The sequence below is a fragment of the Zingiber officinale genome, chromosome 6B, assembly GCF_018446385.1.
Source record: "Zingiber officinale cultivar Zhangliang chromosome 6B, Zo_v1.1, whole genome shotgun sequence".
NCBI classification, from domain to species: Eukaryota; Viridiplantae; Streptophyta; class Magnoliopsida; order Zingiberales; family Zingiberaceae; genus Zingiber; species Zingiber officinale.
In genome coordinates this window covers 117,699,782-117,765,726 of record NC_055996.1, presented here as the reverse complement: position 1 = coordinate 117,765,726, position 65,945 = coordinate 117,699,782, and the positions used below count along the sequence as shown (strand labels likewise).

General features: G+C 36.8%; 9 protein-coding genes across 17 annotated transcripts; 3 read left to right on the top strand and 6 right to left on the bottom strand.

Moving 5' to 3' along the window:
- Window positions 1-6,123: 6,123 nt before the first annotated feature.
- On the bottom strand, window positions 6,124-16,039 carry LOC121989184 (aspartate--tRNA ligase, chloroplastic/mitochondrial-like). Its single transcript, XM_042543066.1, has 15 exons — window positions 15,571-16,039; window positions 15,329-15,472; window positions 14,584-14,693; window positions 13,447-13,558; window positions 12,762-12,833; window positions 11,660-11,751; window positions 11,161-11,281; window positions 10,898-11,020; window positions 9,693-9,888; window positions 9,414-9,601; window positions 9,175-9,246; window positions 8,281-8,379; window positions 7,413-7,493; window positions 6,722-6,779; window positions 6,124-6,415 (listed from the first exon to the last, which is right to left on the bottom strand). The coding sequence occupies exons 1-15, from the start codon at window positions 15,952-15,954 to the stop codon at window positions 6,246-6,248; spliced, it is 2,022 nt and encodes a 673-aa protein (XP_042399000.1). The 5' UTR covers window positions 15,955-16,039; the 3' UTR covers window positions 6,124-6,245.
- A 406-nt stretch (window positions 16,040-16,445) lies between these two features.
- Window positions 16,446-19,126, bottom strand: LOC121989182 (short-chain dehydrogenase TIC 32 B, chloroplastic-like). The gene is made up of 8 exons (XM_042543064.1): window positions 18,857-19,126; window positions 18,459-18,690; window positions 18,294-18,373; window positions 17,997-18,150; window positions 17,764-17,842; window positions 17,454-17,538; window positions 17,310-17,356; window positions 16,446-16,821 (listed from the first exon to the last, which is right to left on the bottom strand). The coding sequence occupies exons 1-8, from the start codon at window positions 18,972-18,974 to the stop codon at window positions 16,639-16,641; spliced, it is 978 nt and encodes a 325-aa protein (XP_042398998.1). The 5' UTR covers window positions 18,975-19,126; the 3' UTR covers window positions 16,446-16,638.
- Window positions 19,127-20,591: 1,465 nt separating this feature from the next.
- On the bottom strand, window positions 20,592-23,002 carry LOC121989183 (short-chain dehydrogenase TIC 32 B, chloroplastic-like). The gene is made up of 7 exons (XM_042543065.1): window positions 22,496-23,002; window positions 21,846-22,077; window positions 21,683-21,762; window positions 21,450-21,603; window positions 21,284-21,362; window positions 21,118-21,202; window positions 20,592-21,026 (listed from the first exon to the last, which is right to left on the bottom strand). The coding sequence occupies exons 1-7, from the start codon at window positions 22,611-22,613 to the stop codon at window positions 20,812-20,814; spliced, it is 963 nt and encodes a 320-aa protein (XP_042398999.1). The 5' UTR covers window positions 22,614-23,002; the 3' UTR covers window positions 20,592-20,811.
- A 3,996-nt stretch (window positions 23,003-26,998) lies between these two features.
- Window positions 26,999-30,883, top strand: LOC121989181 (ABC transporter B family member 6-like). 7 transcript variants are annotated; one of them, XR_006114197.1, is made up of 6 exons: window positions 26,999-27,496; window positions 27,791-27,843; window positions 27,941-28,057; window positions 28,378-28,523; window positions 29,226-29,409; window positions 30,433-30,883. XR_006114197.1 is itself a non-coding variant. In XM_042543063.1 (3 exons), the coding sequence occupies exons 1-3, from the start codon at window positions 28,399-28,401 to the stop codon at window positions 30,568-30,570; spliced, it is 447 nt and encodes a 148-aa protein (XP_042398997.1). In that variant the 5' UTR covers window positions 28,068-28,398; the 3' UTR covers window positions 30,571-30,883. The 7 variants fall into 7 exon arrangements, 1 of the variants encoding a protein (XP_042398997.1); XR_006114199.1 differs by lacking the exon at window positions 27,791-27,843; XR_006114195.1 differs by lacking the exon at window positions 28,378-28,523 and having other exon boundaries at window positions 27,791-27,834.
- A 3,857-nt stretch (window positions 30,884-34,740) lies between these two features.
- LOC121989177 (ACT domain-containing protein ACR9-like) lies at window positions 34,741-38,290 on the bottom strand. The gene is made up of 6 exons (XM_042543058.1): window positions 38,024-38,290; window positions 37,340-37,555; window positions 37,152-37,257; window positions 36,230-36,572; window positions 35,434-35,718; window positions 34,741-35,265 (listed from the first exon to the last, which is right to left on the bottom strand). The coding sequence occupies exons 1-6, from the start codon at window positions 38,175-38,177 to the stop codon at window positions 35,119-35,121; spliced, it is 1,251 nt and encodes a 416-aa protein (XP_042398992.1). The 5' UTR covers window positions 38,178-38,290; the 3' UTR covers window positions 34,741-35,118.
- A 671-nt stretch (window positions 38,291-38,961) lies between these two features.
- Window positions 38,962-41,562, top strand: LOC121989180. Its single transcript, XM_042543062.1, has 3 exons — window positions 38,962-39,168; window positions 39,267-39,312; window positions 41,328-41,562. Exons 1-3 carry the CDS (start codon window positions 39,048-39,050, stop codon window positions 41,329-41,331), a joined length of 171 nt encoding a protein of 56 aa, XP_042398996.1. The 5' UTR covers window positions 38,962-39,047; the 3' UTR covers window positions 41,332-41,562.
- A 3,897-nt stretch (window positions 41,563-45,459) lies between these two features.
- On the top strand, window positions 45,460-46,942 carry LOC121989178 (dof zinc finger protein DOF3.1-like). The gene is made up of 2 exons (XM_042543059.1): window positions 45,460-45,664; window positions 45,938-46,942. Exons 1-2 carry the CDS (start codon window positions 45,608-45,610, stop codon window positions 46,700-46,702), a joined length of 822 nt encoding a protein of 273 aa, XP_042398993.1. The 5' UTR covers window positions 45,460-45,607; the 3' UTR covers window positions 46,703-46,942.
- An 806-nt stretch (window positions 46,943-47,748) lies between these two features.
- On the bottom strand, window positions 47,749-51,998 carry LOC121989179 (outer envelope pore protein 16, chloroplastic-like). Its single transcript, XM_042543060.1, has 6 exons — window positions 51,757-51,998; window positions 51,620-51,671; window positions 49,968-49,999; window positions 49,217-49,250; window positions 49,015-49,082; window positions 47,749-48,093 (listed from the first exon to the last, which is right to left on the bottom strand). The coding sequence occupies exons 1-6, from the start codon at window positions 51,868-51,870 to the stop codon at window positions 47,953-47,955; spliced, it is 441 nt and encodes a 146-aa protein (XP_042398994.1). The 5' UTR covers window positions 51,871-51,998; the 3' UTR covers window positions 47,749-47,952.
- A 2,343-nt stretch (window positions 51,999-54,341) lies between these two features.
- On the bottom strand, window positions 54,342-59,660 carry LOC121989176. Of its 3 annotated transcripts, XM_042543057.1 has the most exons (4): window positions 59,095-59,660; window positions 55,856-55,942; window positions 55,278-55,503; window positions 54,342-55,182 (listed from the first exon to the last, which is right to left on the bottom strand). In XM_042543057.1, exons 3-4 carry the CDS (start codon window positions 55,486-55,488, stop codon window positions 54,704-54,706), a joined length of 690 nt encoding a protein of 229 aa, XP_042398991.1. In that variant the 5' UTR covers window positions 55,489-55,503; window positions 55,856-55,942; window positions 59,095-59,660; the 3' UTR covers window positions 54,342-54,703. The 3 variants fall into 3 exon arrangements, with proteins under 3 accessions (XP_042398991.1, XP_042398989.1, XP_042398990.1); XM_042543055.1 differs by lacking the exon at window positions 55,856-55,942; XM_042543056.1 differs by having other exon boundaries at window positions 55,856-59,238.
- Between the last annotated feature and the right edge of the window lie 6,285 nt (window positions 59,661-65,945).

Genomic DNA, 65,945 nt, shown 5'->3' with positions numbered 1-65,945 from the left:
CCAAGTAGAGGGTACGTCTACAGAATGACCCGAAGGCTACATTTCCTCGGTTTTCCTCCCTAGGGTATCTCTCACTTATTTTCCTCTACCACTTGACGAGCAACCGGATCTTCTTTTCCTTGAGATGAATTAGCCGGTCATGCCAAGATGTTAGGGTTGCTGGCCTACTGTCTTAGAAGCTGAGGCGTAATTTCGGGCAGAGGCAGACCTAGTTCGGCTACTCGGTAAGAATCTCGAGCGAAGTAGAGACAATTCCCTATGTCATGAGTGTGAGACTAGTGGTAAGTACAATACTGAGCCTCCCATGGGGCAGACTAGTTCACAGGAGCTAGGACGACCTCGACCCGCTGCACTACCCCTACTTCTTGAGCTGTCAGAAAATTTGGCCGAGGATCCTTAGGATGGACAAAAGGTGGTGATGGCCTCCTCTTCGACCGACCAGTTGGAGCGAGGGTCTTTATCTCTTTCTTCTAGGTGACTTAAGCTTCGTCCATATTAATGTATTTGGTCGGTTTCCCCAACAAATTATCAAAGTTCATTTCAGGTTTCTGAATGAGGGCTTGAAAGAAGTCTCCCTCTAACATGACTTTCCGCAGCGTGCAATTATGCTATCTACAGCGTGCATCGCATATTGCACAACTCCATACTGTTAAAAGTCAAAACACATTCGCAGTGTGCAACTGCGCGCTGCGGTAAAGTGCATTCACAGCACGCAGCTGCACGCTGCAATAAATTGCATTTGTAGCATGCAGTTGCGCGCTGCGAAAAGTGCATTCACGGCGTGCAACTGCGCGTTGCGATAAATTACATTTGCAGCATGCAGCTGCACGCTGTGGTTAATATCATTCGCAGCACACAACCGTCCGCTGCGATTAAATGCATATAAAATAAAAAAAATATATCACACATAATTATCAATATCGTACAATTATAACTAAAGGAATAACTGTGTTACAGGCATATGAAAATAAAGAAAATAAATATCATATAATTTTTATTTCCAATAGAAATAACTGTGTTACAGGTTGATAAGGTAAAAAAATAATTGATTGTTGCCACTTTAACTAATGGGATCGATATCATGTGCTTCATTCCCTTATCTGAGCAGCTTTGGTGAGGGTGAGAGCAACACCAGGTCCACCATGGCACCAATGCACAAGACAATTTGCATTGAATCCCTCGATCGATGGGTAATTCCCGCCGATGGATCGGTTGTTAATCCTGTAGTTAAGGGTGCCCTGAACATATTGCAGGTCATCTTCATTGAGATTAACACCCATCAAGGCATGTATGATCTCAGCAAGGCCATGGGCAACCCCCAACACCTCTCACCATTCCACTCGTACATCAATGGGCAGCTACTCTTGCTGGCTAGTCTTTTTCCATCCCTAATCATGTCCTTAGCTACTGATCTCTACAAAATTATGCATCCAAGAAAACACTATTAAAAAGAGCAAAATATGAAAAATGAGATAATAAATTTCATCATTTAGTCTCACATCTTCAAACGATAGTTCTCATAATATGCTTGTACTAGCATAACATCCACCTACGTGATTTAGTACTTCAGGTTGGATTAGAGTCTCTTAGACTTAAATATGGTATCAGAATCAATCCCTCATCTCTAACGAGGTTGAGATTGAGGAGAGGAGGTTGAGATTGAGGGTGGAATATTAAAGAAAGTTGGAAGTGAGGAAGAAAAAACTTTCAGTCCTATTCTCACATCTTCAAATGAGGACTCTCATAACATGCTTAAATACTATAGGTCATCCTTGCAAGTGTATTGATATTTTGAATTGGATTGGACTCAATCTTGGACATTACAACTATAATGAGTGAATGATTTAGAAAATAATGAGAGGAAATAAGAAGGAAAGTTACACTCAACATTTTATTGTGTCGATGTATTGATGCAATAGAGTAGTGTTCTAGAATTTTCTGAGGTGATTCTTCATATCATTATTATAGGATCGTTACGCACGTGAGAGAGGAGAGGTGAATTACATGATTTTAAAATATATATTTTTTTGTTTTAAAAATGAGTACGCAACGGAAAAATTAAGTAAAATAGAAATTGGAAAAACATAGTATACAAGGAGTTAATTGGTTCAGAACCTTCAGCGACTCTACTCCAAGACCCAGGTCCCACAGACCTATCTACGAGTAATCTACTAATAACCTCTTCCAGAACCGCTGGAAGAGGGGATCAAATACAATAAAAAGGTTAGGATAAGTGTAACAAGCTACACTTTCTTTAATGCAGTAATTAAGTATACAAAGAAACTTTGTTACCCAATACTTGCAGGTTTACCAGATCAAACTCAGTGTTGGACGGCTTCTTAGCAACAGTTGAATGTAATAGCATTGTAGCATAGCAGCAGTACGAAGTTAGAGCAGTCGGAATGTCGCACGATTGCGTAGAAGCTCATAAGAGAAGTGTGTATGAAGCTTTGGTCAAGTAGCCCTTTTAAAGGGGATGGAAGGCGCCTTCAACACCAATTTTTATCTCCCAAAAACAAACTCTTTTGATCGACGAAGCATTCTGCCTTATCCGACTGAAGGTGCCTTCAAGCCTCTCCAAGGCGCCTTTCATCGCCTAACTCAAGGCGCCTTCCTTTGCATGGAAGGCGCCTTTGGTACTATTCACCATAGGTATTTTGTGCTCCTTTCGCCCTACAAAATGTATTAGTCCAACAAAATAAAATATACCCTACAAGATGGAATTTGTACAATGAAAATAAGTAATATTAATTAAATCATGTCTATCCAAGAGCAAGATCTAGTTAAGGTTTCAATTTAGGTTTCCAAAATGGACCTAAATTGGACTTACTCCTAAAGTCCCCAAATAGAACTTGTCCTCATTGGAACACTCTCCTCTAGTGACTTGCCTTACTTACCACGTAGAATCGCTTGACTCCCTCATAGTACACCAGGTCTTTCCGCCAGTTGTCTGGTCCGCAGACCTAACTGGACTTCAGCCAACTATCATGTCTCGCGGACCCAGTCAGACTTCCCACCAGATATCGGGTCACTCCTTGACATATCTAGACTTCTAGACCAACTATCAGGTCCTCCAGACCTAGCCAGATTTCTGCCTGGTTTAGACCAGTCAAGTCCTGCAAACTTGGCAGAAAATATTAGATCACAACTCATTTAACTTTAACTTACTTGTCATTCATCAAAACTCAGGTTTTATCATTTGTGCCAACCGGAACAATAATTATTACCTCCGTACTCTCCAATAGATGAGAGTTTATAACCCTAAGAAAGTTTCTCGTCTAGCACTTCCTAGGAGAAAGGAACGTTGAGTTGTTCAAGCGTCTCTTGAATGGTTGAGGCTTTTCTCCTCTTTAGGTCCCTTGAGGGCAAGTTTTCGGCTGAGGGTGTCTGAGATTGCTCTATTATGTTGCCACCTTCTCCAAGGGTTCGATACAATGCTCAGGAGAATTCACATGACCACATCATCTTGGACCTTCAGTTTGAGCCGGAGAGCCCGTCCTTCGAGGTCACAAGTGCGCGGCGTGGATGAGAATCCACACTCTACTTTTCTGAAGTCACTCGCATCTTGGCCTCCTTGAATAACTCAAATTCGCAGGGTGTCATAGTGATGATGATTTTACCTGTGTCCTCCATTTTCATGGTTCAAAGCAGGTGAATGTGTTCCCACAGACGACGTCAAATTTGATCCCGTCCGAAAGCTGAGTCAGATGAGGGTATCGGTAATGATGGCAGGAACGTTGACGAAGAGAGAAATCTGGGACATGGGGGGAGAGGATCGCCGATGGTACCCATAGACCAAGCGCTCGGAAGCATTAGAACGAGAACCAGGGAAGTGATCACTGTCGCAACCCCTCCAACGCTCAAGTCAGAAGGAGGGTCGAGTGGAAAAAGAAGAATAGTAAATGTGTGCGCATAAGTAAGACTGTTGTCTAGCGCGTACTTGGCCAACGGAGAGGACCTCTCTTCTTATAACTGTCTTTTGTAACCTCTATAATCATAAGATATTAGAGAATGTTGCATGTCAGAGGATGTTGGGTGAAAGAAAATATACGACAAATTTCCAATAGGTAAAGAAAAATTTCACGATTTGTATGTAGCAGAATATTCCCTGACGAATATTTGTTACTCTCTGACAAGTTGTGATTCTTTGACAGTGTCAGTGTTGTCCCCTGGGGGTTCGATCGGCTAAGAACCCGATCGAAAGTAAAATTAGGATGGTGCCCAGGAAAAGTAAGAGGATTGAATCCTAAGGTCTAACCGGAGTAAAGGCAGCCAAGATTAGATTGGGAGTCTTACTCATGAGGAGTGAGAGAATTAAACACTAAAGTCCGACCGGTGTAAAATTGACTGGGATTAGATTCAAAACCCTACCCATGAAAAGTGAGGGGATTAAGCTAATAGGTCTGACCAAAGTAAAGCAGGCCAAAATTAAATTGAGAATTTTACTCATGAAAAATGAGGAAACTGAATCTGATAAAATCAGCCAAAATTAAAGGACTAGATTGGTGCTAACAGTGGGTCATCTACTATTTTCCGTATCAATAAGCTTAATGGACTGGCCGCTCTGGTTTGATGGATCTGGTGTAGGAGGAACCGAAGCTGCGTCCTCGCCTCGTCCCTTTCGATGGTTGTTCGATGCAGAGTTGGAGAAGGTGGTTGACTTGTTGGTTCGATTTGCGCAGCTCTTCGCCGGCGTTGACTTGTAGGTCTTCCAATTGGCTGCAGGCACGCATCGGCTTCTCGTTTAAGCCCTCAATTGTTGGCTGCAAACAGAAACAAACAAAAAGAAGAAGAAGAAAAATACAGAATTATCAGTGATTCGTTTGTATTTATTTTATTTACATCAAATCTTCATGTTCGATATTGAGGTTTATCCAAATATGACTCACCTCATGGAAATTCCAAAGAGAGACCCTGCCTCCATCCATGCTGTTCATATCAGCAACTCATCAAGGATTCACATCTTTCCGTGTCTCAAACACACAAATTTATAACTTTTCGTGGACATTTTTTAGTGATTAAAATGTCAACATAAAGCATGGGGAGAATTAAGGACAATGGGTAAAAAATTAATGATTTTTTTTTATGTTCCTCGGTTGGAAAAATATATTCTTCTTTGGATTTTGTTTGTTTAATGTAATTAAAATATCTTCTTTTTATTCCAAAAAAAAATTATAAAAATGTTTCTCTGATTGAAACTCTATGGATTTAGTATCGATTTCCTAACTTATAGCTATTTGCTTCCTTAATTGTATTAGAAATCAAAACCTTTGAGTTATCTTTTCAATAGTTGATTTATCCGTTTTGAAAAACAAAAATTAAGTAAAAAATGACAAAAATTATCAATCATTCACTTCTATAAATTTGAAAAAATTAATTGTAAATTGTAATGATGAGAATTCCTAGATTATAAGAGATTTTAAAATGTTATTATATATATATATCCATCCATCCGTCCCTCACCTGTCTGGATGTCTGCCTAAGCGCCTCCACTCAAAAAGTGAATCAGAACACTCAGTCGGGCATCCGGAAATGTGAAAGACACTCGGAAGTGTTCAAGGTAAAGATGTGCATGATATCAAATCTCTATCTCTATATATAAATTAGTAGTGTCACCCCTCACATCTTCATAAATCCATCCAGGCGCCCCGACGTACGGACATATGAATGATATTTAGAAGTTTGCAAGATAAAGATGTACATGATATCTCCCTCTATATATATAGATCAGTAATGTCGCCCCTCATATTTCCGGAAATTCGTCCAAGCGCCCTGACTCAAAAAAAAAAATGAATCGGGATACTTAGGCGAATATCTGGACATCCGAAGGACACTTTGAAATATACAAAATAAAAATATACATGATATCAAATCTTTATCTCTATATATAGATCTTTTATCATGCACACCCCTTAGGTTCGACAGGCAGTCGACCCAGTGTTTTTTTTCTTTTCTTTTTTTTTAACTTATACCAATAAAATTGCCCATAACATTTTACTCAAGCTTATAATATTAAGTATAATTATATATAATTTTATGAACAATAACTTATGTGGCCAATTAACAGTAGTTAGTCACAACCATGGCGTAGAGTACCATTTGGGAGAAGAAAAGGATAAAAAGTTGCTAAAAACAGATTTTGTTTATTCCTTGAATTTTATTTTTCTTCCAGATGTTATCTGATTCATAAGTTAGTCACATGTATATATGATTGTTCATAGTTTACAAAAAAAAATGTACGAAATCTAGATAGTAGCTAAGGAGAGGTCTCTCAGCTGATGGGGATCGACTGGAGATGGCGATTTAGTAAGAGCACATTGTGCAGTAGTGGTCTTCGGAAATGCAATGACATCCCGTATCGAAGTTGAACCAGCTAGAAGCATTACTAGGCGATCCAAACCGTAAGCAATTCCACCTGCAAAATGTTTTATTGTGAATCTCTCGATAGTCAACTGATCACGAGTAAATATTTTTTAGAAACAACTAAACTACACACTTGGATTCACATGTCAAATACCAGTAACCGATCCCAGGTAATATAATTATCTAGCAATTAGCATAGAGTTATTAAGAATACATCAAGCGTCTCAGATTTTCTGTTGGAGATGGTAATTACTAGTAGAGAAGTAGCAAAAACAGAATGCAAGGATCAAATCAAGAAAATGAATTTCATAATTATGTTTAGGATAATCGCTATCTGGTAGACAGAGGATTTGCATACCGTGTGGAGGAGCACCCATATCTAAACACTCCAAAAGATATCCAAATTTTTCCTCTGCCTGCACAAATGAATGCAGAATCACCAAGATAACATCAGTATAAGAATTAAGCAGTTAGGTTGTCTATATCACTGGAATAATTTAACCACCAGGTGCCAATTTTATCTAAACTAATCTCACGCCTGTCACCTCTTTCTTCTACTATCATCAAAACATTTTATAATGAATTACAGACCAACTGCAGTTGCAAGCACACCAAATGAGTATAGCAGCAATAGCTTTTACATACAAAAAGCAACCAATCTATGATATCAGCATGTAGCGAACAATACTGATTTCTATTGAGTTATTCTTTGTAGAATTGGAGTCGAAATGAGAGTGATTACTTGGGGATTTGGTGATAGCAGACGTACCTATTTTATCAACCTATTAACTAATACATCAAGTATTAAGCCTTCATTAATAAACGCACATGATTTTGGCCCGTCAGATGATGGGAACAGAATGTGCAGAATTGGTTTGGAACTTGGAGTTGAATATTTGGTCAATTCATATCATATTGTCTAATGTATGCTACTCAGGTCAGTATGCAACTAGAAAGATGATTACGAGGCCATTGTTATGTCTGCCATCTTGATGAAACAGATTGACAAACTAACAGGAAAATCCTTGAGAATATATGTTAAACTTCACCTGTTTGCGAGAAATGCCAACAATTTCCAAGATTTTTTCTTGTACTTCACGTTTGTAAATTCTCAAGCTCCCACCACCAATCTGTGAAAAAAGATTACAATTTTCAACATTTATATAGCAAAATTTGGCAAGGATTCTATCAAAAGAAAATCCCATCTGAAGTTATAGGCAAATACACATTCAGATTGTACAGACTAGTACTATCAGACTTGGAGTCCATAAACAATGTACTGATATATACTTGGCCTGAACTATAGTGGCCAGCAGTTGGTAGTTGGTCATGATGTGGGAAATATAAACACTAAACCTGCCCATCAAAAGAGGCTTGCCATAACTGCATAAGTCTGGTAGGAGTTGACATGGCTACAATATAGATCAATGAAAGTATGTCGCATGCTAGGTAATTATTTCATTACCTGGACATTTTTCCCTTCAAAAGAATCTAGGTCATTTACGTTTCATTACAATTTTGTTCTTGAGATACTACAAGAATGAGAATGGTCACTTATTTGGCAACTATCAAAGATCACTTATTTGGAAAAGATGACATAAGCTGCAAACATGTAAAAAGTGCCATATAGATGAAGGCGCATTTTGTTTACTTATTTACCATGTATATGGCCAAAAATTCTAATTTTAGCGATAGCATTATCTTGATGCAATACAAAAGGAGAGGTAAAGAAACTCTAAATTGCCATGATGTTAGCAAAAAAAGAGGTAAACATGATGCCCACATAACAAGAGAAAGGCTCAGCAAGAAAAATGAGCATAAGAAGTGGTCAATGCACAGTTACATGCCACTTTCTCATTAAAAAAGATGTCAAACAGAACTTTAGATTATAAGATGACAAATATACACAAAAAGTACCTCAATGCCATTGTAGACCATATCATAAGCCAAAGCACGAGCCGATGGGAGGTCATTCATGTCAGTAGGATTTGGAGCAGTGAAAGGATGATGGAGAGCCTAGAGAACAAAAACATTATCAAAATATAATCCTTGGACCAACCAAAAAAACGATCAAATTCATAGGCTCAGCTCATTCCAACCATGACAAGGCAAAAGTCAGAAAACAGACCAAGAAGCTCCTGAACAATAAAAGATCAATTAATATTTTTGAACGAGTCTAACGAGGGAAGAAAGCCTGCTCCACCAGGCTATCTCAGATATCTGTAATTACTAAGACAATGGCATATGATAAAAAGGGTCGAGAACCTTAAGTGAATTCTGGGATTAGGACATGATATGGGCATCACATCTTTTGACATTTTACACTTACATCTATTTTTATTTTTACATTTCTAGGTAATGCTTCTGAATAGAAGTGGATTCCAAAGTAACAAAGGAAGACAATAACTCATAGACAAGTTCCATTCTAGTATTTTTGTTGTGTTTATCACTTCCACTTCACTTTCTTTCTCGGATGAACATTGGGATCAGGAAATAATGCATGCATTTTTTTTCCAACTGTCCCCCAACACCTCTGGTGCCACCAAATCATAAATATTTTCGCTAAATAAAATTTTAAAAATTGAACAAATGAGGATATACAAACTGCTTCCGGTCAATAATTATTTTCATTTTTGAGTGATTTATATTCAGCAAAAATTTGCAACATTTAGCAATGTTTCTTAAACAAATATACAAATTTCTATGAGGATCAATCTATGACATCCATCACCTACAAATGTACAGCTTTTCTGATAATCTTAAATGTCATTAATCAATTAGAATTATATATCCAAAGGAGGACCAAGATACCTCATATCTTTGTTCTGTATCGTTCCACTCAAACATTGGAAAGTCTGTCACCCAAAGGATTGAATGTGATGCCTAGTAACCAATACAACAAATTATCACTTATTTTCGAGGAAAAAAAAACAGGTTTGTCAACTCAATATAAAGATAAACAAACATGTAAGTTGTTTTCACTCATGTAAAAGAGCAATTCCTTTCATAAAAGGTTGACAGCAAATGAAAATAGTATTGTGTATACTTACTTGGTTAATTAACCCCATTTCATGGGCCACATATAACCTGAGCCTGTCGAGTATCCTGTTGACAATTGTATGGTGACCCAAAGCAAACAAAATAAGGTCGCCTGTATTTGCGGAGCACAGTCTCAACAACTTTAGTCTATTTTCACGTTCAAGACTGGATGTTAAAGCAGAAATTCCTTCAAGTTCACCTATAAATTCAGAAGTGTCGATATAAAATCCTATGCAGCTTCAAGATAAAAACTAAACCACTAGACTAATAAACTAGCATGCATGAACTACCATTATCCAAAACTTTGAGAAAAGGTAAACCCTTTGCACCAGCTTTGACTGCTTCACTATAGATATTGCCCTTCTTCAGTACTGTATTTGAAAACCTCTGTGCACCAGAAGGTACACATAATGCTTTAATCGTGCCACCGTTTTCTAAAGCATCTGTAAATACCTTGAAATTGCATCCTAAAAATACTGAGCTAACCTGCCATTTCAACATATCATCATGACCAAAGTTATGAGAATCTAGAAAGCTGGTTTTATGTAACAATCAAAATGAGACTAAACAACACTGAGCCTCGTTAGGAGTACACTGCATCTATCACAAAATAAAAAGAACAAGCAACCTCAATTTACAATAGATGTGATACCAATGATATTAAGTTTATCTCAGCAGATAGCTTCAGTGTAACTCACCTCCAAAATGGTTACATTCTATCAACAAATAAATATCATAAAAGAAATTCTACTTACTTTATATTCCAGGAGAGCTTCCTTTTAAAAGATATAACTGATTAATGTCAATAAGCATGTAGAGCATGTACCTATTGATTAGCAGAGCTATCAAAACGAATCATTTGCTCAAACACTCAATTTCTTGAAAATGAGATGGATTTCATCCATAGAAACATCTTCTAGTTAATCCCTAGTCCCCTACAGCTTGTAAAACTATCCATGTATTAGCAACTGAAGAACCTTTTGAATAATAGAGTACATTGACCTAGAACTATGTGACCAGAAGAAATAAGGCTCTAGACTCCATGATATTGCACTATCAATAAATAGAAACCTGTTCGGATATATGCTTAAGCTAGCTCTAATTGAAAGATGGACTGGAGAATAGACTGATTCTTTGCTTCTCCAGACTACAAAAAAGATCAATAAAATTGATGTGAATCCTAAATTTTCTTATTTTCAATCTTAGTGACTAAATAAATTGAACTCTATCCAAGTGGACACCAATTATTACCAGTATCTCACCCGCTTTCGCATAACACATTGCATGTTTGAACTACTTGAAAGCCAGCATGACATATGCATAAATAGAATACCTTTCATCTTACATATAAGGAATTGCATATCCAAGAAATTATCAAATTATGACAAAGAACATATTTTGTTCACGCCCAATTTTTGTAGTTAATCCAGATGAACAAGAGGCCAATACAAGGAATCATGTGTAATCAACTTATATCTCAGCAATATGCACTTACATCTGTTAGTTCCAAACTAAAACGAAGATCAGGCCTGTCTGATCCATAACGTTTCATTGCTTCAGCATAGGTAAGTCTAGGGAAAGGATTTGGAAGCTGAATTCCTGCTATCTTTTCAAATACCTGACATGATAAGAAATGTATGCATCAGATCTGCAGAAATGGCAAATTGCAGGTCAAATAAATGCATAAACAACATTACATGTAAAAAAAATTAAAGTCATAAGTAAAAACGATCAAAAGAAGTAAAAGAAAACACATACAAGCCTAATTAACTTCTCATTGAGTCTCAGCATGTCCTCCAAAGTTGTAAAGGCCAATTCCATATCAAGCTGCGTGAACTCAGGTTGCCTATCTGCTCTCAGATCTTCATCTCGAAAACACCTTCAAAAACAAGTGTTGGCTAAAAATAGAAAAGATAAGGAACTTTGAAAATCAAATTTTTAGTGGTTCAAGTGACTATCATTATAGATTATACTAGTAATTTCTTTTGCTGATAGATAATTTGTACTCGGGAGAAACAATAAGCTACTTTAGTTACAGGGCTGTACTCTGCTACAATATTAATAACAGAAAGCAAGCTTTGCTTGAAAAGTATAACTAAAAATAGTTTAAATTTATTCTAAGTACACCAGTAGGGTGAAATGTAGCAAAGGTCACAAAATGGCTGAAGCTAGACAACCATTAAAATCAGGAGAATATAAGATGTATGCAACTCTGTAGAACAGATACAAGAAATTATAGTCATTCTTTGGAAGTTACCTTGCAATCTGATAATATTTCTCGAAACCAGATACCATTAGCATTTGCTTGAACAACTGTGGGCTTTGAGGTAAGGCATAAAATGTCCCTGGCTTCATAAATTAAAACAAAAGCAAATAAGAAAATCCATATATGTGGAATGTAGCATGTATTCAAATGTTAATGAAAGGGTAAAAGATATCATCGACTCAAACCATAACAAATGATATTATGACATACAGCTAGGTGTTGGTTACTAGAATGAGTGAGCATTCTAAAGTCAACAGACACTATCAAACATCTAAGATTTAGTTATACTTGACTTTGATTTAAAAAGTCACAATACTCAGAAATGAGTCCTAAATTCTACATACTACAATAAATAACACCTTGTACATTGGAATGTATATCAAGGTTTAATTTTAGTCAACTTTGTTAAAGAAGTTGCATATTTGCATGAGATTCCTAAACCTGTGCAATACAAAATAGCTACCACATAAATAAGAGCCACGTGTGGATCATAGATATCAAAAATGTAATTGAACTCATTTCCTCATCCAGTGAGATACTATATATACAACAAGAGTAACAAAAGAAATGAAAATAAGCCAGTTTCTAAATTGTCCCATATGAATAGCAAAAATCAGTCATAAGCCTGGCTGCTTGAACATGGTTCAGTTTTCCAAGACGGTAATAAATGACAAAGTTTTCCTTGGGGTCCCAACTCCAATACAACCCCCATGCTTCATTAGCCCATATTGCCCCCACAAATAACTGCCAAAGACAACATATGTAACTGTTCATTTTGATTCAACCATCTATATACATGTTTTTAAGCAGAATGCATCACTTTATAACAACACACCATGTATAATCATCATCTTTTATCTTCAAAATTCTTGATGTTCAAGGGCATCAATAATTTCCATTCCTCATCATTTTTTCACAATTTTTGTTCGATCACAAAAAACATGCCTTGTCAAGCAAAGTATAAGTTTTGACATTACAATCTATAAAAGGAAAATAAATGCTAGAGTTCAATGAAAGCAACAGAATATATAAACAATAGATTACTAGCATACAGAAGAAAACAAAAAGACCACGTAAACAGTTAAAGTTTTACCTGAATACGTGATGGCACAAGATAATCACGTGCACCTTCAGGTGTCGACCGAGATAATATTGGAGTCTCAATCTACCTTATGACCCAAAATAAGACAATTAACCAGAGGTGACGAGTTTTTTTTTTAAAAAAAAATCAGTTACATGTCAGTAATGCAACTAAAGGCATCAGTTACATGTCAGTTATGCAATAATGAAGAACAGATTTGCTAAATAGAAACATAAAGAAGGATTCAAGTCTTGCCAAGTCTACTACAACTCTAGCTAAAAGTATCCTAGCATTAGTTTGCTTAAATTAGGGTTTTGAAGTAAAACGGTCAACATAAATGATTGTTAATTTAATCCAAAAAGCAACAAAGAAAGTAGGCCAATGACAAAATTTTATGCAATTGAAACTGCACTTCTTCACTTCAGGTTAATTTGCTCCAAAACTTAGGCATACAGTCCATTTCAAACAATGCATTTGATTATATGAAAAGTCCATCAGGAGCATTGGTTAGGACCTCCTTGTAAATGTGTTTTCCACCACATGATAATAGTGATTATCAACTTAAATATCACAGTATTGGTCCACTCAAGTATGATGTGTTGTCTGACAAATCTATCTGAAAAATATATGCAAGACAAAGTAACGAGGTTTACTTTCCACTACAGGATAGATATAAGCTGAAAGGAAAAGCTACTACCTCCACAAAATCATGTTCATCCTCCAGAAACCTCCTGATGAGCTTCACAACTTTATGCCTCAATCTCAAATTGAATTGCATTTGTGCACGGCGTAAATCAAGGAACCGATATCTGAAACAAATTTTAAAAACTTTATATCAGGGTATTTGAGTTAGATATCTAATAACAACTTTGACATAAGAATAAAAAACAGCTCTACTTAAACATAGCGACTGCAATGGGCAAGAAATTTTAAATGACTTCATGTTGAAATGTTGAAACATAGCAAGCCAAAAACGAAGACGATACATAAAGGAATAGCAACATCTAAAGGGTATGATCTCTAAGGGAGAGTTACATAAGAAGCCTTATGAAGGAATGTCATAAGTGTCCCTTTTCATATTTATTTAAGCAAATTAGCATGTAATCTGAACAAGAAAAATACATGCAAGAAACTAAGAGCATCCACATCAGCTACCATATCTAAAGATTTTACCCTAAATTTTGGATAGGATAGCTAAAAAACCTTTGCATCAACTACCCTTTTTATTCCCTAAATTTAGATTTGATGAATACTGATTCTCTAAATTTAGGGAATGAAGCTTCTACCATAAAAGTAAAATAATATTTCTTTTCAATCTCTCTCCTTGCACTCATTCTTTTTAATCTCTCTCCTTCCACTATTCCATAATTATAATAATAAAAAATAGAAGAAAGAGAAGAACATAATAAAAATTGAAGATAATAGAAATTTTAGGGTAGTTAATATAGTGTGTAGTGAAAAGTGATTGTCTAAATTTAATAAAGTGAGTTATTTACCCTAAATTTTAGATATAGTGATAGGGAAACTGATGTGGATGCTCTAAGTTGTAAGTGGAACAAAACAGCATGCAACAACCCTCCCTCATCAGTCATGACTACTTTGAACATATTTCATAACTTTAACCTGAAACATCACTTGAAAGTCTACTTTCATAATCAAATACTATGAAATTTTCTAAACAAGGATAGGAATCATGGCAGAATCATCTTTCTACCAAGTGAGTGATCCATTTGTCATTTATGTAATCAATACAATAACAGAAACAGATAAACACATGAGTTAAATCGGAGAAGTTTTAATGTTGGTATAAAAGAAATAAACTTTAATTAACTACCTTAATCGGATTTCTTCTGTTATGATATCCTTTACGTTGTCTGCAATGGTAACCGGAAAAGGTAATGCACGATTTACAGGATTTAATACAATGACATGCTCTGCAGCAACCTGTTATATCAAAGGGAACACGTTTTATAATTGTCAGACAAAATATAAGTAAGAGCACAGTCCTCTGCAATAAAACATTTTGATCATCCTATGTATGAAAGTTTTCTTCTAGTTGATTTCACAACGAACATATATAAGATGGAAGATCAATCAAACAGTTCCCTTGCAACAAATATCTCAAGAATGCAATTATAATGATAACATCTGGATAGTGGTAAACTGTGTAGAATGATAAGAGAACTTAAAAAGAAAAAAAATGTTTTAAATCATGAGCAAATATAACAAGGATGCAACAAACTCCCATTGTCATTTAAATAATCATTAACTATCTAGAATCATAAGAAAGAGTAATTTTTTTTAAGGATGCAACAAACTCCTGGTACCTCTAATTCCCCGTCATCATAATAATCATTAACTATCTAATATCATAAGATTTTTTTTTTAAAAATAACATTTTCTTTTAGCCCGTCAACTAATAAAGCCAATATGCAACAGACTCCCGGCACCTCTAATTCCCCACTCATCAGAATAATCATTAACAATCTAGAATCATAAGATAGTCTTTTTTTTCAGGAAAAAAAAACATTTTTAAGTTCATCAACTAATATAACGAGAATGCATTAAACTCCCGACACCTCTATATTCCCAGTCTTCATCTTCTCGTTCACAGACTCCTGCGGCCTAGACAGCACTGTCCCCTCTACAGCAACCACGTACTCTAGTCTCAGCTTGTTCGCAGTCGCATAAGCTTCTGTATACTCGTTAGGAAGCGTTGTAACCTGTAGAAGAGACCAAACGACCGCACTAATAGATTGAATAATTTTTTTCTCCACCACGAGAGATGAATTGAAAAGGCACCGTGCAAAATGGAATCTACCTGAACGATTCCGGAGCTGTCTCTGAGATTGAAAAAAGTGAGGCCACCGTGAATCCGGTGGAGGGCAACCCAGCCACAGAGCCTGACTCGTTTACCGACATCCTCCGGCCCTAACTCGCCGCAATAGCTCGTTCTGGGGACCCATAGGAGCGGGGAAGCGGAGGTCGGGCCAGAGGGGAGATTAGGGGCTACGGTTTCGGCGGCAGTAGGAGGGGAAAGTGGTGATGAGGAGGCCGAGGGCGACGGGAGAGAGGAGAGAGGGGAAGCGGAGACTGGTCGGACGTGAGTGCGAAGACGGGGATTGAAGAAGCGAGAACGAGAGAAGCGGACAAGGCGAGGGGGGAGGAGGAAGGGCGACACCGCTCGCAGCACGGCGGCCGCCATGGACGGATGATGTCTCGAGGATTTGGGATGCCTTTCGGCGTGGTGGCAAAATGGCTATTACTAGCAAAAAAACTACAAAACTAATCTGTCGACTAAGAAAATAACATTAAAATTATCATTTGTATTTTATGTGCGTAAAATATCGTGTTTAAAATATAAATTATATTTTTATAGGAGAATATTTGAATTGGGCAGCAGATGGGCTTTCTGGGCTGCAGGCCCAACATCTAGCAGGCTCCGTTGACTGCTACCATTAACGGAATACACAAGTGCGTCAAATGAATGTAGGTTTCAATTTATAGAGTTCGAATTTGCTGTCCTCAAATTTTTCTGTCTCTTGTCTATCGGACGAATTAGATTATATCTCAATAATACTTTGTAAATCACGAGGATATTGCACACAAAGGATGCTATGATACCAACACAATCCTTTGTCTCTACTTATACAGTTTTTGGTTTTGAATCATGGAGAAACAGTGAGAGAGAGTCACTCAATCAAATATTCTCATTAATAGAACTTCATTAAAAATGAACATAGTGGTACAATACAAGGTATGCGTCAGCACCAACACAACAACCGTTGTTGCAAAAGTATCAACTAAAACATAACACATTGCGATCCAAAAATACATAATGGCAGGAACTGAAAAGTTTATATTAAACCTATAAAAGGCACAACAAGACTCACAATTTTACTTGCCCCTGAGTTCGCTTAAATAGCGTCTCACTGTACTCCCAAAGCTTTCTCGCTAATGATTCATTTCGACCATTGGCAGTTGTCTGTTCGATGTTGCAGTCGGCGAAGTATTTCCCACTGATCCCCTTCATGCTCGGATGCAATGCAACGTAGCATGTAGTTGCTGCTCCCTGTGAATATGCAAGGTACACAAAATAATGTGATGCACAAGCTTTGAGTGAATCAATACAAATTGACGAATGTTAAAGAATGGGTGTGAACAAGAGAGAATAAAACTCTTATCCTTTATTATTATTATTTTCCTTTTAGATAATTTATTCTTAGATTTTTAAAGTAATTAAAAATACTCTTTATGTTTATATTATACTCATTTTAGATATAAAGTATTCACTGGCATTAGTAAATCCTATTAATTTTGCCTCATTTAAGTGCAAATTATTTGTGACTCGGGAGGAAAAAGATATATATTTGAGAGATTATTAAAAATATATTAATATTATGAAAGATAAAATAATAGAGTTTAAATAAAAGTATAAAAACCTGTTAAATCTAAAGCATAAAAACCTGATGGTAATCCATTATATATCAATCAAAGAAGCATCAATTAATTAAGAAGTTGCTTATGTTGTAGAATAATTAACTTGCAAGACATGCATACCTGAGGTATACTCTTCCACAAGACACAAGTTGTAGCCCTTAGCACGGCTGCAAGCAAAAGAAGTTTTCGAATCTGAGTTTAACACCTTTATAAATTTTCACTGAAAGTTCTAAACTCAAGAATTTGTGGGTTTCGGGAGCACACCGACAAAGATGGTTGAGTGTCTTCCCAAGTTTGTCTTAATAAGACCAGGATGAACAGAATTTGCCGTGACATTCGCACCCTCTTCCTGTTAATGAAACACGAAAATGTTGTAAACTTGTGAATAACTAATTAAGAAGGCAAGTATAATTCCAGATGATATGTATAACGGTGATAAAAAGAAAGGAAGTATTTGGATATGACTTATTATCTATCTTTTTTGTGGTTTTTGCTTTGTCATCATTTTTACAGGCTGCGTGGGGGGTATATTATTTTGATAGACAAAGAAACAAACTGGAGAACATAGTGATACCTTCAAGCGCCTAGCAAGCTCATTAGCGTGCAATATGTTTGCCAATTTGGACTGCCCGTACGCCAACTTATCATTGTATCTGTAAAGCAGAATAAAAACAACAAATTGGGACTAATAAGACAAGTAGAAGAATCACCAGTTTATGTGATCAAGAGTTCAAGACTACTTTCGATGAAGAAGAGAATGATTCTCCTCCGCTACATCCATTTGCCAAATTGACAATGTCAACTTACGCAGCCTTGTCGCTGATCTTGTTGAATCTTATTCCTCCTCTGTATGTCGTGAGGTGAGCTGCAGAAGATAAGTTCACTACACGACCTTCGATCCCAGTTTTATCCGCTGTGCTTTTAATTTTCGGAAGCAGGAGATTTGTCAACAAAAAGTGACCTGAAACCAAGATAGCAGTCGGTCATACTACATGGTAAAACAAAAACTTGGAAAGCTCACCTTAAGTGTGAATACTAACGGTCCAGTAAAATTCCAACTTCGATCAGTAAATGGCATATATTTGAAAATCTGACGAAGCATACCCACATGATTCGTGGCAAACTGCATCTCTATACCATCCTCTGAAAGCTTGAAAGGACAGTACATAACACCGGCATTGTTTCTGAAAACAAATTGAAGTTGTGAGATTTGGCCCCCAACAATATGAGAAGATAAGATATATTTACGGATGAGAATCATGTCCTTACATCAAGACATTGAGAGGTACATTCATCGAAAGAAATTTGTCAGCAAAGTCTCGTACAGACTTCTGTGAGCTTAGTTCAAGCGGTATGATGTCAATTCTGGCAGATGGAGTGCTCTGTAGAATACTCTGCTTCACACTATTGGCAGTCTCCGTGTTCCTAGCACCAATGATAACATGAGCACCTCTAAGAGCCATCACTCTTGCAGTCTCCGCTCCGATTCCACTGCTTCCCCCTGCATTGCACGAATGCCCTAATTTTAGATCCATTGCTAAAGTAGATCCAGATGTTCGAATTTGAATCGAATCACATGTAAAAAAAATGAGGTATAGATTCTCAAGATGTAGGGCGGAGTAAATCGTGCGGACGAGTGAAAAACACAAGTAGGAAGGAGAAACTACCGGTGATGATGACGGTGAGGCCGGATGCGTCGATGCCTTCGGTGACCTGCTCGGCAGTGGAGGCGGATCCGAAGCCGCTTGGCCCGCGGATGCCGGTAGCTTCCCTGAAGTATCCCATTTCGCCTGCGAAGAGAAAGAACGAGAGCAAGAAAGGGGATCAAGGTCGAGCGTTGAGATGAGACGAAGGTGGAGGAAGGGAGTCTCTATTTATAGGCAATTCCGCCGGGCACTGAAAGAGCTCTGCGGAATCGAAGTCGGCGGGGGCGGAGGCGCATGTTATCATGACGTGGGAAAGCCGTAACTTATTGTACGCGGATGGGGAGGAGACATGATTATGGAAGCTTCTGTGGGTCCATGTTGTGTGAACGTATTACGACGAGTCAAACTCAGCATGGGCGTACTTCTATGGGTCTATGGAAGCTGCTATGGGTGCATATAGAAGCTTCCAGAAAGTATAAACGAATGGCGTTCCCACGTGGTCAACTGGCTGCCGCTTCCCGTGCCCGTTCGGTTGCTCGGAAGGTAATAATATGATCAATATTGTGACAAAAGATGTATGCGTTTGCTCCCAGTGTTTTATCAATTTGTTCAGAATTAATACGGAAAAAGTAAATCATGGACGACTACTAGCCTTTAGAATAGTGACTAGCACATACAAAAAGTATTTATCTCAATTTTATCGAGATTTGAACCCTAGATTTTATTATGATAATACTTCATGCGTTAATCACTAGACTCATCCGAAAGGATAATAATATGATCAATATAATTCATGAGAAAAGTATTAATTTTGGAGAGCTAATATGCAACGTGCCGTGAGATTATTATAATTTTATTGAATCACATATATATCTACTGCAATATTAAATTTATATTATAATAACTACATACTCATAGTTAATAACACTTATAGTTTCATAACTAACTAATACAAATTTAACGTCAGTAACTACTATGAAAAATTTAATCAAAGACAATGATTTATTCCTATTTGTTGAATTTATAGATTATTTATTAGATTTATTAACACCATAATATTTTAAACACTTTTATCTTTTTAATATCAAATCACACATAATCGCACAACCAGAATTACACAGCATATCAAATTAAATTCATTTTTTAGGGATCTTCTTATTAAAAAAAGATATTCTCGAGCTGAGGTATCACAATAGGATATTTAGATTGTCACATAAACATCCGTGATTCGAACCCTAACTATAATGTATTTATAGAAATTTTTCTACCAAATGAAAAGTATAACCAAAGGACGCTGGACTTCTAGACTACCCGTCGGTGTTAATAAATCAAATAAATAATCTATAAATTCAACAAATAGAAATAAATCATTTTTTTTGTCACATCTCATTTTAAACACTCTTATTCTATAGTTAAGATTTAAAGGTTAGCATAATCCAATTCAAACCGTCTAACAATTAGTCATTTTAATTGATAAATTAATGATTTGAGATTCAACAATCTATGCTCTTATCTTGGTTTTGAGGTTTTTGTTTCAAATAAAAAGTAAATATTTATCACTAATTTTCATAACAAAACTTAATTTTAATTTAGTCTGATTTCATTTTAAAAAAATTGACAAATTAATGGTGAATCTAATCATCCCAAAATCCTAATATCTTGATGTAATTGTGCCCATTTGAAATAAATTTGGTATAATCTGAAAATTCTCTTTTCTGATCTGCTAGAATCAAAGAAACTAGGATAAAAGAAAGAATAAAGACGTAAATGGTTTTACATAACAATATTATGATTATCTCATTACAAATATATGTTTAAAACACAGCACTACAAACTTAACTCTAAACAAAGGGAAAAAAAAAGGCCTCAAAGGCTCAATCCATACAACATACCATCACCAACAAATAATAAAAATAATAATGATAATAATAATAAGACCGAATATAAAACACTTAGAAATCGTACAAGCATCTTCCTTACTTCGAATTATTAACTAGTTCTTCACTGAAATCCCAGAGCTTCTTTGCTAATGCTTCATCTCTGGCCTTGGCACTTGGCTTCTCCAAGTTACTGTCTGCAAAATACTTCCCAGTCACTCCCTTCAAACTTGGATTCAGTGCCACATAGCACGTCGTTGCTGCACCTTGAGGGATGTCCTTCCACAAGAAGAAAGTGAAAGCCCTCAAAACAGCTGCGAGCAAAAGTATGTTACAAGTCTGAGATAAAAAACTATCACTTTGAAAGAAGGTTAGCCATTAATTTGAAGGGTTTAAGTAGCATACTAATGAAGCAGGCTGCGTGTCTCCCTAAATTTGTTCTGATCAAACCAGGGTGAACAGAATTTGCAGTAACATTCACGCCTTCTTCCTGTTAACAATCAATATTTTTCATGAGGTATGCTCCTTTTGTTTTTTTTTGTTGCATCTGGAGTAGACAATGTCGCTGTACCTTCAAGCGTCGTGCGAGCTCGTTGGAGTGCAAGATGTTAGCCAACTTGGATTGCCCATAGGCCATCATATCGTTATATCTGAAGAACAGCACCATCAATTATTGTTATCAAGAACATCTTCTTCTTTCTTTTTTTTGTTGCTAACTTGATGATATAATAACTTACGCTTTCTTGTCATTGAGTTTGTCGAACTTGATTCCTTCACTGTAAGGCCCAACGTGAGCGACTGAGGATAGATTCACGATGCGGCCCTCAATTCCTGTCTTTTCCGCAGTGGTTTTCAGTTTCTCAAGTAGAAGATTTGTCAGCAGGAAGTGACCTGAGATTAGAAGGAACATGTTAAACTCAGTCCTGATGAAGATCTGAATGAGAATGCTAAGAAAAAAAAATAAAAATACCGAGATGATTCGTCGCAAACTGCATCTCTACTCCATCCTCTGAGAGCTTGAATGGGCAGTACATCACACCAGCGTTGTTTCTGAAAACGAATCGAAGATATAAACTTCAAGCTGAACCATGAGAGCACTCGACCATGAGAAGCTATGATGTTATTTTACTTACATCAAGAGGTTGAGAGGGAGATTCATGGCGAGGAATTTCTCGGCGAAGGCTCGGACAGATTTGAGCGAGCTGAGCTCAATCTGGATGATGTCAATTCTAGCAGATGGAATGCTGTTCAGGATGTTCTGCTTCACGGCATTAGCAGCTTCCAAGTTCCTTGCACCGATGATGACATGGGCTCCTCTCAGGGCCAACACCCTTGCAGTCTCTGCTCCGATCCCACTGCTTCCACCTGGTCAGCAAGAACAGATCAAACGATGGTTAGATTTGCGAACAAAGATTATTTCTGTATGGCATCAGTACTGAAGAATCAAAATTATCTTTGCAGCAAACATACACATCTCACTCTGGAAGTATCAAGTTAATCTAGAAACGATTTAGGGAAGAGGTATTTGTGGATAAAGATCCGATTTTTAGGGCCAATCAACTTTCTTTTTATCATTTCGAAGAATAAACAAATTTTACAATTAGGATGAGGACAATAGGGGGAAATAAGTCAGAGAAGAAAAGAAACAGCTCTTTGAAGCGAATAACACACATCTCAGACTATTAACTACCAATTTTGACCTAGACATGGCGGACTACTACGGATTTAGAGCAGACTTGACTGTGAAAGTAGACAAAGTGGGAGGAAAGGAAGAGAAAGGTACCGGTGACGATGGCGGTGAGGCGAGAGGCGTCGATGCCCTGAGTGACCTGCTCGGCGGTGTTGCCGGATCCGAATCCGCTAGGTCCTTTGATGCCGGTGGCTTCCCTCCAGTACCCCATAGCTTCTCTTTCAGCAAAGCAGCACAAGAGAGAGATGAGATAGAGGATAAGCGAAATCCGATGAAGGAGGAGGAACGAGGCGATGCTATTTGTAGTGGCCTTTGCCTGGCTTGCTCGGTAATGGAGTTCGTGAAGGGTCGATATCGGGTCCGTGCGATGCTTCCGTGCCAAGCATTCACGATAGTGCCAAAGTTGACGTGACTGGGTAAAGGAAGAACAACGCCTGGGTCAACACGACGACGGAAGCGGAGCCGGCGGCGAATGGTGGTGGGAAGGGGAAGTCAACAGCGGCAGACCGATTTTTCTTTTAACAGGAAAAGAACGAAGAAGGTGACGCCCTAACGGCGCCCGATTTGAATGGACCTTCTAGAAGGATAAATGCTTGTTATGTTGCAACTTTCTGGAAGTTTACTCGTGCAAACAGACTTGTACTACGAGGAGTATTCTTATTAGGGCTCCGTTATTTTAAATAAAGAATATTTCATAAAAAATGATATATAAAGAAAAAAAATATTAAAAAAAAATTAAGAATAGACATATAGAATGATAGATTCATATAATTTATATACAATTTATGTACCTATCTTTTAATTTTTTTAAAGATTTTTCTCCTCACATATCATTACTCATTAGACCATCTCTTTTTATTTGTTTAATAAATGCAATTTTATTTTTTTAATTTAAATCATTTTATAGTTTATATATTTTTATTTATTATATATCACTCACTTAAATTGATTTAGTTAATTTTTAAATATGCATCTTTTTACCATCTCTAACTTTTAATCCTCCTTTCCTTTAAACAAATAAATAGGTGCTTAATAAGTTTGTAAACTATTTTTAATACCATATTGAAAATTTGGTAGCCTATCTCTATCCGAAAGTGTTTCCAAAATTTAGTATTCTCGTTAATAATTATAAAACAAGATCATGAACAGATATAATAACTTTTATTACTTGTTTATATTTATTTAATTCAAAAGAAAAAAAAAAGAATAATTAATGATGCGCAAGTTGCGGGGTATGACCACAAATCCACAATCATGGGGGCACATTGACGCATGTTGTCAGCAATTACAATTGCTAAGTGGAGTCATTTAAATTATTTAATCTTTTAAAAAGTTCCTTATAAAAATATTAAATTTTCACATCAAACAATGGCATAATTTTCATGATTAAAAGGTTCTTTAATCAATTGTTTATGCAAAACACTTCCTAACAAACTATTTTACCCCAAACAAACGGATCTTAGTGTATGATTAAGCCCATATGAGTGGACTAAAATCAACTAAGTCCATGTAAGTGGACCTAATCTCCATAAAGACCCCATACTTAATTAACATACAATTAAATATTATTAAAGAAATTAAACCTCAATTAAGTAATCTAATGCTTAATTGTATATAAAAGGGTTTTTGATTAAATAGATGTGGATTCAATGTATAAATCTAATAACCCAATTCATTAGCATTAATAAGCATTTAATGATAAATGTACTTTAAGGTGGATGATTCTTATAAGATAAGCTTAGTATATAAGAGAACATGCTCATGAATTAGGGCATGAATTTGAATTTGTTCATTGACCTCCTCTCTTCCCCATTGAGAAAGAATATGGATTGTCGTCGCCCACTCCTGTAGAAGATTATTCCGCGCTTGTAGAAACTCCAACAACAAGTAAGAAGCAATAGTCCTTTGCGATACATTCAGAATATCAACCCTTCGCTAGCTATTGTTTTAGTTTTCAATATTACTTTAAAAGATTGATGATAAATAGATCCTATTGTAGATTCATTTTTAGTTCATTATTGATTTATCACAGTTCTAATAATTGATACCAAAGCTAAGGATTAGCTCATTGTTAGTTTTTTAAGCCGTAAGAAAATTTTTTTAACGTTTTGACACGTATACATCAATTTTTGTATTTGATTCTATATGGATGAGCGAAATGGATGTGTACTTGTTGAATGTAGCATGGATAGATTAGGATTTAACCTATGAATAGAGTTTTTGCATTGTATGTGAAGAGCACGATTGATAGCGCAATTTTAGGGTTCTTGAGCTAAAAAATCAGGTTTTCTAATACCAATTGATTAGTAATTGCTGGCTCGTGAACAAAGGGCTACCAAATCGATCAACTGATCGATTGGTGTTCACTAATCAGTTAGCATAACGGTCAATCGATTGAGATGTCCAGAATCGTGAACAGAGGGCTCCCGGATCGATTAGCTGATTGATTGATTTTTACCAATCAATTAACATAAGGGACAATCAATTAGAATGCCTAGAATTGTGAACAAAAGGTTCAGAACTGATTGAGTGATTAATTGGTGTTCATCAATCGATTAACCAATCGATTACTAAATTTGAGTTGTCCACAAAGGGTTTTTGAATTGATTGGCATTCGCCAATCGATTACACCAATCAATTAGAGTAGATGAACTCATGAATAGTGGCCTTTGGAATCAATCAGGGAATCAATTGCTATGTACTAATCGATTGTCGATGGTGGGCAATTGATTAATGTGTGTATCAATCGATTCCCACCTATTATTAATCAATTAAGAAGGGTATTAATCGATTGGTATCTGATACCAATAGATTGATAATGAATTTAGCTCAATTTTCAATCAATTTTTCCTGTATTCTTCTTTGCTCTTGTTGCTTAGTCAAACCTATACTATCATCAAAGTTAGAACTATTGGAGAGGCTAAGAGTATTAGTATAAATGGATGTATGCCCATGCTAAGGATGATTGACCAAAATTAAAGGAAAGTCATTCTTATGTCGGATATATTGTTAAGGAAGATTACAAATTAAGTTAAACTTCTAAGTCATATGCATAGTGTGTCGACCCAAAGGAAGGACCACTATATGACCGATTATAAGTATTGGGAGTGATAGTTGAAAACATAAGCTAACTAAGGAAACTCATAAATAAAGTATCATGCGTATAATGTGTCGGCCCAAAGACAAGCAAGTTATGTGGCAGATGAAGGTAATTATGAGTTGTATGGAGAGTACTAATAGTAAGTTACAATTTAGTCCATATTAGTACCCTAAGGTAGTTTTGATGTGATCAACCAAGTCAGATTAGGTCTTATTGGTTTCTAACTCTTGTGCACAAGTGTACAGGAACTTAGAAGTACAAGAAGTCGAGCGAAAGACGCGGCTAGTGAAAATGACGACACGGGAGAGAGTCGACGGGCTCGGTGCGTATGAGGGACGAGATGCTACGGAAGAGTATACGAGCAAATGAGAAGGAGGCGCGCGACGTTTTCGAGGGATGAGAAGCTAGCGGAGTGGAAGATTGCTCGAAGGCCAGAAGTTGATTTCGGGTGAGCCATATTCAAGATGACCGAAATCATCCAAGCGAGCGGAGCCAGAGCGGAAGACCCGGACCAAGGCAAACGAAACCGGAGCCAAATATCGGGACCGAAAGTCAATAGGATGTTGACTTTCTTGGTCCGGGCGTCCGGAACTAGTCCAGGCCTCCGGACCTAGTCCGGGCGCTCAGACTCGCTGGACTCCGGGAGCCCAGAACCCTTCCGAGCATTCAGACCAGAATTTTTATCGGAAACACGTCAAATGCGATTCGTTGTGACGAGGATAAAGTTTTACCCCCTTCTAGGCGCTTGGAAGCCTTCTAGACGCCCTGACCAGACCTATAAATACAGTCCTTGTCTCATAAACTAAACACAACACTTGTAATCGATTCCGTTTGATTTTAACTTTCTAGTTGTGAGATTTAATTGTTGTAAGAGGATTCTTCGCCCGGAGGAGATTTTTACTGAGTTTTTCATCTTCCTTGGATTAATAATTTCCCCGGTTGTAACCAAATAACTCTTTATGAGCCTCTTTTTTTTTGTCTTTTAATACTTTTTACACAAGTGTTTATTTTGATTAAGCTATAAGTCGAGGAAGGTCTTTTCGTTTTATTGTGCAGGCTATTCACCCTCCCTCTAATCGTGTCGCTAAGGGACCAACAAGTGGTATTAGAGTCCAACAGCTTCAGGAGGACTAACCGCCGACGAAGTACTCGAGATGGCCGGATTGAGCATCTTCCCACCAAAGTTCGAGGGGAAATTCATGAGCTGGAATACTACAACAAAAATGTTAAAAGACAACACCATAAGGACAACGGTTTTAAGAGAAATCGTTGTGAATTTAGCCAAAGACAGCGGTTTTTGACAAAACTGTTGTCTTTGAACTCCCATTAAATATAAAAAGACAACGGTTTTGTGAAAATTGTTGTCATTAAGCGACTTTTTTTTAAATCAACAACACTTTTACAACGATTTTCTAAACCGTTGTCTTTAAGCGCTTTTTTTAGGAGCTACGACAACAGTTTTAATAAAACCGTTGTCTTTGACTTTATTCGCTTCGTCATTTCCCCCTCGCAGTTTTGCTTTCCCTCTCTGCAAAAATCTTTTCGCGCCGTGTTTTCCCCTTCGCGTTCCCGAACCCTAAGCCATTTTTCTTTCCCTCTCCTCGACAATATCTTCACATCATGACACCAAATGGAGCACTTGCGCGAGATCTACAAGTGCCTCAAAACCGTAGTTGACTTCCTCCTCTAGCCTTTAGAAGCACGACCCCCAAGCCATGGGATCCTCCCTTTGACCCGTCGTAGCCCTCTCCCCTGATCTCCTATCCTATCACCGGCCTCGAAGCCCTCACCTCCCACTCATACCTCCGTTCCTTTCATTTCCCCTTCAATCGCGCCTCCATCCCGGTCCCGTCCTCCTCCTTTCTGATATCAAGACCTACGACCTCCTTGACGAGCAAGTCCATGACCCCTCCGATGCGAAGCTGGTCGAGGAGTGGCGCAACGCCATGGATGCCTGGACAGAACACGTCATCTCATTAGCATCCAGTAAAATGGTATCTCATTGCACTCGTGCTCCCGACTTAATATGTAGTCGAGAGTTTTGTGTGTTTGAAAGTTTTGCACTTTAAAATTTTTACCGTAGTCACTATCTATCCTCACTGGAATATTGTTTACATTGTGTATGAACTAGTTTCTCATACTACTTTTTATACAGTCTGTCAGTTTTCAACTATCAATCTTTGCATGCGACTTATGGTTTTTGTGATGTTTTCACATCTGAAACAAGAATTATTCTAAAAGAAAAAGCAATTTTTAATTTTATCTTTTTATTTTTTGTGGTTGCTTAGATATTAGCAAGCAAGCCGAGCACCTTGTTACATTGGTCGTGGCTGTACGTTGTGTATGATCAAATCTTTCATAATTGAAACATATTTATTAATGTATCTGGATATTATTAGCAACTCATTTTCTTTGTTTTTTTTTTGAATTTTTTTTAGCTAGACAAATGAAGTGTGGGTCTGTCTTTGCTGGGGGTGAGTTGTGGAGAGTACAACTCTGATTGTTTCACGACATCTTATTCTGTTTGGTTCCAAAAGATATTATCAATTATTCAGGTATGGACCATTGTTCACTGCGATTATGCACGTTGTTGAAATTAGTTTTCATTGATCTTTAAAATTCTATTTTCAGTTTGTAAAGTCTATTTTTTTAGGATGCTTAATTTTGAAAATGCATCCATGTGTTTCAACCATGTTAACCCTTTGTTAAAACAAAGGGCAGACACAAACTCATGTGCACTAAATAGGCTAGCTATGTTGCTCATCCAGTCTGCTCTAAGTGAAAATGTATGGTAATAAATATTTTTCTTTGAGCAAGCAATTCTACTTTTAAATGTTCCAGTGTCTGATGGTGTATCTTTGCATATGTTTTACAGGTTGGAAACTATATTCATAACATGACAATATTCTTTGGTGGTCTTATCATTGGTTTGATCAATTGTTGGCAGATAGCACTTTTAACACTAGCAACTAGTCCTTTCATTGTTGCAGTAGGAGGAATATCTAATATTTTTCTCCATCGGTTAGTTGAAAATATTCAAGATGCATATGCTGAAGCTGCATGCATTACAGAGCTGGTTTTATAGTTGTTTGTTATTTTCTTCTTCTTGTTAGTCATTTATCCTATGAGTTGGGATTTTGTTTTCTTCATTTCACATATTATAGTATCAGTAGGTTATCAAAGATTTGAATTTATGCGTGAATTAATAATTAGCAGTTGTATTATAAGCAGACCTGATTGAGGTTAAAATGGATGATGAGATTGGATTTATCAGAGTTATGAAAATCGGTTTGACTAGTCTTGACAGTGTTGATTCTATCCAAATAAGTGGGAATATAAATACAAGTAAATGAAAATTGAGTAGTCAAGAAATATTAAATTCCATGTTTGAATAAAAACTAAGTGGAAATATATTGGGCTGTAGGAATATGTTTTCCATTGTTTGGTTGGATTGGATATCATGAATGATTTGCACTTGACTGACCTGCCTAGGTTTTTGGACTATCTAAAGGTATCACATATATCATAAGCAATGTCGTCCCTTATCTAAAATCCACAGTATATGGTCATCTTGACTTATCTTTATAAAATTGATGCTTATATCAACAAATGAGATGAATTTGTCCTATTTATAGTAATATAATTTCAATGATGAACAATGATCTCTATTTTGTAGTTCAGCTGTACAATTTGGTTCTTTTTACACACTTTTTGATTTTGCAGGCGATTTCATATATTAGAACATTGTATGCCTTTACAAATGATACTCTTGCTAAGTATTCTTATGCAACCTCACTTCAAGCTACACTATGGAAGATCTGCTACATCTGATCAGATTGAAGAAGCTGTTAAAATAGCTCATGCACATGATTTCATAACTTCTCTTGAAATGGGATACGAAGCTCAGGTTGATCTTGCACATGTTTAATTTTGAGCTTGTCTTTTGACCATGTTTAATTTTGGGTCGAGTCTCATTTGATATTTTATTTTGTATTGCACTTATTGAACCTGATGCAATATAGGTTGGTAGGACTGGTTTAACATTGATTGAAGAATAGAAAATAAAAATCTCAATAGCTTGTGCTGTGCTTTCAAATCCTTCTATTCTTCTATTGGATGAGGTCACAAGTGGACTTGATTTTGAGTCCGAAAAGGTTGTTCAAGAGGCTCAGGATATTCTCATGTTGGGGAGATCCATTATTATAATAGCTAGGCGTCTTAGTCTTATTCTGCTCTATAATTGACTCTGGAAGTTCTTTCAAATTTTTATTTGCAGATACATGACAGTTCTTTCTTTTAAATAAACTTGCAGATTTGCTGGATTTTGTTACATTTACATGTCTTTTCTTCAACCATTTAGTTTACACTTGATAGTGTTAAAAGTCTACAGGTTCTAAGCATGTTTTGCATCTGTGTGATAGAGATTCCTGTTGCCTTCTCACATCTGCTTGATGTAAAAATTTGACCCTATGTTGCTTCCTTAGTGTGTAATTTTCTTTCTAATGAATCTTTTAGTATTCAATACCTCTCAAACACATACATATTTGTATGATTCTTTGCTATTTTTCCAAAAGTTAGTTTATAGATGAAAAATTTATAGAATTTACTATTTCCAATGTTGGGCATTTACTTCAGGGATATATTATTTTGCCAACTATAATCTTAGGGCAGTTTTCAAAAAAGTCATTATCGTGGTTATAGATAAAAATTGATGTAGTATCTGCCTGAAATTTCAATATTAGCAATATGATTGTCTAGAAATATTTTCTCACTTATACATGACGTATAACATAGATGGTAGGAAAATTGAGCACTATATGGAAGTTGCATTTTATAAATACTAAGATTATTCTTTATGATGCACTGAATCCCTAGTGTTTTGACTCATGATATACTAGAAGAGTTAACATTGATTTTTTCTCTTTGTGAGATGCACTTCCTTGCATCATTTCACGGGTATGCAGGTTTCAAGTTGTTCTTGTATAGTATCAAATGGACTGCAAGAAGTTCTTGCAATTCATTAAAGAGAAGAAGAAGAGAATTCTGGATCAGAAAGAGACCCCCTTGAAATGGAAGCAGAAGCTTAAAGCTGCTGCTAAGGCGAAGGCTGATGTAGAAGTAAGGGAGACAAAATTAAAGGCTTCAACAAAGCACAAAAGAATATCCTACTCTGAATCAGACAGTGGCAATGAAGATAACATGTACAACATAGTTTGAATCAGACAGTGACAGTGATCAGCATATTTTGGATTTCGATTACATGTACAACTATTATTTTTTCATTTTGATGTGTGTAGTTAATTTTCAAAATTTGAACATAACATTTTCATGGATTGAATGTAGTAAAAATTTAGTTTTGTATTGGTGGTTTGTTTATATTAAATAAAGATTGGTTGTTTGTTATTATCATATTACAACATGAACATTAAAGACAACGGTTAGAAACATTGTAAAAAGTACGTAACCACAACGGATTTTTTTTTTGTGAAAAGTGATAAAATACAACAGTTTTATCCGTTGTAAAACATATTAAAATTATCTACCACAACGATTTTAAAACGTTGTCATATAGGGTAAATTTTTTTTGAGCATATAAATAACAACGGATAAAAATCGTTGTCGAATGTCTACAAAGACAACGGATTCAAAACCGTTGTCGTAGGGCAATGTCTTTTATAACACTGTCAGTTATAACGATTTTTTGACCCTACGACAACGGATAATATCCATTGTCATAGGCTATTTTTGTTGTAGTGGAAGAAAAGAATGGAGGTATTCTTTAAGACAAATTTTGATTTATTCTTAATAATGGAATTTGATTTTGTAGCACCCGAAGGCAAATAAATATACCAATGGACTAAGAAGGAGCAAGCCGACTTCGTGGTAAATGGCAAAGCAGAGTTCCATTTGCTAAGCATCTTACTACCACAAGAAGTCAACCGAATATGAGTCTACAAGTCTGCCAAAGAACTCTGGGAGAAATTCCTGGAACTACATGAAGGAACCGCGGAGTAAATACCGAGCAGATCTATGTGCAAGTTACTGGACAACAATCAAGAATATTCTTAAGTACTTAAGAAGAATTCAAGATTATTTCTTGATATATAGAGGTGATGAGGAGCTTATTGTAAAGGGTTATAATGATGCAAGCTTCCAAACTAACAAGAATAATTCAAGATCACAGTCAAGATATGTGTTTTGCTTAAATGATAGTGTTGTGAGCTGGAAGAGATCAAATTAAGATACAATTATTGATTCTACTATATAGGCTGAGTATATTATTGATTCTAATGCAGCAAAAGAGGTTGTTTGGATCAAAAAGCTCATTACAAAACTTGGTATAGTTCCTAGCATAGCTAACCTAATAGACCTCTATTGTGATAATAACGGGGCTATTGCACAGGCTAAGGAATCCAAGTCTCATTAGTAATCCAAACACATACTTCGATGGTTACATCTCATTCGAGAGATTATCGATACAGAAGATGTGAAAATATGTAGACTATCGATAAATGATAGCATTGCAGACCCAATGACCAAAACTTTGGCATAAAAGAAGCATGATGGTCACACTAGGTCATTAGGTATTAGATATTCAGTGATTGACTCTAGTGTTAGTGGGAGATTGTTAGCGTCAACACTAAGAATTAATCATGAGATGATTGATATGAGATTATTGTATCATATTTTAAATAAAAGATAATATTTTATATTTATTATATTTGTTTTAAATATGTGCAAATTTAAATAAATATAATAATACCCTAGAGTGATACTTTCTATTCTATATATAGTATATCAATTAGTTGAATTGATTATGAAAGACTATAGATATATAAAATACTATTCTTAATTATTCCTAGTCAAATATTAATATATAAGGACAATATTAATGCATTGAGACTAGTATGTAACTTAGCTAATAACTTAATCTCACAAGTTATAGATATAAGATATTAAGTTAACACATGAGTATATATTAGAAAATATGTATTGAATTGATCAGCCATGCGAATGTTTTATAAATTGTTATATGAGTGTTATAAACATTCTCATAGTAACTATTAATATAAATAGTTTTTTGACCTGACGTCACTACGATTTCCTACATAATGAGTTGTGTACTTTAATATCGACAAACGTCATCTGTAAAAAGATCGGTAAGTTATGCAGAGGGATATAAGTGATGTAGATAGAATTTATCCCCTCCATATAATAAAAGTGATGTTTGTGGGCCCTTTGATTAAGTAGGACTACTAAAATGCACTACTATTCCAAATAAGTCAATATGAGATATTTATCTTATTTGGTTAAGTAATTCTATTTAGAGATCAAGAAATACATAGATTGATGAAAGAATGATATAATCTATGCTTCGTAAATTAATTTAGATATCATAGATAAATGACTAAATTATACAATAAAATAGTCATAGATATGTTAGGTCGAATTTATGACATTCTCGCCACTAGAATAACCATGATACATTGTTAGATGCTGCTCATTGTTTGTGCCTTTAAAATATGATTTTAGAGTCACTGTCATCGCTACGAGAACCTATTATTTGGAATTTGTTTTATTTTAGTATGACTAAAATAAAATGAGCTTAAGTTTTAAGTTTGTAATTTGTTCAAATATTAAACTTATTAGATTAATGATGGTCCTTTGTTTGAGGGGAGGATTATTGAAAATATAATTAAAATTTCATATTAAAAATTTAATTGGATCTTAAATTTGTTGGATTAATCCAATATTCATTTGAGTTTATTTCAAATATGCCCAAATTAAATGAATCTCATATTTTATTAGTGGGTTGTAATTTGAAACCCATCTTATTAGATAAAACTTCAAATTGAGTAGGTCACAACATGTCTTATCTGATAATATATATATATATATATATGTATATATATATATATATATATATATATATAAAAGCACTCACATGAGTTAGGCATTTCAGAGACCCCAATTGAAATGGACGGTGGCTGTACTGGTATGAATACCATAGAGCATAAACGTATCAACGTACTGATTATACTTGAATTATACTGGTACTGATTATACTGGTATGGCTGTACTGGTATGAATTCTAAAGGTTCTGTGCATGCAGAGCCGTATCTGTGTTCAACAGGGCCTGAAGCGCATACTAAAAAATTATCCTTTTGCTACGATAAATAATAATAAAGTTCAATTTACAAATAACATATATACTAAATATATAAAAAAATAAAAAATATATTACATCAATAAAAAAATTAATAAATATTTAAAATAATTATATAAACACTACTTGTCTAATTATTTTAGAGATAAAAATATTTATCAAATCTACATAATTCAATTGTCGAACTCTATCTTTATCAATCGATAACATTGATAGCTCATTTAGTGTATCCTATAACACTGATACTAATGCGGTGGTCGTAGGCAGTAGCAAGATGACAAGTAGTAACTACCATGCAATTAGGTCGTAGTTTGCACAAGCGACTGAGGTAGCGTGTGACAGCCCCATGCTACGCAATTAAGTCACATGAGCAAAGACCAACCACCAGCTTGTGTCGAGCGAGATAGCCACTGCGAGAATCGACGCGATTAGGTCGCACAAACGATTCTTGTTGCATGATTAGGTTACAATTAGTGTCACGTGTTGCAAGACGAAGAAGATGGTCGAAGAAGAAGATTATGACTACCTCTTGTTCCGTGGATTCGTGCCTTGGTAGAAAGAACGCCGAAGAAGAAATCGCGTGCAAAGAGGAGCAACACCGGAGAAGCAATTGCGTGCAAAGAAGAGTCATACGTCGGTGTATGTCTCGGAGCCGTGAGAATAGGTTTAACGACAATTTAAGTTCCATGTCTCTCATTTTTTTTAATATAATTAAAAAAAATAGACCGTTCATTGGGCTAGGCCCTGAGGCGATTGCCTCTCTGGCCTCATGGAAGTTACGGCTCTGTGTGCATGAGGTAACATTTTAAACCAGACTCTCCAGATTCATAAAGGTTCTGTGCATGAGGTAATATTTTAAACCAACAATGTAACCCAAAATCGCATGAATTTCTAATGAATTCTTTTTTCATTGCATATATATTTTTTTATGTTTAATTGTGCTACAAAACCCAAGAGGGTTATCAATAACATGCATACTTCAAATCCTAAACATGCTTTTAATTAAGAATGCAGAAGTAGTTTTCTGAATTAATATAATTCTAGATTTCGACTCAAGTTCAGGTTTCTGGATTCCAAGGATTAAATGGACTGATAATTTCACTGGAAATCCAAAGTAAAATTATTCTCAGATGATACAAATTATGAAAAAGAGAGAAATAGAATACAGTAGCAGTTGAATCCAAAGCAGCTGAATTTGGCACAAATGTCAAAGCTGCCGTTCCAGTTCTTCACCAACACATGGGCCAACGAACACAAAGGTAGCACAACTTGCATTAAAATACTCTTAATCAGATGATGCCAACGTATCAAATTGTGGCAAAATAATGATTGTTTGCATGATACGTAACCTGTCCAGTTGTAACCTGGATGTTCACAACCACCATTTCTAAAGCAAATGCATTGGGACAAAGCATGCCCCAGAGAGAACCTTCTGAAACTTGTAGAAATTCAGAAACCCATGAGTATTTTCATAACCCTGTCCACAATCTGGCTTCTACTCCAGCGATTTGTCAGTGGGATTTCAAGGTTGTCGTTCAGAAGGAATTTGTACACCTCCCATTGCCTCTCAGAAGTTCTGTGTCTGCCTATTTCAGCCTGTTTATGGCAACATGGAAATCATTAGTTATCTTTCTAGGAAGATTGAGATGATTAACTATAATATCAGAGCAAAACGTTTGAAACTTTTAGGCCAAACTGAGACCAAGGCTAGTTTTAATTACTTTTTGGAAGTGTAAAAGGACGCAACAACTGCAATTAACTTACTGAGAAAATGCAGATTCCAAGCAGTTTTAGAGCGAGTGTAACATTGTAAAAAACTCGAGGCCTTCCTATGCCTGACACTTCCACTGGGTTGGCGACAAGGAGTTCGGTGTCTGGACCACGGTCGACAAGCATCAGTCTAAGGGGATAGAGCATCTCCAATTTCAACCTAGAAGAGATGGCATCCTGCTTCTCAGGGTCCATGATCTTCTTGCCATCTGTTTCCTGAACAAAAAGGTCCACCTCTCGAAAGGCTTTCATGTCCGAGAGGAATCGGCAATAAACTATCTATTCAGGAGACAGAAATGTATGGGAAAGTTAGACCCAGTGAGTCTGGGGATAGAATATCAGATGAATATACTTAATGCTCATCATTTTTTTCAAAAACTTTTTTGCTATGACACTGTTAGCTGAATGAAACCAAAGGCAATATGATAAGAGTACAAATCTAACACATGAGTAAACTCGATCCAAAGACATTCTATGGAACTTACCCCTAACTGCATATCACATGGTACCCAATTATCCAAATCCATACTTGCAATAGTCTAGACCGATACCAGCCTAGGATAATGTCTATAGGGCATAATCACAAGCTTAGCCACAGCTTCTAGCAAAAATTCTCATTCTTTTATCTCTGAAACCACCATGGAAAAAATGATTCAAGTAAACAACTAATTCTATAATAACATTTTTATCTCTTAGAGCTACTCACAGAACAACTATACAGTATTGCATAACACTACTTTCCTAGAATAATTTTACAGAAAGAAATATATCAGAAAAATAGGTCAATTACCTGAATATCACACTCCTTTAAGGTCCTCATGATGTCATAAAGGAGGCCCTTCTGATCTACACACTGAATTTTTACTAAGGTGTGGGAAGGGCTCAAGGAATTATCAATCGTAACATTGGCCTTCTTGAGTTTTTTCATATCTGGAATGAGCGATTCTGATGAAACTTCACCATCGCAAAGATTCAAGCTAAACAGTTTTTCAGCAACTTCTGGTGGCAGTGAAGAGAAACCTTGCTGAAAATCTTCAGCCAACTGAATCTCACATTTATTGACTGACTCTCCCAGAACTGAAGTTAGTCTTTCGATTGTCTCATCTCGTCTTTGTTGAGTATGTAGGAGTTCCCTGTAGAAACATAGCCATAAATATAAATATTCAAATCCAAGGTTAGGAGGAACACATGATAAACCTAACAACCATGGTAAGAAAATCAGCAATTTGCTATTGGAAATATTTCTTGGTCGTAGAGTTGATGGAATGTGCAAACAGCTATAGAATAACCAAAAACAGGACTAATTTACGTAATTGATTGATTATAGCAATTCCTCAAATGAAACTATTATTTACTAAGAGCTAATGGGAATAACTCAATAATCAGCTAACACAGTGTCACATGCTGCATGCAACCAAAGGCATCAAAAAAGGGAGAAAAGACCTGGTCAAACTACACGTTGGAAGATCAGCATTGTCTGAGTGCACTAGACAAAAAGCAATCAAACGAAAATAGTTACAGAAACAAGAACAACATCGTCCGCATTAGTTTAGGCATGTATTATAGAGACAAAAAAAAGACTTTTGGTGTAACAACACTTTAATTGAAAAAACTGAAACGGATGTGAGAACTAACTAAATTTTAAATAGATTAACAGCTAAGAACTGCAGGTACTGGCAATAAGAATACAAACCCAGTGGATGAATACTCACATGCCATCCGTAATAAAGAAGAAGTCGATGACTCTGCCATCTGGAGTGGTGGAAACCTTGACTCTGTGAATCAAAAGCTCAAGCTCACCAAGAACTTGAGTAACGTCTACAGAAGATCGAAGATCAATTAAAATGGCATCATCCAACCTGAACAATCTTAAGATGAAGTTAAAAATAGTACCAAGTACCATGCAATAATCCCTTCCGGTCAACAGAGAACAGCTTCAAAAGGTACATTTGAGCAGATGCTGATGTGTTTATTGAATCAAAGTAGAACGGGATAGGACATGATGGGCAGAGACCCATCAAACGAGCCTTCAAATTTTCCCACCGAATGTTGATGGAGGGCGAAACCGGCACCACCCAGAACACCACATAGCACCATTGCCCATCCGTCGAGACATCTTCAATCAATAACGCAAAAGCACATCAATGGATAAGCTAAAATATCAAAAAGGCAAACACCAACAAACAAAAAAGGAAGCTTTACAGATGAATATCCTATATCCTACTCGTTGGTTTCCAACTTGGATTTGAAGCGACAACGCGTAATTGTGGCATATAGAACATCAGAACCATAACAAATTAAAGATGCGAATTCGAAAATACACACACACACACAAAAGGGAAGTAGAACAAAGAGTTAAACGATTGAGAAAGTTAGAAGTAGAACAAACAGCAATAATGAGTTGAACTACGAAGGAAACCCGTAACCCTAAGAAGCAGATACTGTGGGAAATGGGAACCGCACGAGTCCTGTTAAAGCACACACTATTTAACAAAGAAGAGGAAGAAGATCGATCGAGCAGAATAAAACTGAAACAAAAAGAAATCGAAATGAAATCGAGGGGAGCCAAACAGCCTTTCTTCACCTCCTCGGGTGATGCAGAGACCGAACTCGAGGATAACTCGGCAGAGATCGCATCCGAGGCCGGTCTGGTCGGGGCAATTGACTGTGACTATGCTAGGCTCGCCGGTGCTATTCCCTACTTGAATCACCACCACGTCCTCGCTCGCCATCCCCATCACCGCCCCCGCTGCCTCCGCCGCCGCTGCGCCGCCGGCTCCCGGTCCTCCTTTCCAGTCTCAAGTACTCTCCCGCCGTGCCCTATATATCCGAGCCTGGACTACGTCATCACTGCTGGCTACTCGCCGCGTCACCACGCATATCCTCCACGTGGCAACCAGGGAGTCGTAGGAACATAGCACCGGGGTCTTCTGTCCGCGGCGGCAGGGGGTTCGTGGTCGTTCTACGCCGTCGATTCAAGGCGCCCAACAGAAAGTATGAACACCGTCCGATCGGAAGCCGGAACCATCAGATTGGACGGTCGATGTGAAGTGATGTGATGGCGATGGTCTGTCGAATAATGATACCCTATGCCGCCCCCGCTTTTGCTAGCAGAGCTCTATTGTCGTACGTGGGTTTCTTGTTGTGTAGCAATTTGTAGGGACGGATGTCTCTTCAGCTATTATAAAGATATGTCGGATCCTGCTTGGACACGTTATTGAATCCAATAAAATAATGGATCCAAAAATCCAAAGAACATGTGGATCCAAATTGATCGCTGGAATTATAAAGGGGATTGTTTCGATCATAAAGAAAAATAAATGCGACATAATTTTGGAAAATAATTAAGATAAAAAGATGAAATTTGGTAAATTCCAAAAACGAGAGGCGCTTTACGGTTAAGTTCCCGTTTAATAAGTGACTGTATAATTGGGCTCGGATCCGGATCCAATAAATTATTGGACTTATAAGGAACTTCGAGTCCATTACGGCCTATTAGCGACGACAGATCGAGCGGGAATCCTTATTTATCGGAATCGAGGAAGCAGAATCGCGAGGTCTGGCTTTGGAGAGCGAAACCCTAGAGAAGAGAAGAGGCGAGAGAAGCGATGAGGAAGTTTGATCCGTGGCCGGTGTTCTTCAGGAGGGAGTTCAACCGCAACTGGCCCTTTCTCGTTGGATTTGTCGTCACCGGAGCCATCGTCATCAAGTTCACCGCTGGCCTCACTGGTTCGTCCTCCCCTTCCTTCACGATTTCTTAGATTTTTTTGTGTTTGTTTGATCGTTAAATGGCTCCGTGAGTTCTGAATTCCGTGCCTAATTCTCAGAGGAGGACGCCAAGAACTCTCCATTCGTGCAGGAGCACAACCAGAAGTGAGTAGATCTTCTTCATCCCCGACTTATAAATAATTTCTGATTCGTGCTGTGTTCTCATGATTATCTCTGTTCTCTCATTTTTCTTCTTAATAATTAATTTTAATTGTTTGGTAGTCTTATGGCGTGCCTTATATCCCGATCTTTCCCTTTTGAATGAACGATCGTTTATTATATGCGTTTATCAGCTTATTTGGTAGCAACATTTTAATTCTGAAATTATATGTTAACCATACTATTATTGATCAATAATTTGTATTGTTGGAAGGATCAAGTAGAGATTCATTTACCTTGATGTTGTACGCATTATTAGCACTTATTTGTCCTCAACTGTTACCTTGAACTCCTAAAAAAGTTAAAGTAACAAAATACAAGTCATTCCTAACATCAAGTTATGATTCTAGGTCATTTGTCTGCATAAAAAATTTTGACTAGTAAGGAAGGTTGATCAATTTTGCCCTAAATGAATAAAGGCCACCTAAACTAGGAATTAGATAAAAGTTGGTAGCAACCCAATTACGTAAGACACAAATATATAGCTCAGATCTAAATAATTCCTAAGAAAGATAGGAAATAGGTAAAACTCACCTATAACTGTGAAGAAAGTCTCACAATGTCAGTGCTTGCTCCTATGCAATGGCCTTTACAAGAAGGACCAGGAGAAAGTGGTCTTGGGGAGAAGGGGATGTTGCCCTGGATGGAGATGGAGGAGGGATTGAGGGAGAAAGGGGCTCATTTACTTTTGGTTGGTGAAGATTGGGGCACATAACTGAACCTCCTCCAATGAACTGAATCAATTTATTTTGGTTCAATTTTTTTTTTTTTTTTTACTTAAGGTCAATCGATCAATTGGAGTTGAATTGGACCTAATTTTGTCCAATGAAATCTCTTTCAACACTCCATCTATAGAGACCAAATTTTGTAAATTTAATTTTTGGCCAATTTTAAGTAACCTCCAAGTCAAACAAAATTAATGATAGTTTAGGTCAAGTATTAGGTATGCTTCATAATGCACTGTTGATATTTTTGTTCTTATTTTGCTAATTTAGGTCTTGAATGCTGGATTGATCATCTAAAGAACATTTTTTTCCTTATATTCATTATACTTGTTATTGTTCTATCTCCTCGTTTAGCTTCTAACTTTATTGTGTTTTTCTGGTTGTATCTGTCGCTCTTGTTATCACTGTAGTTGATTTTCGGAAGATCTGTCAACTAAAATTATATTCTATGAGTATTCCTGATGATAGAGGACTGTGCAAAATAGTTCCGTGAAGTCATTGTTTCGTGCATTTTTCTTATAATTGTTAGAAATGATATGGTGTTGATATCATCGCTGAGGATATCTCTTGCGATACTGTTTTTTGTTTAAATTGCTTATCGTTTCGTATGACAACACAATTTGTTAGTTGTGGCTATGTAATCTTATAGAAAAGAAATGCAAGTTTCTCTACCACATTTGATGTCTATTTCAGCTAAGAAGTTTTGGTCATAAAACCTCACGGTAAAAGTTTACCTGGAGCTCTTTTTTAGCTGAAATAGATTGATACCTCATATCATCCAGCCTTATCTTAGTCGATGGGATCTCACTGTATCTGCCGTCAAATATTAACTCCTTCGACTGTTTGGTCTTCATGCTTTTTTGATTAATTTCCTTTTTAGGGAAATTTGTTTCCTTGATTTGTATACTTGTGTGAAAGTTTGCTTAATTTCAAAAGTACACATTCATTGGCAATCTTTAACCTCGACAACTTCTAAAGCAGGTATCATCTAGATTAGCCTACATCTTTGAATTGGATTTTTATGTTGTAATACTTGTTCATGGACTGATGACTGAAGCCTAGCTCTGTCACTTGATTTCAGTGCATTTCTAAATACGGTTTAGTTAGTGATTCTCGAACATTATGCTATATGAAGGCCACAAACTTGAGTATCTGATTTGATTTTCCACTACCCACACGTTTACTTTATCTCAATGTGGGCTGCTAAGAATTTGCCAACCATTTTGTGTTTTTCAGGTGAAAATTATCACATTCGGTACATGGGGCTTGGTTGCTGCGTCCAGCGATGCAATCAGTTGGTCTTCTTGTCTTTGATGTTCATTTCTTGAAGCTTGTTTAGGTCCTTTTTGATGAGCCCTACTTTCCAATGTCAGATGAACATTCTCTGAACGAAAAATAAGGCTTGCCTTGCTGTTGAGCCAGTTGTATCTGCTTTATTAAGCACAAGAATATATATATTTTTTTCCCCTCACCCATTTCTTTGTTTATGGAACAATTGACAAACGATGGAGTTGCTGAAATATTCTATTACCAAGCTTACCCATTCTTATTTATTGTATTTTCATCGCTCCTCTGCAGCGTCGTTGTTATTGGTCACTGATGCAACTGAGGCAATCTCAGGCGGCGTCGTCTTTAATGTTAATCATGTGTTTTGATTGTTTATGAACGAATGGTTGGATGTGCTGCAGGTGGACGCACGTAAGAGGGAGCCGTGGAGCGGTGGAGTGGGGCCAGAAGGTGGGTAACGAATTCGTCGTCAGTACGTAAATTAATTGTCAATTAGAAGGGGGATTAATTGCCTTGTTTATTTAATTATATTGCATGGTAATATTGGATCTCTCTCTCCACTCTCTTTGGACATGCCTCACTTACTTAAGGACATCTTCAATTATTAGAGTTTTACAATTTTTTTTTTTTTTTTTTTTTTTTTATGATTCCAATATACTAAGAGTGAGTAGTCAACCCGTCAAACTTATTTATATCGATCCGAATTAAATCGAAAAAAAAATTTATTGGATATAGGATCAAATGTAGGTTTTTAATATTATATTATCTGATCTAATAGGGTCGGATAGTTTTTTATCCAAATAATCGAATCAACCCAATCCATAATCACCCTATTTGTAGCAACTACTATCGATAAATTGATACACGTTGTAGTAGCTACTGTGGATAAGCTACTACATATTGTAATAGCTACTGTCAATAAATTGTTATAAGTTGTACCAACTACTGGTTATAAAATATTTAATTTTTTATTATTTTATATTTCATTGGATATAGGGCCGGATACTCAAATAACTGACAACTCGTCGGATATCTGATACATAATAATCACCGGATGTAAGCCGGATGTAGGTCCTGATATTATATTATCTGATCTAATAGGGCCGGATAATTTTTTATCTTAATAATCGAATCAACCCGATCCACGATCACCCCTACAATATATCACATCATGTCATATCAACATTCTAAAAACTTATTGAAACAGAGAACAGATCCTTTGGTCCGTAAATTGCGGACCAGGGGATGATCCATTACACGAGGACCCTTGATTTAGATGGACCTCATCTTTAAATAGGTGGAGTCCATCCAAATCAAGGGTTCACATCAGTGGACCATCCCTGGTCCATAATTTGCGGACCAGAGAATTTCTATTGATTGAAACAACTCTAATAATTAGAGTTTTAAATAATTTTTAAGTGGTCTAATTAATAACATGTAATATGTAATATGCATGACTTACCTCAATTTCAAAGGAAAAAAAAAACAGTTTTGACATTCATAATAGTTATTTTTTAAATTTTTTTTATTTTATAAATCTCTTTAAAAAATTTTATATTGAAGATGTCCTTAATATTAAAGTTTTTTTTTTTTTTATATTGATTCGGGACTGATTGATGGGACTTTGAGATGAACATATTCATCTGTTGTCATTATATTTCATTTGGCTGGATTTCATCATTGTCTCCATCAAGCTGTATATTTTAATTCTTTTGATTATCACTTGAAGGTGGGCTTAATGTTTTGTTTGCAGAAAGGATTGAGGAAAGCCTAAAATCCACCCCATCAAAAACTATCAATTAGTATCATTTGCAGCAGCTTGCGGTCGAGGAGATGATCGTTTTGCCTTTTGTAGATGTATTATTTTTAAAGAACATAAATCCACACAATATATTCTGGTCAGTTCATTAAGCAATCCAATCAATTCTCTTAACTCATCTTGCCAACCTTTCAATCGGCTCGTCTAACTCGTACGTAGCTTAATTATCTTCCTTATCACTATCGTCGTGTTAATCAGCAACATTAGTAGCATGCTGAATCCAATACATCATTCGGCCGATTTGTTTGATATACACATGCGTTCATTTATTTTATTTGTTTTTATTTTGATTCATAATGACGAGGAAGATCTCTGGATCACTTATTATGATTCAGGAGATGTGTCACTCATATTTGTGGTCGGATCGTGGTCATGATCTTGTCGTAAATGGTTGCGATCCCTTCTTGGATTTACCATCCCCATCATCTTATAATTTTTATTCGGAGCGGGCGATCGGAGGACACCATCGCTCGGCACCCAGTAACCTAGCCATTTATCCACCACCGGAGGCCTCCGGGCGGCCTCCGGGCGGCCTCCGGCCGCTCGCTCCGAATAAAAACTATAACCTAGTGGGGACGGTGAGCCCACCAAGAAGGGATTGCAATCATTTGCAGTCGGACCGTGATCACGATTCGACTATAAATACGAATGACACATCCTTTAGATCATAAAAAAGTGGTGCTGTGCTCTAATTCTTGATGGTTAACTATCATAATTGTTTATATTGTGTTTTAGGATTATTCTACTTAGTTTGATTTTCTTAGTAATTTATTTAAATTATCATAATCGAGGAAACTAAAAAAAAATACTATTAAGTAAAATAAAGATTTAAAACATGAAAAACAATATCTTTGTTCATCATTTTTTTTTAAAAAAAAAATAGGTCTATTTAGTTTTTATTAAATGGAAACCAAGATTTTGTTTTTCTAAAAAATATACAATGTATTTTGTTTATGACACTATATCATTTTACCTTTCAATTTGATATAGTTTGCAAACTATGTCTTGATTCCGTTGGGTGTTAAAAAAAATTAGAAATAATCTCATATCTCCAATTATTTTTTTTAAAATATACTTAAAGTATTGATAAATCTAAATCAATTTTTTTTTCTATTTGTCGTGCATAAAAATTAAAATGGTTTACTATAATTAACCAATTTTTTTACTTAAATTTTTTTTTTTGACTAAGTGTTATTATACTTAAATTAAGAATATTTTAATTATAATACTTTTAAGATTCTTGTATAATAAAATGGACGTAGTGCATACACATCACCTCACCTTTCCCATGCAAGGCTACCCCACTCACGCACTAACCAACCCTTGGGCGACAAGCTTAATGGCGAAGTCTTCCTTTTCTCTCCCCTTCTTCCTCATCACATAATTCAATAACTTTGGCCCCCCACGAACGGATATAAAGGTAACTGTGCTAGACGAAATCCCTAGTAAATTATATCCCTTACATGGTTCTAAAAGATTGAATATGTAACTAGGGTTGTCAGACGAGTCAATTCATGGCGAGGTGGGTTGATCCGTGGCGGACTAATCATTTGGCGGGGTGGGACGGGCCAACCCGCTAACTTGGCTGGTTGGGAAATTTCCAACCCAACCCATTCTAAGGCGGGTTGCGGGTTTGGCGGGCCAACCCGCGGGTCTATCAAAAATTTTTAAAAAAATTAAAAAATATTTCATATCTTCAACATTTTACTTCGGAAAAGTTTTCTAATACATAAACATGTATTTTAAATATAAATTAACACAAACGAGTACTTATGTTGGATGAAAAGTACTATTTTTATTTCAAAATTATAACAAAGAAATATAATAAATTGACATAAAACTTAGCTTACATGTGTTTTTCAACCCGCGGGCCGACCCGGGCCTAGGCGGGTCGGCTCACGACGGACTTGGGTTGATAAAATTTCAACCTAACCCGTTTAAATTGTTTGGCGGGGCGGACCAACCTGACGGATCCAACCCAAATTGACGGCTCTATATGTAACCCCATTGATCTTATACGGTGGATCTCATGATATATTTTTTATATAAAAAACAATTAATTATGTCAGATAATATCGAATCTAATTTAAAATGACTAACCACTAGATCATTCCGAGAGAACGCGATATATCCCTTACAGATTGCATGCAAGAGGTGTCATCACGATGCAATAACTTTGAAAAAAAAAGAAAGAAATCCCCATGCACATCACCACGTTTCTTTCTCGTTCCACTTTCTATAATTATTCCTTCTCATCCATGCACCACATGCTCTCTCTTCTCCCCCCTCTCCAAACCCTAATGGCATCTGATTCTCCACTATGAAAGTATGAATCTCGTCAATCTCTTTCCAAAAGAGAAGCCATTAAGCTCTGAATCAAAAGCACGCACAAAGCTAGCTCAAAAGCACCATGAGTTTTCCATCTCTTCCTCTTTTTCTGCACCCATCAACAAATTGGACGAACAAGGTGATCTCTTTTCCTTCCCCTTCTCTTTTTTCTTTTCCTTTTTTTTTCCCTCTCTCTCTCTTTCTTTTCTTCCTTATTAGCTTGTAGTTCACAACCAGAATGAAATTAGAGATCCACTAGCTAGTATCATAATTCTTAGTATTCTTTCTTTTCCAAAGAATAATTAGATAACTTTTATCATAGAACATATACTGTTGATCACTAACCCTAATCTCTCTCTTTCTAACTTTTCTTGAGTTAATATAACTCACCTTTCATCTGTCTTCGACATAGCAACGAGCTCATCCTCAGCTGAGCAACAGCTTTGTCGCCGTTGATGATGGCCAATATGAAGCTGGAGCTCCGGTCAGGCCTTCAGAATCTTCGGCGGTGGCAAAGATGGCTTCCAGGCCGTCGCCTGATCAGCATGCAGTGATCGAGTGCCCCCGGTGCAACTCCACCAACACCAAGTTCTGCTACTACAACAACTACTCCCGTTCCCAGCCGCGCCACTTCTGTAAGACGTGCCGCCGCTACTGGACGCATGGCGGTGCCCTGCGGAACGTCCCAGTCGGCGGTGGCAGCCGCCGGAGCAACAAACAAACAGCCAAGCACTCCAAGCCCCAAACTGCGACTGCCAACTACACAAGCCCGTCTCTCAGCGTTGCATCTATGAGGCCACCACCACTACTAATTAACAACAACAACAACAATAACGACAACCATAACCACCCCGTGATACATAATTTTGGGGTAGGGCAGCAGCTCCCTCCAGTAGGGATGGCGGCGGCGCCTCAACCGTGCCCAAACCCATTCACATCATTTGGAGAAGAGAATAATGTTGGAGTTACAGTGAAGATGGAGAATATTGGATATGATCATCCTAGGGTTCAGTTTTCATATGATCCATCGAATATTAATAACTACAACGATATGTTTACTTGTGGAGACAGTGGAAGCATGAGCAGTTGCATTGCATGGCCATCAGCTACTACTGGTTTCAGCTATGGATCATCGTCACCTCATCACCTTACTTTCATGAATTCAGATCTGCCCTAAATATCTTGTTATTGAGAAACCAGGTAGGTGTTCCTAATCATCATATATATATATATATATATATATATATATAAAATATTTTCATTACGAAGTTGGGTAATTAATTATATATATTAATTATGGTTTCACTGTTATGCATTAATAATTTGGAATTTGTATGTGACTAGCTATGGCCTTCTCATGTATGATCCGCAACTATTATCTTATTAATAATGCTAATTAAGGTTAGTGTTTGCTTAATTGCGATGTTTGACATATATGATAATAATGTTTTTTTAAAATTTTAATTATGCAAAAATTTATGCATCTTTTGTAGATTGTTTGCTAGCAAATGACTCCCAGAGCATAGCCGAGTTGGTCATCATGTGGTATATTTGTAGAATTTAGCAAGTGTTGATTTCCAATGAAATCAAAGTAAATACCCTCCCAGGTGATGACCTTCTCGGTTTCCTGATTTACCTTTCTCTAATGACTGTGGGACCAGTGGTGTAGCTAGGGTGTCCAAAGTCAGCGTATAACCTTTTACAGAATTATTTACTAGCAAATGAATATATATTTCATGCACTCTTTCATCGTTTGTGATATGCCGGAATGTCCAAGCTAACTAGTTATGTAGATCTTGATGTTGCCCTATTTATGGTTGTAGTTGTAGAGCCAAACATGTTTTTATGATCATCTTGTACAATTTTTTTAATCAAATATACAAGTGATATGGAATAATGGATTGACTTATTAACAAATTAACTAATTTTGTGCTGTATACTTTAAATTTTTTAAAAAGGTTAATTAATTTTAGATCATGTTAAATTATTTTAGGAATATATAATAAATGTTAATTACATTATTTTATATATTATACATAGACATTGATGATATGATGACTCGTATTATTAATATGACAAAACTCAAATAGTCACCCTAATTTGTAGTTAGTATTTATGCTGCCGCTATGGTTGTGACAATTGCCTATCAGGAAGAGGTTGAGCTGATGATATGGCATATACTCCCATAAGAGAAAACATTTAGTACCTGTGAAAGCCATTTCGTCGTATGAACTGACTCAGTCTTTCCATTTTATTGGATATAAGAACTTGCAGTAAACATACAATTGCCAAATTTGTAGAAGCAAGCTAATTAAGCTTCCATTTGATTCAGCTCCCTAATCTTTCTGAGTTTGAATGCAACAAGAAGCTGAAAACATTTCGACCTATAGCTTATTGTGGTAACCTAGCTACTCGAGATGATCTTGATCAAGTGAGGTAATTGATAAACTCGGCAGCGGTAGCTACTGCACCGGCCGTGATAGCATCTTTGAAAACCTTTTCTTTGTTGTTGTTGCTGGTCACAGAAATGAGCAATCCAGTTACGGCTCCGCCCAGCATTGCATTCTTCTGCAAAATATTGAATAAGCATCAACTTCCTTTTCACTTCACTTTTGACAAGGAGATTATACCTCTTAAGTAGAGGTGTTTGTGACACCTCAATTTGGTCTCGAATGGTAGGTCAATTGCAGGTTAAATAAAAACTTTGTAAGCTTAAATTCACGAATTATAATTAATCTAGTGATTGAACTAGACAAGTTAATTAATGGGTTAGTTATGTCATCTAAACAAATCCCTAACAATAGTGTAAACTGCCTCTAGGTATGAACTGATTTATACTCATGTGGCAAAAAAGGTGATTCGCTCGCCCCTAATGCCCCCACCAATCCGTCCCTAGACCAACACGGAGGAGGTAAATCACAAGTGGCTAGTAGCCATTAATGCAAGTGGTCAGGGCATGGAGGAAGACATGCTCGGACGCGTCGAGTTTCGACCGCAAGACCTCATGTGGCAATACCCCATGTTTCAATTACCGCACCGCCCCGAGGGGAGGAACTGATTTGCACTCGTGATCATTGAATCATGTGCAACTGGCAGGATTAAAATTGAAAATTTTTAAGATATCACGGCAAAAAGACTTCCAACAATCTTGAAGGCTTGGATTGCTGTGCTTTGCTAATTAATATATAGGTAATATAGAAGCATTTTAGATTTTGGTTCACAATAAGTTGAATGCTCAATTAATAGATTAGCAAACAAAACATTATCCTGAAACGACTTGTCCAGGAACCATAATAATAAAGGTGGCAAATTTAAAGGATAGCCCATTCTAACAAATAGTTAGAGACAGATTGGCGTACAGTCATATGTAACTTGGACAGCTTAAGAGAGTGCAAATAACTATTATCAAATCATTATGAAAATCCATATAAACAAAACAATCAACTAAAGAAAGGCTAAAATCCAGCATCAAGGAGTCAGAAAGATTACCCAATCCTTTGTGCCTCGGACCCTTTCCATGCCATATTCAACTCCGACATATACTCCAGAAACAGTTCCTAAAACAACGTGTTGCCCAAACATGTAACAAAGTTAACCACCTTTCAAAAACCAGAGTTGTAGTAGAATTGGCATCTTAGAAAAACAGCACGGGTATTCAACGAATGAATATCTATGATGAAATGCAGATTACCCCAGTATGCTCCTTCTTTACACATCCTCTTTAGCTGCAATGGAATCACAAGGTCAGTAAAACGATAAAATAGCTTCTAGTACTCTGCTATTGGGTAAAGGAGACACCCATTTGCATATCAGGAAAAAGAGGATAGGAAAAGAAGGCAAGTATAGAGAGAACTTGCATGTTTGATATGTGAAAACCTATTAATCAAAGTTCTCTTATAGGTATCGTAAACAATGTATCATAATGAGCATTAAACTTCAGTTGCCGCTAACTATGTCAAGGTTTTTTTCTCAAACCAAGGCGATCATTAGCAAAATAAACAAAGAAAACATGTATGCAATAATTAAATTCTAAATGCAGCACATGCTTTTCTAAACCAAGTCAAAGATTTAATTGGAGATTTAGTGTTAATGACACAAATATAGAAAAAAAGGAAAGCCAAATCTAATTGAGCAGGTTAACAATAACTATTATTTAGTAGGAAAAAGAACCTACTGGAAATAGCAGAGCACCAAACTACTATCTTTAATTACAATAATGCAGTAGCTTTACCTGGAAAAAAATGTACTCATGTATTCTCCAAAATTTTATTTTAGAAAGAAAAGAAAAGGTGTCTCAGAAACTAATTTCAGCCGAACATTATTTCTATTTTGATGATAACTTCTGAGAGCATGCAATGGAAAAGAAAAGATTAGTCGGCAAATAAAGCATGCATCAAATGCTGATGAATTTTAGTATAAACAGAATATCATTTAGTACTTACAGCATCCTCAAAGTTGCCTTTGTTAATGCTCCCTGCAAAAGTTGTAATTGCATGTCACATTTATTTAAATGATTAAATTGCACGCTCAAATGTAAGATATCTCTTAGTTACATTCAAGGGAGGGCACAAGGTCTAAATGGAGTATTAATAAATCACTGTAGAATCTCTGTAAGAGAAAAACAAAATGTGTAGGTAGTAAAAGGGGGCTTTCAAGTTAAAATATCTAATTCTCAATGACCCCATGACATGAATATCCAAAGGTTGAAAAGCTAACTAAGAACAAGTTAATGACAATAGTACAAATACACAAATTAGTATGGAATTTTTCCATTACATAATATTGCAATTTTCACAATGCCTCTGCCAAAGACCCAACTTTCAATAAAGCATAGAAACAAATCAAAGAATAACCCAAAAACGGAGAACACAATGTTGATTCAGCACCTTAAGGTAGATCCGCTATCTTAGCGGCCCCCCTAGTGCCGGCCCCACGAATATGGAGGGAGGTTCATGCAGGTACACAGGCCATAGGCGCATGACGGGGTAAACCTCAGGTCGTCAGTTCCTGAGAATCGACCCCTGGCCATTACCCCAGAGATACCATGCGCCCACCGTCTGTGCTACGCCCTGGGGGCTGATTCAGCACCTTAAGAGAATGCCTATCCTTGTAGAAGATGCAGAACATCTTCACTATCGCTCTAAATAATTATTGCATAGACAGTAGTCCACACAAAAAAGCAAAGCCACGCCTTAAAAACAACTGCTTAGTTCACTAATCTTTTTGTGTATCAGTGAGGAGTTCGAATGAGATATTTTTGACATCTCATGAGTCTTCTCCAACTTCCTAGCCATATAGGGCTAAAGCCATCTAATTGAGTTAATTCATGAAGGCAAGGGTTGGAACGGCTCCAATTTGAGTGGCACTCAACATATACTACCACCCTCTTCTGTCAAATGTTTAGCACTTTAACACCCATGGTTTCATGTTCTCTAGAAAATTGCATTGTATAGCATGGCAACAAGAGGATTATCAAACTTATGTCACTAAATAATCCAAGGTATAAACTATGATGTTCAAGTTCAAATAACGGAGGAAACAATCAAAGACAACACAAATGCTAAACACAATGGGTTCGTCAGCTCTATTATTTTGGCAAGATTAGTGAATTTCAAGCTTGAAGGTAGGAGCAGTGGAGAATCATGGGCATTGTACAAGACTAATTTTCTTCAGATTTAGAACTAAATTCTCCAAGGCTTCCAATAATTGACTCTACCTCTCACATACTAACCTATGCAATTTGCATGATGAGTGTCTAATAAACAACAAAGGGAATCCTATCCCAGATGAACAGGTAAACAACAGTTTTCAATGGGATCACAATCAAGGCATCACCAATACCAGAGTTCTTTAAGATAACCGGTATCTCACACTATTAACTATCCTCCCATTTCGTAATTAACACGACAGATCACAGAAAATGGAAGTAAAATAATGGAATTTTCATTCTGGTATCAGATTGCTGAAGTGGATTACACACTGCAACTCCATGCAAACTAAAGCAATCACATATGTTCAAAATGCAACAACAATTCGCACGCGACACATCAATTATAACCCAACTCGAGGGTTAAGAGAAGAGCAACGAAACGACCTTTCTGCAAAAAGTGGAAGGTTTCCTCCGCGGCAACCCTGGAGGCGGCAACCTGGGCATAACAAACAGATCAGAAACGGATCCCGAAGAACGAAACCAAAAATGGAGAGGAAGGACAGCACGTATCCGATACTCACCGCTCCGATCTTGAGGAAACCGTCGACGGTGCGGTTGAGGAAGGGGTTCCCCATGTCGACGGCGACATCAATCCTTGGGCAGTTACTTGAGCTGGAGAACGCAGTCCACGGCATTGTCTTTTTCAGATCTGATCGGCGGTCGGCGATGGAATATGTAGGGTGGAGTGTTCACGAGGAAGGTGACACGGGAAAGCAAATGAAAGGGAGAAGAGAACAGCTTTAACGCCTGAAGAAGTGGAAGAGATGGCGGAATGACTAAAACGTCCTCCGTGCAAGATTTAGTGCTTTGCGTTCTAATGCCGTTTAAGCTCACAAATAATTTTAATAATTATTTTCAGATAAAATTATTATTATTATTATTATTTTAAATTACGATTACTTTAAGCTCATTGTGAACAAATAATTTAGAAATTCCTCAAAATTACGTTAAACTTGGCTGTCTTATATCTTGTATATTTGTATATATAGATATATATACACACATGTTAGACGACTTATCTTGCATAATCATGGGGGGCATCTCACATGGATCATCTGACACAGCTAAAGTTGAATTTTTTATTTCTTTCTTTATCTGCATGTAATCTTTTTTCTCTCCGGCATGTATGCATGTCTCTCTTTTGCATTCAAGTTGGTGTTGGTCTTTAAAGACCCGCACCAAGGTGAAATTGCTCTTTAAAGACCAACTCCAATGTGCTAATCTTTAAAGATCAGCACCAACATCAGCATATTGGTGTTGGTCTTTAAAGACTAGCACCAATATGTTAGTACTAGTTTGTGTAAACCAGCACCAACGTGCTGGTGCGTAAATCAACACCACTGTTGACAGGGGCGGATCAAGTAGGGGGGTGTCATCGATGGTCGCCCCTCCTTGCCGACGGTGGAACCCCCTAGTATTATGAGATTCCACATTAGTGGAGATGGAGGATACCGTCCCTTGTTTATCATGATCGCCCCTTCATACTTGAATTCCTAGATCCCCCATTGACTATTGGTGCTGATTTGTACAAACCAGCACCAACGTGCTGGTGCGTAAATCATCATTACGTTAGTATTGGTTTGCGAAAATCAACATGTGTATATATATATAGACCCTATACAACCGTGGCCGACATCTAACGTGGATGCTCCGACGTGGCCTTTACTCATTTTTTTTATTTCTCTCTCTCATCTTCACATAATTTTTTCTCTCTCATGCATGGAAGAATCTCTCTTATATGTACAAACTAGCACTATCGTTGATTTGAAGCCAGTATCAACCAACACTATATTGGTGCTGGTCTTTAAAGACCAGCACTAATACTGGTTTGAAACCAACACTAGCCAGTATCATATTGGTGCTGAACTTTAAAGACCAGCATCAACTGGTTTGAAATTAGCACCAGGGATCTTTCATGTAGGAGATAGAAGAAAATTGCATACAAATGAGCAAGGAAAATAAAAAAAAAAGAATAAAGGTAGCATCAGAGCATCCACGTTCGATGTCATCCAAGATTATGCAGGGTCAGTTGTGTAAAGTGTGTGTATATATATAATGATATATTGATATATATACTAGTTGCAATTCTCTTATCTCTCTTGCATACAAAATGTCATTGGTTTGTAGAAATCAGTACTAAGGTGATACTAGTTTGTACAAATCAGCACTAGCTGATACTGGTTTGAAATTAGCGTTGATGCTGATCTTTGAAAGACTGGCTGATGCTAGTCTTTGAAAGACCCCCGGTGCTGATTTCAATCCAGCTGGTGCTGATTTCAATCCAGCTGTTGCTGGTTTCAAACTAGCGTTGGTGCTAGTCTTTAAAGATCAACACTAACGTGATACTAGTCTTCAAACCAGCTGGTGCTGGTTTCAAACTAGCATTGATGTTGATCTTTAAAGATCAGCACCAACGTGATACTGATTTTTAAAAATCAGCACCAATATAGTACTGGTTTCAAACCAGTACTTTTGTACAGGAGGTGGTGATGGATTTTACAAACCAATACCACCTTGTATGTAGGAGAGATGCTTACATACAAAAAAGAGAGAAAAAAATTACATACAAATGAGAGGGAAATAAAAAAAATGAATAAAAGTCGTATCAGAGACATTCATGTTAGATGTCACCCACGATTCAAAGTAAAAATTATATTCTTTTATATATATATATAGACACACATCAAATGCCTATATATGAGAAGTGGTATGTTATATATATATATATATATATATATATAGACACACATCAAATGCCTATATATGAGAAGTGGTATGTTGCAAGTCTGTGTTTGCACCAGTGTCCCCGACTAAGTGCAGGTCGAGGCGCACTCAGTCATGAACGCTACCAGGAACAAAGGGCGCGCGCAGCATAAAAATCCCCTATATGAACAAGGACATTTTGTAGATGAGCTTCCGAGGACGTGTTTGAGGGATTAGACAAATAAGGAGGCTGTTAAAGCGTTGATCTGTATGTTAAACAGCTTGATGGTCATGAAATGGATCATAATGGTTACTAATATAGCTTAATACTATTGCACTCGGAGGAACCCTTAGATTGCTGCTCGTATAAATGTAAAAAATGTATTACAAAACAAGAGACCAATAATGTGGAAGGAATTTCTTCATGGTAAACAAGTTCATACTACATTATGGTAGAGATAAAAAGATCTACCACACTCATCAAACAAAAATAAGAATGCACGCAATGAATTCCTCGGAAGGAACAAGGACCTCGCAGCTTTTGCTGGCTTGTTGTTCCACACAAACAGATGAAACAATTAACCATTGTAATTTGAACTCGAGTTACTTGCAGCTCCGTTTGCATCAAAACTCTGATAAAGCTGGCTCCAGTTTATCGTATTGCTATTTTATTAGCAAGAAAAAAATTTGTATTTTGAACGTTCTCTTTATCTATTTTTCACATCCGCCGACGGAAGACTCATTGTTGCAATATGCTGTACACTCTCACGAACAGAGGAGGGAGAGCCTTCCTCTTTCCGACTTCATCCGTTTCTTTTCATTAGCAATAGGCTTCAGCAACCGTTCAGACTCGATTGCAAACTTGAGGGAGGTTTTCAGGCTCTCTAGGTGCCCGACACACTGTCTATGATCAGTACTACTGATAGATTGATTAGTTACATCAATATTCAGTTTTCTCTCGTAATTGGAGCACCACTTAGCTTGCAAATAAGTCAATGATCTCCATGGAGGCAGTGGCATCGAGTTCTGTTTGAGAGAAAATTTTGCAGCATCTACCATGACTTGCAAGAACTGTGCAAGTCTGGGCAAGGTGCCGACATAAACCACTGGGAGAGATCTCAGAAGAGCATCATAAGATGCTACTGCTCTTGCAATTTCAAAGTGACTGCGGAAGTCTATGTCGATGATCAAACGCTCAGAACCTTGAGAATCACTGAGAACTACATCGACATATTCATGTTCCCCTGTAGATCGATTAAAAACACATAAAGATTAACTTTAACAGCTCAAATAATCTCAGGGATGAGCATCCAAAATAATAAAATACAAGTAGATGTACCTCCTGGTACTTTGTCAATAGACTCAGTACCCTGCCATTTCGATGAGCATACAGCTGCATCATAGCCGGAGAGCTTCAAAAGCTTAGCCAATGATTCCCTTATACAACTGGCATTGCATTGTTCTTCCTTTATGAGATAAAGGTCAACCTCACTGACAGAGAAAAGAAGGGAATGGACGAGAGATTGTAAATCACTCTCTATTGGCGTCATACCTCGTTTATGTAACTACAAAACAAATCCCATATATCAATATTTTTGTATACAAACAAAAAGATACATCCACGTTGGATTTTACTTGGGTTACTCAGAGAGAGACTATATTTCATGTTATACTCGAACAGTTTAAGATATATCCACGTTGTATCAAAAGAGAAAAAAGAAAAGATTCCATTAAGACTAAAAAAAAATTTAAAAAAAAAGGCATTGAATGTTACAAAAGAGTAATCTATGAATTTTGGATAGGGGAAATGAATAATCAATTGAATCAGATAACCATAGAACATGACAGAACCGATGCAAATACCTCATTCTTTGGGGAAACAGTCTAACAAAAATGAATTTTTAGAAAATTTTCTACCTCAACTTATATAACTTAATTGTGATTCAAACTACAGATTGATTTGTTGCTGCCTTCCAGCTAAGCACATCCATCTTAAAACCAAATCTGCATTTCATATACAACTCATATTGAAAGAATTGTCATGCCACCACCTTCACAAAATATCTTTAGAAATAGCATATTTCAATTACAAAATAGAAATTCCAAAGAAATAAAACAATGGATTTGGAAAAATGGCATTTTTATTCAAATCCTAAATGATGGCTCAAATAAATAAATAAAAAATCAGGTAGTTGAAAGAGCAAGGTTCAGACTAGTGTCTCTAAATGTTAATTAAACAAACTGATAATAGAAGCAGCTCTCATAATCCAAACTCAGCCAAAGACTTCTAGATGGCTAATAAAGCATAGTCCACGAGTGAAGATAAACAAGCCTCCTCGGGACGGTGCAGTGGTTAAGACATAGGATGTTGCCACATGAGGTCTTGGGATCGAAACTCGGTGCGTCCGAGGATACCTTTCCCCATGCTTTGACCACTTGCACTAATGGCTAGTAGTCACCCGTGATTTACCTCCTCCATGTTGGCCTAGGGATAGGTTAGCGGGGGTGCTGGGGGCGAGCAAATCGCCTTTTGCCACACCAGTGAAGATAAACAAACAAACAAACAAAAAAAGACTAGGAAGAGAAACAAATAGCAGAATGCTATTCCAAGATTCAGAAGCATCTGAGGAATCATCCAGAAAAGCAACTACAAAACAACCTTACTGTAGGAAATACTTCATACAGAAATGTTTTCTAAAATATTTATGATCAGCATGCATATAACTCATATAATAGCAGATACTTATTCAGTTGGATCAATTGATGCCTTTTAATTCGAGCAATGGGTAATCTATATCTACATCTATATATATACAAAGGTTAAACCAATATAATAACTATACCTACTTTAGTAGCTATACCTGAATTTAAATGTACTAAAACTGCACCCATTTTTCACCTAGAAATTTTAACAGCAAGATGAATGTACTACATACTTACAAAGCCTAATATGTATGAGCTCTTGGTTCATGTTATTTTACATTTAATCTGACTGTACTCTGAAGAGACAAAGCAGAAGCTAATTGCTTTGTTATCTGAAAAGAGATTAGGTTTGTAAAAGCATTTCTAGATAAGTTTTGCCACATCTGTGAAGTGAATATCAAAGAATTTTTCATCATGCAACAATGGGAGGGGTTGCTTGTCTCAATGAAGGCCCTACATATGCACATGTGGACATATTTATGGTGATACATCCCCGTTAACTCACGCAGAGAAGCAGCAATTCACCTGCGATCAATGGTTGATGCGGCAACCACAAGGGCTAGCGGACTTGAAATGAAAAAAGCAACAATTTGTAACATTTAACATTATTTGACACATTGTTTTAGTTATTTAAGTGCTTTTGCTATCATTCATTAGTTATTTTTTTACTACTTGTTTTTGCAAACCGGATATATTCTTTTATGCATCACAACCATGTTGTCTGGCGTCAACGTGGGTACAAGAGAGATAACCACCAAATCTGAGTAACAAAGGATAAAAAATTGCATTTTTTTGTTGTATAAATATTATTTGCTATAGTAATGTACGATGTAGTGATCTAATAAGAAACTTAATTGGTCTACAAAATAAATTACAATCTCGGATTTAGAAAATTCATGGTTAGCACATGAAAAAAGGGGATGACTTGATCTACACAAAAAAGAAATTAGGAATTAGCATTATATAATACAGTTATTAATTAATTCACTACAAAATTAAGCTTGATATTCTCTAAAGAAGAATGCAAATTTTCAGATGAAAATAAAACCTAAATTTGTAAATAGAATATTAAAAACAAAAATTCAATTTGAGAAGCTTAGAATATAAGATATTTATTAGATATAAATAAATGACAACTAGTGTGATTTGATAGTGTTTTCAAAATCAAAATGAGCAAGGAAATTCAATCAATTAACAAGGATCTGAAGCCAAATTGGTCTGATTCAGTAAGTACAACAATTTTTGTTTAGTAATATTGTATTCTGAAATAAGTAAAAATAGACACAACCATCAATTCTCCATTTGATCAAAAAAAAAAATCTCACGCCCCATTTAAAATGCAATGTTTTTGAATGTTTATGTCATATAATTAGCAGTCAGATCATTGAATCAAGTATGAAAGTTTTAAGCCCCCATGGGTTAACGCAATTGGAACCTGCATGAATGATTGCTCCAATAGATCTTGGAGTTAATTTCCAACGAGTGCAAAATGCCTTGTCTTGACCTCCCCATGCAAAGAGCCACTACTCTAGGGCAAATGTCCTTCATGATTTACCCTTTCCAGAGAGTGTGGGGCTGCCTTGGAAGGGCGTTAAGGTGACGGCTTCATCTTTTGCTCCCGTAAGTATGGATATTCTAAGAATAACTAAGAACTTTTTTTATGGGCTAAATATTTCTTTATGATCTAATCATCTAAACCAGGTTTGTCAGTTTTCACTTTTATGTGTAAAATACTTCTTTATCTGTTTCCTATGATTGATATTAGCAATCAACATCAAATTTCTTTATCGCCTTTTTGCTAAATTATTCTTTTCAGCAACTCATGGTTCTAAAAAATCCTTGCTTGGGTTGCATAGTTGACAACCTAGAAGGATTTTGAAGGAGATTGCAAAACGACATTATATGATTACATATGACATATGCGGTCTTCATATGCAGTTAAGAAACTGTATTTGGTTCAATCAAAGTGAACCAATTGATATGAACCCCTAAGCTTACCTTATCTGGTAGCTTGTACCTTGTAAGTGTTAACTCATACATTTATTTTTCAAGTGATAAATATTCTAGATATGAAGATGAACTATTTTTAATATTTTAATCCTGACCGAATATGCCAAATGATATAATTTCCAGCGCACTTGGGATGTGCTAATAAAGTAATGAATCTAGATTGGCAACTAAGCAGTTAATATTGCGAAGTCCAAATGATATGCAGGACTCACTTCGTTCAAAAGGATTGATGCATAAATAGGCATTCAATTGCATCCGCGACTAATTTTTCTATGATTAAAAGCTGATTTAACCCCCAAAGATTAGAGTATTCTTATGCTAGTTATAGACATAAACCGTTCTAAATATTTGAAAAAACTATAATAGTAAGTAAAATATAATCAACAACAAACAAATAACAAAAGTTAGATGAAATAGAAACCATAAGGATTTCAAAAACGCACCAGAACTTTTTCAGCAAGGTGAGCAAGATCAGAGAAGCCAGAATCACTGTCGCTGCTATACCGTGAATCGGCACTTCCGCTTCCGCTCTCCCAGAATTCACCCACCATCAGAGCCAAATCAAGCTCGTTCTCGTGGCTGTACCCACCGATCTGAACTATGAGATCCCTGGAGGAAGTGCGCATCCGGAAGTCACCGTCTCCGCCGGCATACCGGGTCCCTGGGGACGCAGCAGGGAACCGCGGATCCAGCAACCAAGACCCCACCTTGGTCGGACGACGCCGACGCGCTACCTCCGGGTGTGATCCCGCCTCCCCTAGGCGAACCCCAAATTCCCGAGACAACAACATCGTCAATTACTCCTTAACCCTCCCACAAACCCTAGCTTCCTCGATCCAATTTCTGAAATCGTCCGATAAAAATCCCAGATCACAATCAAAACCTGGAGATCGGATCTTTAATTCACCTCCTGCAAGATAAAAATAGCGACGAAGACGATTCCGCCGAGACGTTGTGCGATCCAAATGGAAATGAGTTAGGCAAAGCCAAGAAAAACACGGAACAAAACGGAGGCAAAGGTGAGTTGAAGCATAGTTCTTAAATAGACTCCCAGCGGAATCTGAAAAGACTAAAACGCCCCTTATCCATCTTTAATTAGAGATGGTTAACACCGCAGATAGCGAGTAAACACCCGTACCTCTCGTAGGACAGCGTGCACGAGCTAAATCAAATCGAGACCGGTTGTCCTCCATCCAACCGTCAAAATCAGTCACCAGCATCTCCAGATCCACATGGAGACAGCAGGCACCCAAGCTGACCAGTTGTCGCGGGCGGTGGCGTCGGAGCCACCAATGTTGACGATGATCTAAAAATAAAGAAAATGACAAATTTGAAGTATTTAGTTAAAAAATAAATAATTTTATTAAGCAAAATTGCCCAAGAACGTGGGTGTTTAGGTAAAAATGAATTATGCTGATGCAGGCATTTCTTGCCGACCAAGTCAGGAGCGGTCCAAATCAGTGAACCCGCGCCTCCTCGTGAGTAAATAATGCGTGGCCCGCACGGAATGCGACCGGGTCGAGTCAGAGGGATGGAGCTGGACCAGAAGCAGCCTGGAAACCGCGGGCGGCGAGAGCATATTATTTGACAGGAGAATATGCCCCATCTCATATTCTGCAGAAATTAATGTCAAAAACTTAAAATAAAATATTTATCTACGAATTTTGTTAGCACATGTGTTATAAATTTATGTTATATTTAGTAAAATTTAAATTTAAATTCTGCAGAAATTAATGTCAAAAACTTAAAATAAAATATTTATCTACGAATTTTGTTAGCACATGTTATAAATTTATGTTATATTTAGTAACATTTAAATTTAAATTTAAATTGTGTCCAGTTTGATCCTAAGGCAGCGGAACGATATTGAATAAAAAATTTATCTCAAATAATATAAATAGTTCAAAGGACATCTTTTTTTAAAAAATAAACAAATTAAAAAAAATCCCACAAAATATTCTATATCTAAAATATTTTTTTATTTTAATATTGTTGTAGTACAATGTGAAATTTTAATTATTTGATTTTAATCAAAATTAGAATATTAAAATATTCTTTATTAACTTATCTAAATTATTGAAATTTTATTAAAATTATTTTAAATTGATTAAAATCATTTTAAAAATAATTATAAAAGTTATTAAAGTAACTATCTAAATTTTAAATTATAAGCAATATTAGCTACTACACAACTATAGATAAATTATAAAACTTAAATTCTAAACCTAAATCTTGAAATTTTAAAATCTTAAACTTTAAATTTTAAATCTAAATATTATTATATCAAAAAGTTATTTATTAATTTTATTTAAATTTTATTAAAATCACTTGGTTAAATAACTTTAAAATATATATAGAAAATAATTGCTAGAATTCTAAATCTTAAACTCTATCATATCAATTTTTTTTTCAATTATTTAAAATTTATTATTTTTTTAAATTTGTTTAAAATTATTTTAAAATAGTTATATAAGTTATTATTTAGCTAATATAATTATCGAATTTGTTTGACATAACAGAAGCATATAATAGATTACAAATTCGAAATGAATTGAGTTCTTGATATAACTCAATCGATGTTGTTGTAAACTCCATAAACTACGAATATCTCGTAATTGGGATAATTGTCACAAGTATCAAACTATTACCACTATTTAACAATATCTCAACCCTCGACCCAGTGATATGTGACTGTGAACAATCAACTCGTTCCGCAAGCAATCTACGACAACATATAGCAATCTCCCTTCCCCACTTTTCCACCTAAAATCCTTTATATACTAATGCATATTATGGAGATAATGGGGATGAGGAGGTTACAGATAATGGGTCATGATTTCATGATCCATCTTTGCATGTTGATATGCCTTAATGTGGGCAAATACCAACATCTCCTACTTGCATACGAGGGCTTGTCACTGTCGTTATTAATCACAATTCATGTGATTCATCCTAGCACCCCACCAGGCTTTCACATAGGATTGGATGTCGTGCAACTAACGAGTCCACCTACAAACAAAAACTTCTCTAGGCACCTGTTAGGATGCTTGAGTAGTCACTGTTAATACTAAAATACAAAAGCTCATTGTACCCCATATCCAAGACTAATTATATCCATCAAGCTACTTTCCTCAATGAAAATAATCCCTATATTTAGCTCAACCTTGTATCACTGTTATGTTCATCCCTACATAGATGATCATAAAAAATCAGTCGGTGATTACAAGATAATGATGCAATGTCAATTGGTCTTCCTTTACCCAAACTTGAATCTATCAATTTCAACCCAGCTGCTTTCTTAGATCTGTCCCTCAAACTTCAATTTATCTTCTCGGCCATCGGAAAACAAACTAAAGTAGCAAATACTAAATTGGGACCTCAAGAAACAACCGAAAGTAATAAGGGCATGTGAAATCCCACCTCAAAGATGTCGGATCTCACACAGTAGGACTTAGGGATATCATGTTTTTATCTCAAGTAATATAGATCTCACTATCCCTAGTCATTTTATCACACATTATATGAAACACGTGCTACAGTATTATTCCCTCATCTCTTAAAGGGTATATGTCAAATTTCTCAAACACTATGCAGGTATGAGACTCAGTCTACACATAAGACTTTATTCAAAGATTTCAGAGAGAGTACCTCAAAGACTATATCACAAATGGCAGGTGATATATAAGATCTCATAAACTGGCTTCTTACATGCAACATGGATGTAGGTATATTCATGTTGGTCATGTCACATATGACCTCATCCTAAACACGTATCAAGGCGACTTAAGTTCTAGCAAAACTACTCTTATAACCTCTTACAGCTAAAAAAAATGTCTCATCTCCACTCTCAGAGGTGGTCACTCATGTGAGAGAGTCGACCCTACCTGCCGACATATATAATTTCACAAAACATATATATGATAATCAAAGCAAGTTTATAAGATGTAAATGTGACTAATAATGCACAAGTATCATATATATAGTTAATTAATAAGCTTCAATGTCATCAATAAAGTACAAACTGAGAAATTTCATAAGATATTCAAACCCAATGACTCTCTTTGTCCTATAAAGGGGTCTCAAGATATGTGTTTGGTAAAGGGGTCAGTTACCATGTTTAGTGTCGAAATCTACTTGACTGTCATTTCACTCTTCTTAATGATGTCTCTCACAAAATGATATCTGGTGTCTATTCATGTATTTGGTTCTACTATGAAACTTAGGGTCTTGAGTATATGCGATAGCGACTTGATTATTATAATAAATTATTACTGGCCTCCCACTATCCACTACAACTCCTAAGTTATCTAATAATCTTTGGAGTCAAACACTTTCTTGAACTGCTATGGAGCAAGTCACGAACTCAACCTCCATTGTAGATAGAGCAACACAAGTTTGTTTCTTAGTTCTCTATGAGATGACCCCGCCATTAAGCAAGAAGCTAAAATCCTTTGTTGATTTTCTCTTGTCAAGATCGCCTCCCCAATCAACGTCTGAGTAACCCACACGGTGTATGTCATGCCCCGGAGGAGTCCCTGTCCGAGAAAATTTCGGCAGCATCTCCCCTGTACGGCGGACAATCTGAAACTTTTCTACATCCTCACATACCTCAGCCACATGCGGCTGGAATAATAACATGTAAATAAACCATCACCACGCAGTTTATATAAATATAAGTAAACCAAAGCAGTAATACCATGACTCAAAATCAACCCTACTCAACTACACTCGTAAAGCTCAAATCCGATGAACTCACCTCTTCTGCCGTCCAGGCAGGCATGTAGTAGAATAAATCCAAATCATACCAAAAATCCATCAAACGATATGAATCCATACAATATCCATAAGTAAAACAATACAAGACTAAAAACAAAGTCTGATAGAGAAACTAAGATAAAATAACAACTCAAGACCAGCAGAGGACTAGCACTACGTGCAGATGGGGACTAGCGACTGGAACCTCAACCTGAAAATATCAACAATGGAGGCGGGGTGAGTCCAACACTCAGCAGGTACAACTGATATGCAAAGTAAGGAAATAACACCTAGCACTAATCATGCGTACAGTCTCCTGATGTAATAAAGGTGAATACAAACTGAAGTAAACAGGAGGATACTGTACTAACCAGGACTTGGGTATAAGGACAAACAGTCCGAAAGGTATAGAAGACCTGTATGTATGTCAAACATAGGTATCCAAACAATATGCAGCATATAAATGCAGCAAACACAAACACAAGCAATAAATGCATCATGCATATGATGCCCATGTCATGGTCACCCCTGACGCCAGTCAGCCAACTTACAACCAAAAGTGGGACCGAGTGGGTAGGGCTGTGACGACCGTGCACTCTGCATCACTACCCCTGATGAGTGACTGAGTGGACGGGATGCTGTCGGAGTACACACATACTCCTACCCCAAATCATAAATGGGGGAGCGCAATGCTCTCATCTCCCGGTACACTATGACGGGGAGGGATCTCTAACGTGCTACACGCTGCGTCACACTACCCCTGAGAGGACCAACGGAGCATCGAAAGAGCAAACTGACGTGCTACCACGCTGCGTCACGCTACCCATGAGCGTCACAACGGAGCACCGAACAGTGATGAAACTGGCAATGTGCTCGACAATAATGGAGCAATCTATCACATAGCATGCAATCATGCGAATGGTGCATGACACTAAGCATGGTATTATACTAAACCGATCTATGGACATATAATGATGTGCACCATAGTGAACAAATCATATCAAAGTACACTGATCAAATAAGATATCAAACCTAGGTCCTGAACATGGTTATATCACTACCCCTAGGAGCATGTGTAATTAGGTACATAACCACACGAAATGCAAAACAAACAATCAATCAAGCAGGTAATCAGGTAGTGATTAACCGAAACAAATGAGGAACATAATTAATGCAACTTGTTAATTTCATTACTATGCATATCAAAGACAATAAGTCAAAAGTACCCGCCTCCAATCGAAATGGTCCTGTCCGACAAATCGAGATACTCGTCTCGAATCAAAGTCCTGTAATAAATCGTATAGTTTAGCTAAATTTAATTATAAGCAAAATAGCTAAACCAAAATATTTTCCTTCAAGAACCCTAATTAAATTGAACTCAAAATCAATTAGGATTAACTCCATTAACCCTAACGATCAAAGTGAACAACATTTAACCATGTAAATCCAAATTCACCACAAAGATCAGACACCTGATTCACTAATAGGGCAAAACCCTTACCTCTAATATCGCCGATCTGCTGTATCAAGGATCTGAAAAACCAAAAGGTACAGATCTAGTGATGATCCACAGTAAATATAGGACAAGAACAAAACGCAAGATCAAGATCTAAACCCTCACCTTGCTATCACAATACCGAATCACTACTGCTCTGAGGAGGAGGCAAGGCTCAGAGCTAGGGCATGACCTTTGTTTCTAATATACGCCCTCAATCTGGCTGTGAAGAAGGTTGCAATGGTCAACAATGTCACAAGGCGGCACGGGATCAACTCTGGTGGTCGGCGACAGTGCTAGGGCACGAAAGGGGCAGTAACGCGAGGGGAGAAAACCTCACCACTGGACGGCTAGAGAACCGGTGCTAGGGCTGAGGAATGCAAAGTTGTGGCCACCGGAGAGAGATGGTGGCCGTTGGCTTCCGGCTAGGGCACGCGGCTGTGGCCCAAATCTAGGGCAGAGGGCGTCGGGAAGGAGTCTGCTAGGGCACTCGAGATGGAGGAAGAGGTGGTCTCGGTGTCAACAGAGGAGAAGAAGGCCGGCGCTGCTCAGCGTCGGAACGGCGGTGGCACGCGTGAGGAGATCGGAGAGGCGTTGGCGGCGTCGGCACCTTGGGCTCGACGCTGCTCGGCGTCGGGATAAGGAGAGAATGTCGCGTCGCAGGAAGGGAAGGAGAAGAAAACCACCGCGGCCGGCGGTTAGGGCAAGCCGACGTCGCGAGAGCTCGGGAGGAGAAGAGAAGGCGCACAGGGAGAAGAGGGCTCGGGCGCAAGGCTTCGACGAGGAGAAGAAAAAAAAATGTAAAATAAAGGAAAATAAAAGAAAAAGGAAATGTAATTATAAATATTTCCTCACTTAAATGGGGTAGCCTAAACAGGTTTTTTTTTTTCCGGGCCCCGTTAACTTGTCCATACGAGCTCCGAAAAATTTCCAAAAATTTCGAAAAATTCCCTTATTAATATTCGCCTATTTTCGGTATTTACATTGTAAATTGTCTTCTCCGTAACACAAGGATAAGTTTACAATTCCTTTAAGATATCAAAA

Bases quoted from the DNA above. Each gene is read 5' to 3' on its own strand.
- LOC121989182 (XM_042543064.1), bottom strand. From the start codon at position 18,974: ATGGGATACTTCAGGGAAGCTACCGGCATCCGCGGGCCAAGCGGCTTC. The intron at 18,691-18,856 runs GTAGTTTCTCCT...CGTGCAATGCAG, and splicing joins CCTCACCGTCATCATCACCG to GGGGAAGCAGTGGAATCGGA. The intron at 17,843-17,996 runs GTAAGTTGACAT...TCTGCTTTACAG, and splicing joins AAGATCAGCGACAAGGCTGC to ATACAATGATAAGTTGGCGT.
- LOC121989178 (XM_042543059.1), top strand. From the start codon at position 45,608: ATGAGTTTTCCATCTCTTCCTCTTTTTCTGCACCCATCAACAAATTGG. The intron at 45,665-45,937 runs GTGATCTCTTTT...TCTTCGACATAG, and splicing joins CAACAAATTGGACGAACAAG to CAACGAGCTCATCCTCAGCT.
- LOC121989184 (XM_042543066.1), bottom strand. From the start codon at position 15,954: ATGGCGGCCGCCGTGCTGCGAGCGGTGTCGCCCTTCCTCCTCCCCCCT. The intron at 15,473-15,570 runs GTAGATTCCATT...TCTCTTCTACAG, and splicing joins ACAGCTCCGGAATCGTTCAG to GTTACAACGCTTCCTAACGA. The intron at 7,494-8,280 runs GTACTTTTTGTG...CTTTTTTCACAG, and splicing joins TGGTCTACAATGGCATTGAG to ATTGGTGGTGGGAGCTTGAG.
- LOC121989181 (XM_042543063.1), top strand. From the start codon at position 28,399: ATGACAATATTCTTTGGTGGTCTTATCATTGGTTTGATCAATTGTTGG. The intron at 28,524-29,225 runs GTTAGTTGAAAA...TTGATTTTGCAG, and splicing joins TCTAATATTTTTCTCCATCG to GCGATTTCATATATTAGAAC. The intron at 29,410-30,432 runs GTTGATCTTGCA...TCTCTTTGTGAG, and splicing joins AAATGGGATACGAAGCTCAG to ATGCACTTCCTTGCATCATT.
- LOC121989183 (XM_042543065.1), bottom strand. From the start codon at position 22,613: ATGGGGTACTGGAGGGAAGCCACCGGCATCAAAGGACCTAGCGGATTC. The intron at 21,763-21,845 runs GTAAGTAAAATA...ATTCGTTTTCAG, and splicing joins CTCCCTCTCAACCTCTTGAT to AAACAACGCTGGTGTGATGT. The intron at 21,363-21,449 runs GTAAGTTATTAT...GCTGTTCTTCAG, and splicing joins AAACTCAATGACAAGAAAGC to ATATAACGATATGATGGCCT.
- LOC121989179 (XM_042543060.1), bottom strand. From the start codon at position 51,870: ATGCCGTGGACTGCGTTCTCCAGCTCAAGTAACTGCCCAAGGATTGAT. The intron at 49,083-49,216 runs GTAATCTGCATT...ACGTTGTTTTAG, and splicing joins TAAAGAAGGAGCATACTGGG to GAACTGTTTCTGGAGTATAT. The intron at 48,094-49,014 runs GTAATCTTTCTG...AATATTTTGCAG, and splicing joins TCCGAGGCACAAAGGATTGG to AAGAATGCAATGCTGGGCGG.
- LOC121989180 (XM_042543062.1), top strand. From the start codon at position 39,048: ATGAGGAAGTTTGATCCGTGGCCGGTGTTCTTCAGGAGGGAGTTCAAC. The intron at 39,169-39,266 runs GTTCGTCCTCCC...CCTAATTCTCAG, and splicing joins GTTCACCGCTGGCCTCACTG to AGGAGGACGCCAAGAACTCT.
- LOC121989176 (XM_042543055.1), bottom strand. From the start codon at position 59,442: ATGTTGTTGTCTCGGGAATTTGGGGTTCGCCTAGGGGAGGCGGGATCA. The intron at 55,504-59,094 runs GTGCGTTTTTGA...TTTGTTTTGTAG, and splicing joins ACCTTGCTGAAAAAGTTCTG to TTACATAAACGAGGTATGAC. The intron at 55,183-55,277 runs GTACATCTACTT...ATCGATCTACAG, and splicing joins TATTGACAAAGTACCAGGAG to GGGAACATGAATATGTCGAT.
- LOC121989177 (XM_042543058.1), bottom strand. From the start codon at position 38,177: ATGGGGATGGCGAGCGAGGACGTGGTGGTGATTCAAGTAGGGAATAGC. The intron at 36,573-37,151 runs GTGAGTATTCAT...ATGTTTCTACAG, and splicing joins TTCTTTATTACGGATGGCAT to GGAACTCCTACATACTCAAC. The intron at 35,266-35,433 runs GTAAGTTAATTG...TGCCATAAACAG, and splicing joins TTGGAATCTGCATTTTCTCA to GCTGAAATAGGCAGACACAG.